A 72089-nucleotide genomic window follows, 5' to 3' on the forward strand; every position below is an offset into this window, starting at 1 on the left:
AGTAAAGACCGGCATTTGTTGACACTGTCAGATTAATTTGTCTGAAATACTATTGTGCAACTAAAATGTGTTCGCTAAATATCTTATGAAATCCTTTTTAGCCAGACTTTCTTCTGTAGGAGGTTTTTTTTTCAGGTACTCAAAGACTATTTGTGATATGAGCGTGCTTTAACAGAATGAGAAAACACTAAAAGTTTTACTCTTGTATAAAGAGTACACCAAAGTGGAAAACCATAACACACCGACTACATTTAGTTTCTCTACAATGAATTTTTTCTCATAATTTAAGACTACAATGATGTCCAGAGATTTTACCACATTACTTTCATAGTTTCTCTCCAATATGTGTTCTCTTATGCATTAAAATATTACTGTGATGTGAAAGGCTTTACCACATTAACTTCATTCACAGCATTTCTTTCTCTTATGCATGTATTGTTTTGGAGGCTGTCCTGTGAAATGGCTTTACCACATTGATTATGTTCATAGGGCTTCTTTCGAGTATGGGTTCTTTTAAGATTTTGGAGGACTCTTGTGAAAAGGTTTTCCCACATAGATTTCATTCATAGAGTTTCTCTCCAGTATGGGTTATTTTATGCACTAGAAGACTTACATTATATGCATAGGCTTTATCACATTGATTACATTCATAAGGTTTCTGTATAGTGTGGGTTGTTTTATGCATTAGAAGACTTATATACATAGGTTTTACTACGTTGATTATATTCATAGGGCTTCTCTCTAGTATAGGTTCAATTATGAAATTGGAGGATTCTTGTGAAAAGGCTTTACCGCATTGATTACATTCATAAGGTTTCTCTCTAGTATGGGTTATTTTATGCATTAGAAGATTTACATTATATACACAACATTTACTAACCCTGAAATGCCTATTAACAAACATAGAGAAGCAAACAGATCAATAGTACTCAGTGCACATCAGAGACATTGCATGAACAATTACTAACTGTAATAAAGATGGGTAAACTGGATATACTAGCTCATGCCTTTAACTGGTTCAAAAAAACAGCGAAAACTCTAGTACCTGATGAATCAAGAATTTGCAGTTGGCATCATATTTTTGGAAGCCTCATTCAAGTTGTTCTGAGCATATGGTAATCAACTCATTAAACTGTACATATTGAGAACAACAAAATACCAAGGGCATAGAGAAAGCATTTCAGTCCACTGAGGCTGGAGACACCTGCAGCTGTGAAAGGCTAAATTCATTATTAAAAGTGTATCTGAGTCTTTTTACACAGACCCATGTGAACTCACACCCTAGCATAAACATCCACAAAAGACTACAATGACACCATGTGGAATAAACCAACTATGCATGATCTTAAAGACACATCTGTGCAAACTCTGAAAGAAGAAACTTCAGGAATTGTTTCATCTCCATGACGACACCTCAGGTCAGGAATATTGTATTCCTGATCCTTGGTTTGGCCCCATTTGATTACCATTTTAGCCATAACAGAGGGTGTTATGTATGCTCCTCATAAACCAGACATGGATGTCTCTAGAGATTCAACAGAGTCCCTGTTGCTTTATATTTCTCATTTGTCTGTTAATAATGTTAACATTAAAAAAAAAAAACCTAAGAAAAATATCTGATGCTAATTATTAAGATTACTGGACTCTCAGTTCTTTTCACTAAATAAAAAAATCAACACAAAACAAAAAAACAACCTCTAACATGGCCCAGAACCACAGAACCACATTCTCCTACTTGATGCTGACCAGGTTAGGATGATGCTTTACAATGATTGTCCTAGCTTATAGTACTACAGATACAAACCTAATATGACCCTCTTTAAATATTTTTATTTGAAAGTGATAACATTTCCTTTTATTTGTAAATGTATTTTCAACTCAGTGCATACAAAACCTGGAGAAAATATAAATATCCTGTGATCTACATTGTTAGAACCATTTTGATTAATAATTATATGTTTTAATTCCTGCGATTTATTTTCCTGCTTTCTCCTTTTCTTGTTGTTGAAATTGCTGTTAAATTGTTAATAATTCTTATATGTGGTCCTCATTGGCACTATGTATGACTCAAGGACTAGGGAACCTTCCCACAATAATACTTCCCCTAAGCACTGTATGCATGGAGTGTTTGTCCCTCACCTGCCATGGTTTGGGCCCACTTGCCGAGGTACCTCTCTCACAGTATTATAACTTAGGTGCATTTGTAGTTTGTTCTTTAATTTTCATTAAATCGATTCATTTATTTTACATGCTGACCAGTTTCCCCTACCTCCTCTCCTCCTGTTCCCCCCCCCCTTCACCTCCCATGTAGCTACCATCCACTCTTTCTCCATCTCCTTAAAGAAAGGGGCAGGGCTCCCATGGGAGTCAGCAAATCATGGCATCAAGTTGAGGCAGGTTGAAACTCCTACCCCTGCATCAAAGCTGGAGGAGCCAAACCAGCATGGTTCCTGATCCCACTGCATGGAGCCCCCACAAACAGACCAAGCTACACAATTATCACACACATGGAGGCTCCCTAGCTCTCAGTCCCGAGTCCAGGAGCTTCCATGAGCTTAGGGCAGCTGTCTCTGTGGGTTCCCCAGTTGGGACCTTGATTCCTCTGACTCCTGCATGCCTTCAACTGGACTCACAGAGCTCAAACCAGAGCTTGGCTGTGGATCTCAGCATCTGCTTTCATCAGTTATTGAATAAAAGCTCTCTGATGACAAGCAGGGTAGTCACCAATCTGATTATAGGAGATGGAAGTCTTAGCTGGAGTAATCCTTATGGATACCTGGGAATTTTCCTGGCACCAGGTTCCTCCCTAACCCCAAAATGGCCCCCACTAAGATATTTTTATTATTCTGCCCTTCCTTCCATCTCCAATCCAGCCAACCAGATCTCCGTTGTTCTAATCTTCCACAACCAGCCTAATTCCAATTTACCCAGAAAATCTCTTCTACTACACCCAGCCCTAAAGAAAGTACTAGAAGAACTTCCAAACCAAAGAAGTTAGCTGTACCAACAAAACCACAGGCAATATATAATCTCACACCAACAAAACACAAAGGAAACACAAAGAAACACACACACTACCACCACACACACTATGTCACCTTCACCACCAAAACCAAAAACAGCAAGAATTAAAACAGTAGCTTATGATCAATCTCTTAATATCAATTCACCAATAAAAACACACAGGTGAGAAGAATGGATATGAAAACAAGATCCATCCAGCATACAAGAAACTCACATGAACTTGAAAGACAGACATTAACTCAAAATAAAGTCAGAAAGAGATTTTCCAAACAAATAGACCTGAGAAGCAAGCCAGTGTAGCTATCTTAATATCTAACAAAATATGCTTCAAACACAAACTAAGCAAAAGAGATGGAAGAAATTTCATATTCAAATGAAAAATCCATCAATATGAAGTCTCAATTCTTAACATTTATGCCCCAAATACAAGGGCACCCACATTTTTAAAAGAAAAATTAATAAATATTAAATTACAAATCAAAACCCACACATTAATAGTGGGAAACTTCAACATCTAACTCTCACCAGTGGACAGGTCTGCTAGACAGAAAATTAACCGAGAAATAAGAGAAATAATAGATGCTATGACTCAGACTTAACAAATATCTACAGAACATTTCACCAAAAAAATGAAAAGAGCATATGTTCTTCTCAGTACATCATGGAACCTTCTTTAAACTGACCACATACTAGGTCACAAAACAATTCTCAACAGATACAAAAAAATTAGAATTGCACCATTAACCTTACAATATCAACATGGGTAAAAGTTAGGGTTCAAAATAGACACAAAGTACAGAAAGCCTACAATCTCATGGAAAATGGACAACTATCAATTAAATTACCACTGGATTGAAGAAGAAATAAAGATAGAAATTAAAGACTTACTAAAATTCAATGAAATGCATCCACAGCATATCCAAACATAAGGGACACTATGAAAGCAATGCTAAGTGGAAAGTTCATAGCACTAAGTGCTTAGTCTCACACTAACAACCTAACAGCATAACAGCATACCTAAGAGCTCTAGGGAAAAAAGAAGCAAACTCACCCAGGAGTAGACAACAGGAAATAATCAAACTCAAGGCTGAAATCAGTAAAATATAAACAAAGAACAATAATAAGAATCAGTGATATCAACAAGCTATCCAAATTATCAAAGTCAGAAATAAAAAGGGGGACCTAATTAGACACTGTGGAAATTCAGCCAATCTTTAGGTCATACTTAAAAAACCTGTAATCAACAAAATTGGAAAATCTAGAAGAAACGGACAATTATCTTGGTAGGTAACTCATATCAAAATTAAATCAAGACCAGATTTTAAAAAACAAAAGAAAGAAAGAAAATTGGCAAACCAAATCTAAAAACACATGCCAAAAAAAAATTAAATAAAATTAATTAAATTAAAAAAAAAAAAAGTATCCACAAAGTAGGCTTCATCCCAAAGACACAGGAATGGTTCAACATAGGAAAATCTGTTATTGTATGATTTTGTCCCATGTGCAATGTTAGCTTCTGAGTGCTGTAAGCTGTCACATGGAGTTACAGCCAATGGCCTGTGTCTCAAACCTCTGAGCTGACCTAACTGTGTCAACCAAAATTGGACATATCAGCATAGGAGAGTTGGCTAATTGGAAAATGAATTTTTACTAGTTCAAGCTATCCTCCCTAAATTGTCCACCCACCAATTCTGTCTGTCTTCATAAACATGGAAGGAATTAATACATGAAGGAAAATTACAGTCACTCAACCTGCTCTATCAGGCAATTCTTTATGGAAACCCCTCTGCAGCTCACTGCCTTAGACTTCAGTCTGAGATCTACCCATTTCCACCTGCAGTGTACACAGGACACTGTATTGTCTACTCTGTTTCCCCTGCAGTGTACCAAGCACACTGTTCCTCCTCTTATGGTCTGAAAGAAGAAGCCAGGCTCCACACACAAATTCTTTTGCTGTTATTGCAATGGACTATTTGACTCCAAAATGGAAGTTGTAGAACTCTGTGGTTCTCCAGACCTGTAATGCAAGAACTTAGGGTGTTTAGTAAGGAGGATAACAAGGACAATGCACTGTGGGACTAAAGACAGGGTTCAAGTCCACCTCAATTAATATAGGAGACATTTTCTCAAAACCATGTTTTAAAAAGATTGGAGAAGCCACTGTTCTAGAATTAATATAACTTTATGGCACACCAGGACTTAATGTTGGTTGTGAACCTGCAATGTCCCATTGAACAACATGTTAGAGGCCTTTGATGGGGAGGTGGACTTTATGGGTGTTTTTAAGTCAGTGTTGTCTCTTGTTATGGGAATATAAAGGCAGATTAATCCTGGTGAGAACAAACATTTACATCTTATCACACTAATCTCTAGCAGGTGTGGTAACCATGCTTATCACTGGGTTATTTGAGATACAACCCTCTCACCTAAATTCTACTTTGTGTGACTTAATGTCTCCTAAGAAGTGGTAAATCCTTACTTATACCATCAATTCTACTCCTCTACATCACAGGTTAGCTATGGCACAATACTCTACACAGGAGATTGTTGTGCTAATTCTAATTGGTCTTAATAATAAAAACCTGGAGTAAGATATAGGAGTTAATAGTGAAAGATCAGAGAAGCTGAGCATCCAGCCCCTAGTTCTAACCTCTACTGAACCCTCAAATCAAAGAGGTGATCCTTTCCCTGTGAATATTCAGAATGAACACAATGAGCTTCTGTCTCCTCACATCTTTAATTTTCTCTCCGCCCAGCAATATTACTACTGTCTCCACTACCAAGGTACTGGGATAAAGGTTTGAGCCACCACCATCTGTCTTAGTCTCTCTTTTAGACTGGATCAATCTAGTGTAGCTCAGAGTGGCCTTGAACTCACAAATATCCACCTGCTTCTGCCTCCCAAGAGTTGGGATTAAAGGTGTGCACCACCACAGCTTTATCTTCAGATAACTACTCCCTAGCTCCACACTCTGACCTTCAGGCAACTTTTCGTTTGTTTTTGTTTTGTTTTGTTCTTGGTATTTTGATTTTTTGAGGGTTTCTCTGTGTAGCTTTGGAGCCTGACCTAGAACTGGATCAAAGTCACAGATATCCACCTGCCTCTGCCTCTCAAGTGAAGACATATGCCACCTTTAAAGCACAAACAAAATGCCACACTTGGATACTTCTAAAAAACAGTTACGCTGCCAAACCTCTGTATACACACAGCCCCGGGGGTGAAGTTACTCAGACGCTTCCATCCAGGCAACACTGAGCTACACAGAACCATGATGGACAAGGCAGGGCCAGAAAGGAATGTGGTGAGCGGCTCCCACCCAGCCAAGGGAGAACCAAACACACTGGCTTATGAGCCTCAGCCGGACACTCCAACAATTCTGGGGACAGCGCCCACACTCACCATGAGCAGTCACTCAATCCCCACATGGGGACAGCAGCCCCGCAGTCACTGTGACTGGACACGCCGCCAAGCATGGAGACAGCAGTCCTCACTATAGCCAGCCACCCTCCCCACATGGGGGCAGCGGCCACTCTGTCACCTCAGTCCACCGCTCCTCCTCTGTGAAGGGCAGAATCTCACTGACCTAAGACCACCGCTCCTCCTCTGTGAAGAGAATCCCCTCGCTCAGCTTGGTGAGGCTGCTGAGCTGACCAGGGATCTCCACAGAAGCAAAGGCACAAGTTCACCTGACTTCCTCAGGTGAAGCACTGAGGTGAAATCCTGGCTACCGGAAGAACCCTCCCATCTGACTGGCGGGTCAGATAGGGGATCTGATTGGCTAGTGAAGCCTGAGAGACAGGACCAGGTGAGAAGGAGCTACAGGCCCTACCCTGGATTCACCTCAATCCAGACTCCACCCTTAAAAAGCCCGCCATTTGAGGCTCCACCTCCAGAGGCGCTTAAAGCACCCACTTCTGAATACACCTGATTCCTAGTTTCCTGTTCTCATTGGGTCACACAGGAATACTTTGCTCAGATTAAACATGGATTCATTAATTCAGTCTAATTAAATTGCTGCATCACAAACCATGGGTTTCCTACACTATTCCACTAACCGGGATTTTTAAACATAATAGGGAGACTGTAGTCACTTTAAGTACCTGCTCATCATCTCTGCAGCTGTGGTATGGGGAGGACAGGAAGGCAGGGCCAGGGAAAGCAAGGAGCTGGGCAGGCGGGAAAGGGCTTGTGGTGCCTCACTGCACTCAGGACCCACCTCCCCCCATCCCCACTGGTCTCTGTTGCACAGGCACAAAAGGCGCTGCAAGCCACACAGGCAGGGAGGCTCTGAACTACAGGTCCCAGCATTCACCCCTGTAAAGCCTGGTTGCACTGCAAGGTGGTGCTGGGAATTCAGCTGTGAGAACATGAGTTCACCTAAGGTTCCCATGCACAGCGGAAGATCAGTAGACATAGGCAATAAATCCCAAATGCCTCCAGTTGCACCTGCCCCCAAACAATTCTTTATTTCCCCTCACCCCTACCCAGAGCCATCTCTCCTGCTGGATTGAAATGAGATGATGAAATGAGTGGGGATACACACACACACACAAACACACACACACACACACACACACACACACACACACACACACACACATAATTCCTGTTGCTCCCTGGACTCCTTGACCTCTCCATTTCATTCCATTCAAAAGAGACCAGCCCTTCAGCTCTGGGAAAGGTATTCCCCTTGTGTTGTGGTTTCTGATGATTTTCCCACTTCCCTCTACAGCCACCCAACCTCTCCTGCCCTAAAAAGCAAACCACTCCGATGGTGCCTCCTCTCTCCAATTCTTTTCCACCAGTTCTTTCTGGAGCGCACTCCCAGCCACTGCTGATGCACTTTATCAAAGTCCTCCTTGATCTTGGAGTGAGCAGCTGGATCCAATGATGGTTTCAGTGCTCATATCTCTCAGTTAGCAATAGGAGACCCAGCTGATTGCCTCTTGAGTAACACAGTGTATGCAGCCTCTTCTGCCACAGCAGTGACTGCTGTCACCTATTTTGCATGCACTTTAGCCTTTGACTTGGGATTATTTACACCTTGGAAAGATTAATCCCTAATTTTCTTTATTATAGATGCAATAGCTTAGTAGCCAATAACCGAATAGACATCACTGAATTTAAGCATTGGAAGAAAGCTGTAAAATGGATTTATGAAGTTCACATGTCTGTAGTGGAACATATTTCTCTTATTTATCAGCCTCTGTCAAAATGTAATTGCCAGTAAAAGAAGGGTGTGGGGGTTGGGCTCTTTGCCTGACTGACATCTAAACTGCTTACCAAAAGTATTAATTTTTTTTTAGTTCTTGTGATGATACTATGGCTGGTCTGGGAACTCCTGTTTATAAGGTAGCATGCTTTACTGTCTCAACCTTTGTGGTAGCTGAAGTTGCTGGATCATGGTTACAGGTACCCCACTACCCAATTTTAAAGTGAACTTGTAAAGAAAGGATGATACTTGTTATATAATTATTAGGGTTAGCGATTGATTTTTTTCCAAACATTTTAGAGATTTATCTTACATCTGCTTTCGATGCTGTTTAAAGTTGCCTTTGCAACTTTTTTGACAGTCCGAAAATATTTCCAAAATTGAAATATTTAAAATCTTTTAGGTTATTGCTTGCTAAGCTTTGTTGACTAAGTGTAGATATCAAAGATGATAAGGTTTTGATTTGTTATATTTTGGTGTGTAGTTTTTGTGTATGTCTGTCGGCTCCTTCCTTCCTTCCACAAGATTTCATGTAGTGCATGCTCATCTTGAGATCCCTATGTAGCACAAGAGGACCTTGCCTGTGTTTGGTTTTTTTTCTTATTGTTTATATTTTTTAAGGAAGAGTCATAGTATTTTGCCTAGACTGCCCTCAAACTCTGGCGATCTCCTTACATTAGCCTCCTGAGTCCTGGAGTTACAAGCTGTTAAATCTTGAGCTCCCAGCCCCACAGATGGCCAAGTTTTTAAACTAGGTGTCACAGAGGAAGTGTGGCAGTGACCTGCAGTCTAGCCAAAGACACTTAACCATTGCACTCTGGAGCTTTACTGAAGTTACTCAATTTGGGGATTTCTTTTTTATCAACAGGAAAGCAGATGCACTTAAAAAAAAAGAATTTAGCCTGGCTGTGGTGGTTTAAGCCTTTAATCCCAGCACTCAGGAGACAGAGGCATGTGGATCTCTGAGTTGGAAGACAGCCACAGTTACAAAGACCCTGTTTCAAAAATTAGATATAGATGTAGATATACATAGATATATGTGTGTGTTTATTTATTTTAAATTATGTGTGTATATGTACATGAATATGCAAGTGACCTTGGACATCATGAGAAATTGTCATCTTTAGAAGCTGTAGAAAGCCAGCAGGTTTGGGAGCTAGAAATAGAACTATAGTCCTCTAGAAGAATAGGAAGTGCTTTTAACATGAGATGCAGTATTATCAGTTATTCTGCAGATTATTTTTATAATTATTATTAGGCACTACTACCTTTCCTGTATGCTATTATTTCCTTTGTTACTTACAAAATATTTGAGCTATTAAAAGTTATAAAGAACACTAACTGTGGAGGGGATGGCACAAGCCTTTAGTTCCAGCACTTGGGAGGCAGAGGCAGTTATTTGATTTTTGAGACCAGCTTGGTCTACAAAATGATCTCCAGGACAGTTTGGGAATCACAGAGAAACCCTGTCTTGAAAAGCAAACAAAAGACCTCTGTAACAAACATGTTTTTATTTATCCCCCTAAATGATAAATAAAACACTAAAGTGTCCTTATTGTCCTCCTACACTTCAAGCCTTGCATTAAGAGATTTCTTTCACAGACAGGGGTTGGTGGCACACACCTTTACTCCCAGCATTTGGGAGGCAGAGGCAGGTGGATCTCTGTGAGTTCGAGGCCAGCCTGGTCTACAGAGCTACTAGCTGTTCCAGGACATATCCAAAAACAATACAGAGAAACCCTGTCTGGAAAAACCAAAAGAAAAAATAAATTCCTTTTAGATTTTTTACCAGTGAAAATTGTTTACATTGTGTCTGTCATGTCATAGCTACTTCACTCATACAGGGGCTAAATACAGCACTCAGTTACGCATGCGCAAGTTTCCCTTTTAAAGCAAGCGCTGCACACCCCCACTCACTCTCTCTCCTGCTTCCAGGTGGCCACCACCACCCCTTTCTCTTTTCTCCAACAATAAACTCCACCACGTGGGTGAACTGAGTCTCATGTTTGTGTTTCATTGGTGATAGCTGCAGCAAGAGAACAACATATTCGTGCCACAGAACTTGGTCAGGCACTCCTCGATGACTCAGTGGCCATCTGCTAGCAGATAGCCAGCCAGAGGCACTCGGGGACCCTGATTCTGAACTAGCAGTCCACTTGCATTCACCCATTTGCTGGAAAGACCATCTCACACCGGCTACAATTCACTAAGGTACCCTTTATCATTGTAACTTGTTTCCTTAGGGTTTGGTGTACTTCCCACTAGTGAGTTAAAGTACTGGTACTGCCCTCCCTGGGCAGTATATCAGATTCTGGCTTCAAGCCTTTCTGCCTTCAGACTGCTGAGTCCTCAACTGCCTCAGATGCACCAGCAAAGTTTTTGAGCTGACAAGGATTGAATAATGCTCTGCAATACTAGCTCATCAGGCACCTTGCCCTTGGCAGAATTCTTGACCTGAGGATTTCCAAGACTTACCGGCCAGTTTTGCTTAACCCATGGGAAGTAAACCAACCAAGGAAATACTCCCATCCACTCCACTGGGATGCCTAGTAGAAAATTTAAAACCTTTTCGTTTAATACCAATTGTTAAGGCACCCAGACTCATTTACCTTTGTACTGAGAAATGGCCTAGATATCACCTAGAAAATAAGTCAAATTGGCTGCCTAATGGCCAATCGCAAAAAAAATCCAAATATCTTATGAGATCTTTCAAATTACTGCCAGCAAACTGGTAGATGGAAGCAGTTACCATATATCCAAGGTTTCCTCTATCTCTATGCTAAACACTCTCTTTCCTCTTCCTCCTCTCAACTTCATGCCCTTCTAGCCATGAGCGCTGAACCTGAAGAAACTGCCACTAACTTAGACCCTGCTGACAAACCTCCACAGCTCCATTCTCAACATCCAACTACCTCTTCTGCTTCTTCTCCCTCTTCAACAACTTCCTCTCCAATGCCAGGCCGCTCTAAAGGGCCAATTCTCACACCTACTTTCACACCCCCTGTTACCCGCTCTCACACCCTCATGTTCTCAACCCACCAAAACCAACCCAGCTTCAGTTCTCCCCTTCTGAGAAGTAGCCGGAGTGGATGGTCTGTTTAAAGTACATGTCCCCTTCTCCCTATCAGAACTTTCTCAAGTATAACATAGACTGGGTTCCTATACCTCTGACCCTACTGCCTTTATAAAAATCACACAATCCTACAATATATATATATATATATATATATATATATATATATATATGATCTTAACCAACAACCTACTACGTGAGGAAGACAGAGGAGTTTGGGAGCAGGCCAAAGCCTACGCAGATGAAGTTCACCAGACTCTTTCAGCTCACCATGCTGGTTCAGAGGCTGTTCTAGATCAGGAGCATAATTGGGACTATAATACCCCAGGGGTAAATCTGGCTAGAGACCAGTTTATGACCTGCCTCATGGTTGGTCACAATAAGGCTGCTCTAAAGCCAATACACTATCAAAAGATTCTAGAGGAAGTTCAGGACAAAACAGAAAATCCCTCAGTTCCAAGAACACCTTACACAGGCATTCTTACAGTATTGTAACCTAGACCTTGAGATGTCAGAGGGAAGGCAACTCCATATGACTTTTTTTTCCATACCTACCCTGACATTAGGACTAAACTTAAAAGTTTGGAGCTGGGACCCCTAACCTCATAGGCAGAAGCTTTAAAAGTGGCCTTTAAAGTATACCATGGGAGAGATGACAAAGCCCTTAATACAAGTACTATATGATGGCCAAGGCCTTCACACTGGCCTCAGAGTCTGCCCGGGACCCTTGCCCTCAGGGGCTCGAGGACCACGGTGTCCATGTTTTAAGTGTGGACAAGAAGAACATTGGGCACGAACTTGCCCTATTCCCCGTGTGCCACTCAAACCATGTCCAAAATGCCAGGAAGAGGGTCATTGAGCAACAGACTGCCCACATGCCCCTTTTGGGAAGAGGACATCAGATATGGACCGGTCTCTAACTGACTTCCTAACCCTGGCCATGGATGATTATGAGTGAAGGGGCTGGGCACTGTTGACCCAACCACTGTCAAATCTGACAGGGAGCCACATATAAAAATTTAAGTATCAGGGTGATCATTCTCCTTCCTTTTGGACACTGGTGCCACGTACTGAGTCCTGAGGAAATTTTGGGAACCCACTTCTCATTCTCGTCTAACTATAATCGGGGTAGGGGGAGTCTTACCTACCTAATCATACCCCACCACTCAATTGTATTTTCAGGGGAATTCATATCACTCATTCATTTCTGGTTATACCTACCTGTCCTGTACCCTTACTGGGAAGGGATCTTTTAGCCAAGGTAGGAGCTTCTATTTCTTTTACTCCCACCATTCACCTAAACCTACACTCATCAGTGGCTCCTCTCCTCCTCCTAACCACTCACCCTACTGGTTTAATATGTCATTTCCTCTGCCAGCCTCTGAGGGAGACACCCAAGTATGAGACACCAAAAACCATTCTGTGGATAGACATCATTCTCCCATTGTCATTCAGTTACAGAACTCCTCCCAGTACATCACTCAAACCCAGGACCCACTCCCACTCAAGAGCCTTAGGGGACTTAAACCTATCATCTCTGACCCCCTAAGCAAAAAGTTACTTTGTCCTACATTCTCTCCCTTTTACACACCTATACTGGCAGTTCAAAAACCTAATGGGACCTATCGCCTGGTTGAAGACCTCCGACTCATTAATTCTGCAGTGGTTACTTTCCATTCTGTGGTCCCTAATCCTTACACACTTCTTTCTACTATCCCCTTGGGGACTTGTCATTTCTCAGTTTTGGATCTTACACATGCCTTTTTCTCTATCACTCTTGATATTAAGTCTCAAAATATCTTTGCTTTCACTTGGACTGACACAGATACCCATGCCTCCTCACAGCTCACCTGGACTGTTATACCTCAGGCATTCCTGAACAACCCACACCTCTTTGGCCAAGCTCTGACTTCTGACCTGCTCTTTCTGTCTCTACCCAAATCCAAACTCATACAGTATATAGGTGATATCCTACTTTGCAGCCCATCCTTATAAGTTAGCCAGAATAACACTTCTGCTCTTCTAAATTTCCTGTCCAACAGGGGTTATAGAGTCTCACCTTCCAAGGGCCAACTGTCTACTCCTCAGGTCACCTACTGGGTACTATCCATAACTACAACTCACAAAACTATTAACTTAGACAGAAAAAACCTAATCCAGTCTCTTGCAGTTCCTTCTACTAAAGAAGAAACTTTATCTTTTCTAGGAATAGCTGGCTTCTTATGCTCCTGGATCTCCTCTCACTTGCTTGCCATCTATATGAGGCAACTCTTGGCTCTCTTTACAAAATTCTCCTTAACCCTGTTACTAAGCCCTTCCAGAAACTCAAACAGACTCTTCTCCAGGACCCAGCTTCCAGACATAAATTGTCCTTTATCCCTCTATGTAGCAGAAAAGGAGGGATATGCCCTTGAAGTTCTAGGGCCACCAACTGGGACCATCCTTTGTATCGTAGCATATTTGTCAAAGAAACTAGACTTAACTACCCAAGGATGGGCAACCTGTATACGTGATTTAGCGGCTGCTGAGCTCCTCATTCATTAGTCAAAGAAACTAACCTTTGGGTCACCCATCATTGTCTTCTACCACCATAACCTGTGCCATCTCTTAACTTATAGAGGCTTACAAACTCTACCTCCTTCCAAAGGTCTTTCCCTCCAGGTGGAACTAATAGAAGATGCCATACTTACTTTTCAATCCTGCACACCACTCAATATCTCAAATCTAACTCAAAATAATACTAACTATTCCTCAACTCATTCCTGCATTGAAACAATAGAGGAACTATTGCCCCAACCTTCACACATATGGGAGGGCACCTATACCTGGTACACAGATGGCAGTTCCGTTTAACATGAGGAGAACCATAGAGCAGGATATGGCATAGTGTCAGATACCAGGGTGGTGGAGCACTGGCACGCCCTGTCCATACTACTAACCAGAAGGCTGAATTAATAGCCCTCATCCATCCGTGCCTTCCAATTATCACAGGGACAAACCCTCAATGTTTACACAGGCTCCAAATATGTCTTTCACATCCTTCTATCCCATGCTGCTATCTGGATAGAGTGGGGGCTACTTACTACAAAAGGAGGATCCATAACTAACTGAGGTCACATTATCACCATGTTAAAGGCCTCCCAACTTCCCAAGGCTGTAGGGATTTTTCACTGCCAGTCTCATCAGACTGTCAATGCCATTATCTCTAAGTGAAACAACCAGGCTGATAAAGCAGCTAAAGGTGCAGCCCTCAGAAACCCACCTCCTGACACTTGACACATTCTGTCTTATTTAACCAAGTTCTTTCATCTTAAGAGCAAGGATCTTTCTCATTTTATCGAGGCTCACCTCTAGCCCACTCCTGAGAACTTACATTTCTTAAAAAATATCACTGCCTCTTGGATAAGCTGTCAGATGTCAGACCCTAACTCCAGGTATAGTAGCTTCCCTTTTCCTACCCACCTGGCCAGGGGCTCTCCCCCCAGGGTCTGATTGACAACTTGACTTTACCCATATGCCTACAGTAAGATGTGTCAAATATCTGCTGGTATTGGTTGATACCTTCTCAGGGTGGGTAGAAGCTGTTCCAACTACTAACAAGAAAGCCCAAACAGTCTCTGACACCCTTCTCAGTCATTCTGAGGTTTGGAATTCCAGCTTCTCTTCAGTCAGACAATGGTCCTGAGTTCACCTCTCACATCTAACAGGTCTTATCTAAAGCTCTCACCATCCTTTGGTGTTTCTATATCCCCTATAACCCCCAGTCCTCAGGGAAATTAGTGCAAACCATTCTTTAAAAAATGTTCTTGTTAAAATGTCAAAGGAACTTCACCTTCACTGGGTAAAGCTCTTGCCTCTGGCTCTATTCAGGCTTAGGGCTCTTACCAAATGACCCCTTCTCATCTCACCCTTTGAACTTATGAACAGGAGGCCAGTTCTAACACCTGGTCTCTCAACCAAATTGGCACCTCTCCCTGACCTGTTTACACCCTTACTTCATCATCTCTGTTCCTTCCTATGGAACTTTACTGACTACACCCTGCCTCAACCATGCACCAACCCCTGTATATCCACAATTAACATCAGGAACCAGGTCCTTCTCTCCCCCCAGACCAATGCCCCTCACCCCTTTCACCTAAATGGCAGGGCCCCTTCAAGGTAATTATGGTCACTCCAACAACTGCTAAGCTTGAGGGCCTTTCACACTGGATTCATTTATCCCACCTCAAACCCTTTACTTCTCCACCCAAAACTCATCCCTCATATACAACAACTACAATAGAACACAGTTCCCTTAAGCTTCAAATGACATCAAGATCAACTGCACTGCCTCCTATTCTCGAAGATTAAAGATTCACTCCTGTAAACTTACCCTGCCTGTCCTCAGGCTGACATAAACTCTGCTACTTCTCAATATACCCCACTCATAAATCCCCTCTCTCTATATCCCTCAAAAACACATTCAAACTTCTAATCAAACCATTTAGCTGTTGTTACAGGAACGCCAGCAAAAAACCACAGATTTAGAGACACAGATAATCAAACCTCCTAAGTAAAGGTAACATTTCTAACATGAGTATGCAGCTAATGTGCCTAATATTTGCTAATGTTTTCAGAAACCCAAAGGATTATTGTAACTTCCAGGGAGTCGAATTGAACCCACTTAAACAGGTCAGATTCACTCCAAATAAATATTACTCAACTTCTTCCTAGCCTTGGGACTTCCTTCCCTTGTCCTGGGACCCCCTTGGGAGCCCCTACCCCACCTTACAATTCTTTCATTAAATACCAAGACCTAAGGAAGAAAAATTACCCCTGTCCCCTGCTCTGCTAACATCTTGCCAGGTCTCAAAGAGATGCCAGAGCTCCATACTGTCAGTACTAATATGAAACAACCAGCTACCAGGACAAAGCATCACCCCAGCTTTCTTGGATCACCCAAAGAAGATCAAAGCCAAGTCAGCAGGAAGCAGTCTTGAGAACTTGATGTCGTTTTTTCCCTAACCTGCCACACCCAACCCCCATTTTTTTAAATAACAATAAGAAGTGGGAATGTTGGAAACCAGAAGTCTGCTGACCCTGACCCCATAGATGGGCCAATGCTCCTGGCCACGTAATCCCTATGTCTGGTGTGGGTTCTTGCATGAATTTGGTGATGACTGTTTTGAAAACACTTTACCATACTGATTACATTCATAGGGTTCCTTTCTAGTATGTGTTTGGAGAGCACTGCTCTGTATAAAGACTACATTCATAGGGCTTCTCTCAGCTAGGGGTTCTTTTATGGAACTGGAGGACTCTAGTAAAAAGGTTTTCCAACGTAGATTTTATTCATAGGATTTCTCTCCAGTATGGTTAATTTTTAGCAATGGAAGATTCATATGCATAGGTTTTACATCATGGATTCTATTCATACAGTTTTTTTTTCAATATGGGTTATTTTATGCACTGGGAAAGTAAGTTCCATGCATAGGCTATACCATATTGATTATATGCATAGAGTTTCTCTACAGTGTGGGTTTTTATATGTATTAGAAGACATGCAATATATGCATAGGCTTTATTACAATAATAAAATTCACAAGACTTCTCTCTATTATGGGTTCTTTTACAAAATAGGTTGATTCTTGTGAAAAGGCTTTCCCCCACAGATTATATTCATAGGTTTTCTCTCCAGTGTGGGCTATTTTATGAATTGGAGGCCAGTGTGTGGAAATGGCATTCTGACACTGATTACATTCATAGGGTTTCTCTAAAGGGTGGGTTATTTTATAACTTAAAAAGATTACTATGATATGCAAAGGCTTTGCAACATTCATAAGGCTTCTCTCAGTGCTCTATCATGATTTGGAGACTACAGTCCTGGGAAAAGGTTTGCCACATTGATTACATTTTTAGGGTTTGTCTTTGGGGTGGGTTGTTGTATGAATTTGGAGATGACTGTTGAGAAAACACTTTACCACACTGATTACATTCATAGGATTTCTTACTAGTATGTATTTGGAGAGCACTGCTATGTATAAAGTCTTTACTACAATGAGTTTACAGTCATAGGGGTTGGAGCAGTCTTGTAAAAACATTTACCCATGTAGATTTAATTCATAGGGTTTTTCTCCAACATATATTATTTTTTGTACTAAAGACTTATATTTACAGGCATTACCACATGGATTACATTCATAGGGGTTGTCTTCAGTATGCATATTTATGAACTGAAACACTTGTATGCATAGGCTACACCACAATGATTATACTCACATGGCTTCTCTCCAGTGTGTGTTATTTTTTGTACTGGAAGAAATACCTTATATGCATAGGCTTTTTTAAAATGATAAATTTCAAACGAATTCGCTCTAGTATGGATTCCTCTGCGAAATATGTTGATTCCTATGAAAAGGCTTTCAACACTGATTATATTAATAGGGTTTCCCTCCAGTGTGGGATAGTAATGAATTTGGAGATCAGTGTGTTGGATAATGGCTTTTTCACACTGATTACATTCATACAGTTTCCCTCCAGTGTGGGTTATTTTATACCTTAAAAAATTACTACGATATGCAAAGGCTTTCCCACATTGACTACATTCATAGGGTTTCTCTACAGAATGGGTTATTTTATAACTTAAAAAGATTACCATGATATGCAAAGGTTTTCTCACATTGAATACATTCATAAGGTTTTTAACAGTGTGGGTTATTTTATAACTTAAAAAGATGATTATGAAACACAAAAGATTTACCACATTGATTACATTCATACGTCTACTACTTAGATTTTTTTCCTATTATGGGTTTGGAGACTACTGTCCGATGAAAAGGTTATACCACATTGATTGTATCTGTAGGGTTCCTCCCTGGGTGGGTTCTTTTATGAATTTGGGGATGAGTGTTGTAAAAACGCTTTACCACACTGAATACATTCTTAGTGTTTCTTGCTAGTATGCGTTTGGAGAGCACTGCTATGTATAAAGTCATTACACCAATGACTGCTTTCATAGGGTTTCTGCCTAGTATGGGTTCTTTTTGAATTTGGAGGAATCTTGTGAAATGGTTTTACCATGTAGATTTCATGCATAAGGTTGTAGTGAGATAGTCCTTCTGTGGCACTGACCACGCCCATTGGGGGTGGAGCCATGGGCGGAAGTGACCTGTGGAAGGAGGTTGGAGGGGGCCAGGAAGGTGCTCTCTTTCTAGCGTGACTCGGACAGGAGAGGATCGGGTTGAATTTCCTGGTGTTCATCTGTCTAGGTTGTAAGTTATTTCTCCCTGAATAAACATCTATTTGGCCTATTTGTTTATCCTGATCCTTATTTACCGCAATATCTGGTGTCAGAAGTGGGATTAGCTGGGTTTTGCACTTTCCCGAAAATATGTTGGACACTGTTGTTGCTCCTGCTGGAGTTCAATCTCGCCTCAGCTAATGGCCTGTTGGGCATAGAATTGCCCCCACCTTGACCACTGATTTGGACATGCAGTCCTATGTGCTTGCAGGAGACAAATATAGAAGACTGCTTGACCTTGCCAAGTCAGGGTAAGACAGCCATTCTATTTCCCTGCTGTTGTTGTGGTCTGTCAAGTTCTCTTGGCCTTAGCCAAATCTGGGTGTACCAACGTCACTGTGAGACCTAGGGTGACTGTTCAGGTGGCTTGCTGTTTCTGTCCTTGCTGCACCTTTTGGAAGTTGTCCATCCGCATTTCCTGTCTACTCTAGTATTGTTAATTTCCTTCTCAGGTCTTGATGAGGTTGAAGATTAAACTATCACAACTATTATTCTTTCTTCCTAGTTAGATATATTAGGTACTAGACTTACGTTTTCCAGCTTAGGACAACTCTATTGTAAACTCCATTATGCCCTCACCCTAGGACTAGATATGTAGGTCATTTTGTTCTCGATTTTCCTTTTCTTGGAGCACACTTGTTATTCACTGTTTTGTTTATAGTTTTGTATTAAGCCTAAATCTTTTCTTTAGACTAAAAGGGGAATTGTAGTGAGATAGTCCTTCTGTGGCACTGACCACGCCCATTGGGGGTGGAGCCATGAGTGGAAGTGACCTGTGGAAGGAGGTCGGAGGGGGCCAGGAAGGCGCTCTCTTTCTGGCGTGACTCGGACAGGAGAGGATCGGGTTGAATTTCCTGGTGTTCATCTGTCTAGGTTGTAAGTTATTTCTCCCTGAATAAACATCTATTCGGCCTATTTGTTTATCCTGATCCTTATTTACGGCAATATAAGGTTTCTCTCCTGCATGGGATATTTTGCACTGGAAGATGTATATGCATAGGCTTTACCACAAAGATTTCATGCCTAGGGTTTGTCTTCAGTATGGGCTATTTTATGCACTGGGATACTTCTATGCATAGGCTACACTACAATGATTATACTCATAGGGTTTCTCTCCACTGTGCATTATGTTTTACATTACAAGAATAGGCTTTATTACAAGGATGCAGTTCACAAGACTTCTGTCTATTATGTGTTCTTTTACGAAATAAGTTGATTCTTATCAAAAGGCTTTCAGACACTAATTACATTAATGGGATTTCTCTCCAGTGTGGGCTATTTTACGAATATGGAGATCAGTGTGTTGGGTAATGGGTTTCTAAAACTGATTGCATTCATAGGGTTTCTCTCCAGTGTGGGAAATTTTATACATTAGAAGATTACTATGATATGCAAAGGCATTCCCATATTGACTATATTCATAGGATTTCTCTACAGTGTGGGATATTATATAACTTAAAAATGATTAAAAGATTATAATGATATGCAAAGGTTTTACCACATTATTTACATTTATATGCCTTCTCTCTGATGTAAGTTCTAAAATAGGTTTGGAAATGAGTGTTGTGAAAACACGTTACCACGCTGATTACATTCATAGGGTTTTTTTTTTTTTTTTTTAGTATGTGTTTGGACAGCACTGCTATGTATAAAGTCTTTACCACAATGACTACATTAATAGGAGTTCTGCATAGAATGGGTTCTTTAATGATTTTGGAGGACTCTAGTAAAAAAGGTTTTGCCACGTAGATTTCATTCATAGGGTTTCTATCCATTATGGGTTATTTTATGTATTAGAAGATTAAATTATGTGCATAGGCTTTACTACATTGATTAAATTCTTTGGAATTCTCTCTAGTATGTGTTCTTTCATGAAATTGCTTGATTCTTATGAAAAGGCTTTACCATATTGATTATATTCATAGTGATTCTCTGCAGTGTGTGTTATTTTATACATTAGATTACTATGCTATAGAAAGGTTTTCTCACATTGAGTACTTTCATAGGGTTTCTCAACACAGTGGGTTATTTTATAACTGAAAAAGATTACTATGATATACAAAGTCTTTACCACATTGATTACATTCATAAAGCTTCTCCTTAGAACGTGTTCTATTATGGGTTATGAGACCACTGTCCTGTGAAACAGGTATACAACACTGATTATATTGACAGGGTATCTCTCTTGTGGGAGTTCTTGTATGAATTTGGAGATGACTGTTCTGAAAACACTTAACAACACTGATTACATTCATAGGATTTCTCTACAGCATGGGTTATTTTATGCACGGGGAGACTTAAATGCATAGGCTTTATCACATTGAATAAACTCATAGGGTTTTTTCTCTATTGTGGGTCATTTTATGCATTAGAAAACTTACAGTGTATGCATAGGCTTTGTTACAATACATAAGACTATTCTACAGTATGGGTTCTTTTATGTATTTAGTTGACTCTTCTGAAAAGGCTTTCCCACACTGATTATATTCTTAGGAATTATCTTCAGTATGGGCTATTCTATAAATTTTGGGATCAGTGTGTTGGGAAATGGCTGTCTCACACTAAAAGCATTCATAGTGTTTCTCCACAGTGTGGGTCATATCATACTACTATATGCAAAGGCTTCCTCACATTGATTACATTATTAGGGTTTCTCTCCAGTATGATAAATTTTTTGCAATGGAAGACTTATATGCATAGGCTTTACCACATTGATTACATTCATAGAGTTTGTCTTAAGTATGGATTATTTTATTCACTGGGAGACTTGTATGCATAGGCTACACTTCAATGATTATACTCATAGGGTTTGTCTCCACTGTGGGTTATGTTTGACATTAGAAGAAATATATTTTATGCATAAGCTTAATTAGAATGATAAAATTCACAAGACTTCTCTCTGCTATGTGTTCTTTTACAACATACATTGATTCATATGAAAAGGCTTTCAGACACTGATTATATTAATGGGTTTTCTCTCCAGTGTGGGCTATTTCATGAATTTGGAGCTCAAAGTGTTGGGTAATGGCTTTCTCACATTGATGACATTCATAAGGCTTCTCTCTGCTATGTGTTCTATTATGGGTTATAAGACTTCTGTCCAGTGATAAGGTTTTACCATATTGATTACATTGAGTGGGTTTCTTTTCAGCATGGGGTATTCTTTGCACTGGAAGACATATGCACAGGCTTTACTACATTGATTACATTCATAAGTTTTGTATCCAGTATGGGTTATTTTATGCATGGGGAGACTTAAAGGCATAGGTGTTACCACAATGATTATACTCATAGAGTTTATCTGCACTGTAGGTTATATTATGCATAATAAGTAATACATTAAATACATAGGCTCTACTACAATGACAAAATACACAAGACTTCTGTCTACTGTGGGTTCTTTTGCAAAATGAGTTTTTTCTTGTGAAAAGGATTTCTCACATGATTATATTCAGAGGATTTCTCTCCAGTGTGGGCTACTTTATGTATGAATTTGGAGATCAGTGACTTGGTTGATGGCTTTCTCACACTGAGTATATTCATACGGTTTCTCTCCAGTGTGAGTTCTTTTATATCATACAAGAATACTACTTTAGGCAAAGAATTTCTCGCATTGGTAATATTCATGGGGATTCTCTAAAGGATGGATTATTACATAACTTAAAAGGATTATTATTATATGCAAAGGTTTTACCACATTATTTACATTTATAGGGTTTCTCTCTGATGTAAGTTTTAAAATCGAGTTGGAAATAAGTGTTGTGAAAACGTGTTACCAGGCTGATTACATTCATAGGTTTTCTTTCTAGTATGTGCTTGGAGAACACTGCTATGTATAAAGTCTACATTAATAGGAGTTCTGCCTAGAATGGGTTCTTTAATGATTTTGGAGGACTCTATTAAAAAAGGTTTTCCCATATAGTTTTCATTCATAGGGTTTCTGTCCATTATGGGTATTTTATGAATTAGATGACATAATTATGTGCATAGGCTTTACTACATTGATTAAATTCTTAGGATTTGATCAAGTATGGGTTCTTTTATGAAATTGGTAGATTCTTGTGAAAAGACATTCCCACGTTGATTGAATTCATAGTGAATCTTTGCAGTGTGTTATTTTATACTTTAGATGATTACTATGATATGCAAAATCTTTCTCACATTCATTACATTCATAGGGTTTCTATACAAGTTGGGTAATTTTATCACTTAAAAATATTAATATGATATGCAAAGGCTTTACCTCATTTATTGCACTCATAAGGCTTCTCCTTAGAATGTGGTCTATTATGGGTTAGGAGACTACTGTCCTGTGAAAAGAATATACACCATTGATTATGTTGACAGGGTATCTCTCTTGTGTGGGTTCTTGTATGAATTTGGAGATGACTGTTCTGAAAAGACTTAACCACATTGATTACATTCATATGGTTTCTTCCAACATGGGGTATTTAATGCAAGGGGAGTCTTATATGCATAGTATTTACCATGTTAATTACACTCAAAGGATTTTCTTCTACTGTAGGTTATTTTATGCTTTAGAAGACAGATATTATAGGCATAGGCTTTTACAATGTTTAAATTCATAAGACTTCTCTCTAGAATTGGTTTGTCTATGAAATTGGATGATTCTTGTTAAAAGTATTACCCACATTGGTTATATTCAAGGGATTTCTATCCAATTTGGGCAACTTTATGTATTTGGAAAGCAGTGTGTTGGGAAATGGCTTTCCCACACTGACTACATTCATAGTGTTTTTCTGCAGTGCAGGTTATTTTATACCTTAGAAGATTACTATGGTATGCAAAGGCTTTCTCCCATTGATTACATTCATAGGGTTTCTCTACAGGGTGGGTTATTTTATAACTTATAAAGATTACTATGATATGCTAAGGCTTTACCACATTGATTACATTCATGAGACTTCCCTCTACTAAATATTCTATTATGATTTAGGAGACTACTGTCCTGTGGAAAGGTTTTACCACATTGATTACATTTTTAGGGTTTGTTCCTAGAGTGCCTTCCTGTATGATTTGCAGATGCCTCTTGTGAAAACTCTTTACCACACTGATTACATATATAGGGTTTCTTGCTAGTATGGGCTTGGAGAGCACTGCTATGTATACAGTCTTTACTGCAATGAATACATTCATAAGGATTCTGCCTAGTATGGTATATTTTATGAATTTAGAAGACTTTTATAAAACAGTTTTACTACACAGATTTCTTTCATAGGCTTTCTCTCTGGCATGAAATATCATTCTCACTGAAGACATATATATGCATAGGCGTTAACACATTGATTACATTGATAGAGTTTGTCTTCAGTAGGGTTATTTTTGCACTGGGAGACTTGCATGCATAGGCATTACCACAATGAATACACTCATAGGATTTCACTCCACTGTGGATTATTTTATGTATAAGAAATAATACATTATATACATAGTCTCTATAACAATGATAAAATCCACAAGACTTCTCTCTACTATGGGTTCTTTTGCAAAATAGGTTGTTTCTTGTGAAAAGGCTTTCTCATACTGATTATATTCAGAGGATTTCTCTCCAGTGCGGTCTACTTTATGAATTCGGAGATCAGTGTCTTGGGTAATGGCTTTCTCACACTGATTATATTCATATAATTTTCTCCAGTGTGGGTTATTTTATACCTTAGAAGATTACTACTTTATGCAAAGGATGTCTCACATTGATAACATTCATAGGGCTTCTCTAAAGGATGGGTTATTACACACTCAAAAGGATTATTATGATAATAATAAAAGCAAAGGCTTTACCAAATTATTTACATTTATAGGGTTTCTCTCTGATGTGAGTTCTAAAATAAATTTGGAAATGAGTATTGTGAAAACACGTTACCACGCTGACTACATTCAAAGGGTGTCTTTTTAGTATTTGCTTGGAGAGCACTGTTACGTATAAATTCTTTAACACAATAACTACATTAGTAGGAATACTGCCTAGAATGGGTTCTTGAACGATTTTTCAGGACTCTATCCCACGTAGATATCATTCATAGGGTTTCTGTCCATTATGTGTTATTTTATTAATTAGAACACAAAATTAGGTGCATAGGTTTACTACATTGATTACATTCTTATGACTTCTATCTAGTATGTGTTCTTTTATGAAATTGGTTGATTCTTGTGAACAGGCTTTACTATAATGATTACATTCATAGTGATTCTCTGCAGTGCAGGTTATTTTATACCTTAGAAGTTTACTATGATATGCAAAGCTTTCTCACATTGATTACATTCATAGGATTTTCTACAGGGTGGATTACTATGATATACAAAGGCTTTACCACTTTGATGATATTCATAAGGCCTCTCTCTACTATGTTGTCTATTATGGATTAGGAGTCTACTGTCCTGTTATAAGATTTCACTATATTGATTACATTGAATGGGTTTCTCATCAGCATGGGATACTTTTTGCACTGAAAGTTGTATATGAACAGGCTTTACTACATTGATTACACTAATATGCTTTCACTCCAGTATGGGTTAGTTTATGCACGGGAGACTTAAATGCATAGGCATTACCACAATGATTATACTCATAGGGTTTCTCTTTAGTGGGTGTTACTTTATGCATAAGAAGTAATCATTATATATATAGGCTCTATTACGATGATAAAATTCACAAGAATTCTATTTACTGTGGGTTATTTTACAAAATATTTTTTTCTTGTGAAAAGGCTTTGTCACACTGATTATATTCATAGGATTTCTCTCCAGTGTGGGCTATTTTATGAATTTGCAGGTCAGTGTCTTGGGTAATGGCTTTTTCACACTGATTATATTCATACAGCTTCTCTCCGGGGTGGGTTATTTATACCTTACAAAATTACTACATTATGGCATAGGATTTTTCCCATTGATAACATTCAAAGGGTTTCTCTAAAGGGTGGGTTATTACATAACTTAAAAGGATTATTATGATATGCAAAGGTTTTACCACATTATTTTCTTTAATAGGGTTTCTCTCTGATGCGAATTCTAAAATAGATTTGGAAATGAGTGTTGTGAAAACACGTTACCACGCTGATTACATTCATAGTGTTTATTCCAGTATGTGTTTAGACAGCACTGCTATGTATAAAGTCTTTACCACAATGACTACATTAATAGAAGTTCTGCCTAGAATGGGTTCTTTAATGATTCCGGAGGACTCTATTAAAAAAGGTTTTTCCCACATAGATTTCATTCATAGGGTTTCTGTCCATTATGGGTTATTTAATGAATTACAAGACTAAATTATGTCCATAGGCTTTACTACATAGATTAAATTCTTAGGAATTCTCTCTAGTGTGTGTTCTGTTATGAAATTGGTTGACTCTTGTGAAAAGCCTTTCCCACATTGATTACATTCATTGTGATTCTCTGCCGTGTGTGTTATTTTATACCTTAGAAGATTACTATGATATGCAAAGGTTTCTCACATTCATTACATTCATAGGGTTTCTCTACAGGATGGGTTATTTTGTAACTTAACAAGATTACTATGATATGCAAAAGCATTACTACATTGATTACATTCATAAAGCTTCTCCTTAGAATGTGGTCTATTATGGGTTAGGAGACTACTGTCCTGTGAAAAGAATATAAAATATTGATTATATTAACAGTGTGTCTCTCTTGTGTGGGTTCTTGTATGAATTTGGAGATGACTGTTCTGAAAACACTTAACAACACAGATTGCATTCATAGGGTTTCTCTCCAGCATGGGTTATTTTATGCATGGGGAGTCTTATATACATAGGCTTTACCACATTGATTATACTCAAAGGAGTTTTCTCTAGTATGGATTATTTTATGCTTTAGAAGACAGACATTGTAGGCATAGGCTTTTACAATGTTAAAATTCATAAGACTTCTCTCTAGAATGGGTTCTTTTACAAAATTGGTTGATTCTTAGGAAAAGTCTTTCCCACATTGGTTATGTTCAAGGATTTCTATCTAGTGTGGGCTATTTTATGAATTTGGAGAGCAGTGTGTTGGGAAATAGCTTTCCCACACTGAGTACATTCATAGTGTTCGTCTGCATTGCAGGTTATTTTATAAATTTGAAGATTACTATGATATGCAAAGGCTTTCTCCCATTGATTACATTCATAGGGTTTCTCTACAGGATGGGATATTTTATTACATATAAAGATTACTATAATATACTAAGTCTTTACCACATTAATTACATTCATAAGACTTCCCTCTACTATGTATTCTATTATGATTTAGTAGGCTACTATCATGTGGAAAGGTTTTACCACATTGATCACACTTTTAGGGTTTGTACCTAGGGTGCCTTCCTGTATGATTTGCAGATGACGGTTGTGAAAACTCTTCACCACACTGATTACATGTATAGGGTTTCTTGTTAGTATGTGCTTACAGAGCACTGCTATATACATTCTTTACTGCAATGACTACATTCATAAGGATTCTGCCTAGTATGGTATATTTTATGAATTTGGAAGACTCATAAAACAGTTTTCCCACATATATTTCTTTCATAGGGTTTCTCTCCGGCATGAATTATGATTTTCACTACAGACTTATATGCATAGGCTATACTATATTGGTTACATTCATAGGCTTTTTCTCCAGTATGGGTTATTTTATGCACGGGGAGACTTGACGGCATAGGTGTTACCACAATGATTACATTCATAGGCTTTCCCTCCAGTGTTGGTTATTTTATGCATAAGAAGTAATATATTATATACAAAGGCTCTGTTACAACGATAAAATTCACGAGACTCTCCACTATGGGATCTTATGCGAAATAGGTTGTTTCTTGTGAAAAGGCTTTCTCACATTGATTATATTCATAGGATTTCTCTCCAGTGTGGGCTTCTTTACAGAGATCAGTGTCTTGGATAATGGCTTTCTCACACTCTTTATATTGATGCGGTTTCTATCCAGTGTGGGTTATTGTATACCTTAGAAGATTACTACTTTATGCAAAGGCTTTCTATCATTGATAATAGTCATTGGGGTTCTCTAAAGGGTGGGTAGTTATATAACTTAAAAAGATTATTATAATACGCTAAAAGTTTCAAGTTGATGTGACTTCTAAAATAGATTTGGAAATGAGTATTATGAAAACACGTTACCAAGCTTATTACATTCATAGGGTTTCTTGATAGTATATGTTTGGACAGTCCTTACCACAATGACAACATTAATAGATGTTTTGCATGGATGGGTTCTTTAATGATTTTGGAGGACTCTATTAAAAAAGGTTTTCCCACATAAATGTCATTCATAGGGTTTCTGTCCATTATGGGTTATTTTATGAATTATAAGACTATATTATGTGCACAGGCTTTACTACATTGACTAAATTAGGACTTCCCTCTAGTATGTGTTCTTTTATAGAATTGGTTGATTCTTGTGAAAAGGCTTTCCCACATTGATTACATTCATATTGATTCTCTGCAATGCAGGTTATTTTATCCCTTAGAGGATTACTATCATATGCAAAGGCTTTCTCACACTGATTACATTCATAGAGTTACTCTACATGGTGGGGTATTTTATAACTGAAAAAGATTATTATGATATGCAAAGGTTTTACACATCATTTACATTTGTACAGGTTCTATCTGATGTGAGTTCTAAAATGAATTTGGAAATGAGAGTTGTGAAACACTTTACAATGCCGATTACATTAATCGTGCTTCTTTGTAGTATGTGTTTGGAGAACAGTAATATATATAAATTGATTAATACAATGACTACATGAATAGGAGTTCTGCCTAGAATGGCTTCTTTAATGATTTTGGAGGACTCTGTTAAATAGATTTCATTCATAGGGTTTCTGTCCCTTATGGGTTATTTTATGTATTGAGAGACTAAATTATCCGCATAGGTTTACTACATTGATTAAGTTCTTAGGATTTCGCTCTAGTATGTGTCCTTTTATGAAATTGGTTGTTTCTTGTGAAAAGGCTTTCCCACAATGATTACATTCATAGTGATACTCTGCAATGCGGGTCATTTTCTAACGTAGAAGATTACTATCATATGCAAAGGCTTTCTCACATTGATTACATTCATACATTTTCTGTACAGGGTGGGTTCTTTTATAACTTAAAAAGATTACAATGATATGCAAAGGCTTTACCACATTGATTACATTTATACGGCTTCACTCTATTATGTGTTCTATTATAGGTTAGGAGACTACGTTGCTTTAATAAGGTTTTACCATGTTGATTACATTGATACAGTACCTTTTCAGCATGGGATATTTTTTGCACTGGAAGAAATACCTTATATGCATAGAATTTTTTACAAAGATAAATTTCAAGCAAATTTGCTCTAGAAAGGGTTCCTCTATGAAATATGTTGATTCTTGTGAAAAGGCTTTTCACACTGATTATATGAATAGGGTTTCTCTCCAGTGTAGGCTATGTTATGAATTTGGAGCTCAGTGGGTAGGGTAATGGCTTTTTTACCCTGAGTACATTATAAAGTTTCCCACCAGTGTAGGCTATATTATACCTTAGAAAATTACTACGATATGCAAAGGCTTTCCTACATTGACTACATTCATAGGTTTTCTCTACAGGATGGATTATTTTATAACTTAAATGTTTACTATGATATGGAAAGGCTTTCTCACATTGAATACATTCATAGGGTTTTAAACAGGGTGAGTTATTTTACAACATGCAAAGATTATTATTATATGCCAAGGCTTTACCACATAGATTACTTTCATAAGGCTTCACTCTAGTATTTGTTCTATAATGTTTTAGGAGACTATTGTCCTGTGAAAAGGTTTTACCACATTGATTAAATATTTAGGGTTTGTCCCTGGAGTGGGTTCTTGTATGAATTTGGAGATGATTGTACTAGAAACATTTTACCACTCTGATTACATTCATAAAGTTTCTCTCTAATATGAGTTTGGATAACACTGGTCTGTATACAGTTTTACCACATTGATTTCATTCATGGGCTTCAATCTACTATCGTTCTAGTATGAATGTGGAGAACACTTTATAAATTGTTTTACGAGGTAGATTTCGTTCGTAGGGTTTCTCTCCAGCACAGGTTAGTTTTGCACTGAAGAGTTGTATACATAGGCTTTACCACACTGATTCCATTCATAGGATTTGCATTCAGTATGGGTTATTTTATGAACTGGTAGACTTGAATGCATAGGCAATACCACAATGATTATAATCATATGGTTTCGTTCCACTAAGGGGTTTTTTTTTTTGGCATTATAAGAATTACATTATATGCATAAGTTTTTTACAATAACAAAGTTCACAAGACGTCACTCTAGTATGGGTTCTTTTAGGAAATAGGTGATTGTTGTGAAAGGCTTTCCCACACTGATTATACTCGTGGGATTTCTCTCCTGTGTGGGCTATTTTATGAATTTGGAGATCAGTGTGTTTGGTAATGGCTTTCTCACAATGATTACATACATAGGGTTTCTATCCAGTGTGAGTTATTTTACAACATAAAAAGATTACTATGAGATGCAAAGGCTCTACCACATTGATTCCATGCATAAGGCTGCTCTCTACTGTGTGTTATATTATGTTTATGTCTTGTGAAAAGGTTTTACCACATTGATTAGATTCGTATGGTTTTTCTCTGGGGTGGGTTCTTGTTTGAATTTGGAGATGAGTGTTTCTTGCTAGTATGTGTTCGCAGAACACTGCTATGTATGAAGTCGTTACTGCAATCACGACATTCATAGGGGTTCTGTCTAATATGGGTTCTTTTATGAATTTATAGGAATCTTGTAAAACGGTTTCCTCATGAATATTTCATTCATAGGTTTTTCTCACCACTGTGAGATATTTAAGAAATTGGAAGATCAGTGTGTTCTAAATAGCTGTCTCGCATTGACAACATTAACTGTGTTTCTCTGCAGTGTGGGTTATTTTATACATTACATGATTACTAGGATATGCAAAGGCTTTCTCATATTAACAACATCCATAGGGTTTCTCTAAAGGGAGGGTTATTTTATAACTTATAAAGATTACTATGATATGCAATGGCTTAACAGCATTGATTACATTCATAAGACTTCTCTCTAGTATTTGTTCTTAGGAGACTACTATCCTGTGAAAAGGTTTTCACCACATTGAGTCATTTTATAACTTTTCTCTGGTGTGGGTTCTAAAATGAATTTTCAAAAGTCTATTCTGAAAATGATTACATTCATTGGATTTCTCTCTATTGTGTGTTTGTTCACCACTGCTCTGTATAAAGTCTTTACCATATTGACTACATTCCTATGGCTTCTCTCTATGATGAGTTCTTTTTAGGAATTAGGAGAACCCTTGTAAAAAGATTTTCCCACTTAGATTTCATCCCTAGGTTTTCTCTCCACCATGGGTTATTTTTGCACTGAAAGACTTATATGCCTAGGCATTACCACATTGATTACATTCATAGGGTTCTCTTCTGTATGGCTTTTTTTATGCACTGGTAGACTTGTATGCATAGGCTATACCTAATTGATTATATTCATAGGGTTTATCTACAGTGTGAGTTATTTTAGGGATTAGAAGGCTTGCATTGAATGCATAAGCTTCATTCCAATGACAAAATTCATTAAACTTATCCGTATTTTGGGTTCTTTTATGAAACTGGTTGAGTCTTTTGAAAAAGCTTTGGAACAATGATTGTATTCATAGGGTTTCTCTCCAGTGTTGGCTATTTAAATGAGCTTGGAGAACAGCGTGTTGGTACATGGCTTTAAAACTGATTACATTTATTGGGCTTCTCTCATATATGGGTTATTTTATACCTTAGGAGATTACTACGATGTGCAAAGGTTTTCTCAAGTTAGTTACATTGATAGGGTTTCTCAAAAGGAGGGGTTATTTTACAACTTATAAAGATTACTATGATATGCTAAGGCTTTCCCTCTTTAATTACATTCATAATGCTTCCCTCTCCTATTATGTTTTGCAAGACTACTGTCCTATGGAAAGGTTTTACCACATTGATTACATTTTTAGGAGTTTGTCCTGTATGATTTTGGAGGTGACTGTTGTGAAAACACTTTATCACACTGATTACATTCATAGCATTTCTTGCTAGAATGTGCTTGGAGAGCACTGCTATGTATACAGTCTTTTTTTGCAATGACTCCATTCATAAGGATTCTGCCTACAGTGGGTTCTATTGTAAATTTAGAAGACTCATGTAAAACAATATTCCCACATAGACTTCTTTCATAGGGTTTTTCTCCGCCATGGGTTATGGTTTTCACTGAGGACTTATATGCATAGGCTTTACCACATTGATTACATTCATAGGATTAGTCTTCAGTATGTTTATTTTATGCAATGGGAGACTTTTATGCATAGGCGTTACCACTATGATTATAGTCATATGTTTTCCCTCCCGTGTGGGTTATTTTATGCATGAGGTAATATATTACATGCATAGGCTTTATTATTATAAAATTCATGAGATTTCTCACCACTATGGGTTCTTTTGTGAAATAGGTCGATTCTTGTGAAAAGGCTTTCTCACACTGATTACATTCATAGGTTTTCTCTGCAGTGTGGGTTATTTTATTCCAAGGAGAGTACTATGATGTGCAAAGGCTTTCTCACATTATAACACTCATAGGTGTTCTCTAAAGGGTAAGTTATTATATAACGTTAAAAGATTATTATTATATGCAAGGTTTTACCACATTATTTACTTATACAGGTTCTCTGTGATTTGAGTTCTAAAATGAATTTGGAAATGAGAGTTGTGAAAACACTCTATCACGCTGATTACATTCATAGGGCTTCTTTGTAGTGTGTGTTTGGAGGGCAGTGCTATGTATAAATTGTTTAACACAATGACTACATGAATAGGAGTTCTACATAGAATGGGTTCTTTAATGATTTTGGAGGTCTCTGTTAAAAAAGGTTTCCCCACATATATTTCATTCATAGGGTTTCTGTCCATTATGGGTTATTTTATGTATTAAGAGACTAAATTATGTGCATAGGTTTACTACATTGATTAAATTCGTAGGACTTCTTTATAGTATGTCTTCTTTTAGGAAATTGGTTGTTTGTTCTGAAAAGGCATTCCCACGTTATTACATCCATAGTGTTTCTCTGCAGTGTGGGTTATTTTATACCTTATAAGAAGGTATCTATGATGTGCAAAGGATTTCTCAATTGAGCACAACATAGGTTTTCTCTACAGGGTGAGTTATTTTACAACTTAAAAAGATTACTAGGCTATGCAATGGATTTACCACATTGATTACATTCATAACTCTTCTCCTTAGAATGTATTCTATTATGGGTTAGGAGACTACTGTCCTGTGAAAATGATATACAACATTGATTATATTGATAGGATGCCTCTGTTGTGTGCGTTCTTATGAATTTGGAGATGCCTACTCTGAAAACACTTAACCACACTGATTACATTCATAGCATTTGTCTCAAGCATGGGTTATTTTAAACTCGACCAGGGAACATAAAAGATGGAGACATAACATAAAAGATGGACTTGTCTAGTATGGGTTCTTTTATGAAATTGGTTGATTCTTGTGAAAAAGCATGGCCACGTTGATTACATTTATGGTGATACTCTGCAGTGCGGGTTATTTTAAAACTTAGGAGATTAATATCATATGCAAAGCCTTGCTCCCATTGATTACATCCATAGCTTTTCTCTACAGGGTGGGTCAGTTTATAACTTAAAAAGATTACAATGATATGCAAAGGCTTTACCACGTTGATTACATTTATACGGCTTCCCTCTATTACGTGTTCTATTATAGGTTAGGAGACTACTTTGCTTTGATAAGGTTTTACCATGTTGATTAATTGATACGGTACCTCTTCAACATGGGATATTTTTTGCACTGGAAAAAATACCTTATATGCGTAGAAGTTTTTACAATGATAAATTTGAAACGATATCGCTCTAGTATGGGTTCCTCTATGAAATACGTTCATTCTTGTGAAAAGGCTTAACGCATCCATAACGCCATTGAATATATCTGTATGAATTATTAACTTTACAATTTGGTCTAATTGTAAAGAAGAATAAGATCTTAAGATTCTTATCACTGTTTACTCTCATATTGTTTCCCTTCACTAAGGATGGTTTTGGATCTTTGAATACAACTGTGATGATTAACATTTATAGCATCTTTTTCTCTATATGAGATTTTTCTCACATTTGAAGAGAACTAGAAAAACTCATGAATTTTTCTACAGTCTGAGTCATAATATGTTTATAAAATGAACCAGGACAAACAGAAGTACATATACATTTCAAGTTTTTCATAAGAATTTTCTGAAGTGTGAATTGCTTGCTGGAAAAGCAATTACTGGTAAACTTACATCACATTCAACAAATCTATTCAAAGTGGGTGCTGTTTCACATATTCTAATTGTTCTGAGAGATGGAGGGGTATGTTGCTTCTTTTGATACCCTTATGTTCATATGGCTTATATCAAGAGTGACATATGATATACCTAATAAAGGAATAATACCAGAAGAAAGGTGTCTACATTGCATAACCATGATTTAACTTTCTGTTCCTCGTAGACATATGACATAGAGAATAAAGTTTCTTGACAACAGTTGCCCTTTGCTCTTGACTCTAACTACCCCTCCTCTTACTAAACTTAGCAAAGACACAAGTATATGAATAACACAAGCTTTACTATAAATTATATGCTTATTAGAAAGTTTTGAACAGGTATTTAGCACTTATTCAAGGCGCATACCTTATGTAATATAAGTGCTAGAAACTAAATGGATTACCAGATCTCCAGCAGAGCTATCATGGTGCTGTGATTGAAATGGTGATATCTGTTAAGGCACTGTTTCCTTGTCTACTCTCTTAAAATAAAGCCTTGCAAACAAAATTCACCTAATTGACACTGAGGTATATGATTTTGTGAGAATTTATTAATCATCAAAACACTTTAAGCACTTTAATTACACTGTGGCTGCCTTTAAAACTTACAGACACCTTAAAATTTATTGAGGCATATTTGGATTAGCATGCACATCAAAATTACCTTCTGTGTGGCTTAAAACATAGTACCAGAAAATGTCTGATACACGATTGGAAATTGTGCACAATTTAAGTTATTATCTTCAGTGGACCTTAGAACCATGCCTGATTTATTCGCATCATCCTTCCTCAGTTTCAGATGTAATTACAGAGGAGCATTAATAACCAAGAAACAGTTGCCCCCTTATTTTAAATTGTGAAGAAAAATTCAGTCTTACCTTTAGCAGTGAGACTCGTAGTCTCCAGCATCACACCTTTATAGAGATTCTCCTGGGAAGGATCCAGCAGAGCCTACTCTTACACAGTTAAGTCAACATGCACATCTTCATAGACCACTACATTCTAAAATGTAACATAAATAGATGAAAATAGAAGTGATACGAACAACACTGTAAATGTATACTTCCTTAAAAATGTAATTATCATGCTTCCCACATTAAATGACACAAAAGTTCTAATGTAAGCACCAAGTCACTTAAGAAGAAAACTGAATAGGAGGGTCACCTCTGTCATTTCTGAAATGCCTACTAACAAACATACAAAGAGAAGCAAACAGATCAATGGTACTCAGTGCATATCAGAGACATCACATGAACAATTATTAACTACAAGAAAGATGGGCAAACTGGGTATAGTAGCTCATGTCTTTAACTGGTTCAGAAAACAGGGAAAAATCTGGTACCTGATGATTCAAGAATTTACAGTTGGCAACAGGAAATAATCAAACTCCAGGCTGAAATCAGTAAAATGCCAACGAAGAACAGTAACAAGAATCAGTGATATCAACAAGCTATCCAAGCCAAATAAAAGGCAGAGAGAATTTCTAAGTTATCAAAATCAGAAATAAGAAGGGGAACCTAACAATAGACACTGAGGAAATTCAGGCAATCTTTAGGTCATACTTCAAAAACCTATACTCTACAAAATTAGAGAATATAGAAGAAATGGACAATTATCTTGGTCGGTAACATACACCAAAATTAAATCAAGACCAGATAAACAATTTAAATAGGCCTATCATCCCTAAGGAAATAGAAGTCATTAAAAGTCTCCCAAACAAGAAAAGCCTAGGACCAAATGGTTTCAGTGTGGATTCTACCAGAATTTCAAAGGAGAGCTAGTACCAATGATCCTCAGATTGTCACACAGAATAGGAAGAGGAGGAACATTGCCAAATTCTTCTTTTGGGGCTGAAATTACCTCGATGCCCAAACCACACAATTGAGAAAGAGAATTACAAACCAATCTCCCTATGAACATTGATGAAAAAATACTCAATAAAAAAATCAAGCAAGCCAGCTAGGCAGTGGTGCCGCATGCCTTTGATCCCAGCACTCGAGAGGCACAGGCAGGAGGATCTCTGAGTTTGAGACCACCCTTGTCTACAAGAGCTAGTTCCAGGACAGCCTCCAAAACCACAGAGAAAACCTGTCTCAAAAAAGAAAGAAAGAAAGAAAATTGGCAATCCAAATCCAAAAACACATGAAAAATAAAAATTATCCAACAAGCAGGCTTCACCCCAGAGACACAGGAATGGTACAACAAAGGCAAATCCGTCAATGCAATCCACCATATAAACAAACTGAAAGAGAAAACACATGGTCATCTCATTAGATGCTAAAAAACAGCTTTTAGACATGTAAAAACAGCTCCGTCATGAACCCTACTAAACCCAAAGCTGTTTCTGATGACCAGAACTCAGTGATACCACTCAAGACATATAACCAGACACGGTCCTAGAACAGTATCACATCCACTGGACCAAAAACAATGTTCTACTCTTGACATATGAAGAGACATGACCTTGATCAGCCCTGGGTATAGATTATCTCCCCCAGGATCATGATCCCAGAATCAGAAACTTCTGTTAGAGAATGGACCTGATCATCAGCTAAGATACATTGCACAGTTGAGCAGCCCTGATAGGACTACAATTGGGAATTCAGAGTTTGAATGTTCTGTGATGACCCTTGGCATACTAAAATGCTTTACAATGAATATCTACCTTCTTGCTCACAAAGGTTAGGATCACTTTCCTATACCTGATTATTGCCTTAAATCTACATCAGGATAAGGAAAGGAAAACTTTTCCAAACCAGGTGCAAAGAACAGATTTTTTAAAGAAATAATGTTTGATTTCTATTATACACCTAACACAACTTGTTTTGCTATGATTGACTTATGAATCAAAAAATATTGAAAATAAATTTATACATGTTTTTTTGTTGTTGTTGTTGTTTTTGGTTTTGTGTGTGTGTGTGTGTGTGTGTGTGTGTGTGTGTGTGTATTTATGTGTACATTTAAGAGAATGTCTTCCATTTGTGTATAAGTGACACACCAGAAAAGAGCCGATCAGATCCACTGAAACTGGAGAAGCAGGTAGTTTTGAGCCTCCGAATTTGGATGCTGGGATCTCTAATCAAGTCATCACAAAGAAGAACATGTGCTGAGCGACCTGCCAAGCCCAATAATACTTTTTATTAAATAATCTAAATGTCTAGCACAGATTAAAAACAATCCACACGTGAACAAATAATAAATATAAATGATCCCAGGGAACATGATACATCAATAGGCAAAGACAATGCCCAACAATTTAATTTATAAGAAGAAACTTGATTGCAAAATTTCATGCAAAGTGGGAGCACTCAGAATGAACAATGCAATTATGAAAGAAAAAAGTATACTCATTGATACAATATGATTTCTATATTTACCATGAAAGCTACAATAATGAAGAATGTGCACAATATTTGTAAAATAGAGGATGGAAAGAAAAAGCCAAGAACAAAAGCAGGAAAATAAACTTTTAACCAAAAGCCCAAAGGAAACTCAGCCAAACACAGCTACCTATGATTCTATGTGTACTGAAAGGAAAGAAACACAGATTTCAAAACTCAAAATAATAAAAATAATAATAATAATAATAATAATAATAATAATAATAACTAAAAGTGACTTTAAACTGTTAATTTTCTGACCCTCCAGCAACAGATGTTTCTTGCAGAGAGGTGCCATACTCTAGAACCTGCCCAGCAAATGTAAGTCATCTCCTGCAGAGCTTACTATGGCTCTAAAGTCCCTCATGCCCGCTGGTAGTTTCAGGCAAGCCCAAACAATGTCCAACCTAAAAACAATGTGAAGAATAATATAATGTCTGCTCCCTGCCACAATGATTATGTCACAAGATGTGGCATCTTCCATATTCACCTGCAAAATACTTTGCTAACCTGAAATACCTCTACAGCTCAGGAACTCCTTTTGTGGCCTGGAACTGAACTCCACTGAATCACCTGATGGTGGCTGTCAGAAGCAGAAAGTTGAAAGCTTTCTAATAATGTATTGCTGAAGCATGATGCCCATCACCTCCTTTCTATGTAAAGTATCTGTAACATTTGAAAGAAAAAGCTCAAAGTGGAATGTAATGTTCTGAACTTGTGGAACAAGACTTTCAGTTTTCCAATCTTTCTTCTCATTGCACAACAAAAGCAATGCAAGCAATGCCTGTGTGTGCACACTGGACAGTGATAGTACAAGCCCACAGACTCGCATGCCAGGATGGCAGAGCCTCCCCCTACCCCCAGGGAATCCACACTCAACAAAGCTCGGGGGCCAAGGGCCACTGCACAGGTCAACACGGGAGCCAACAGAACCTCAATCTGGCTCACGGTCCATCCCAGCCCAAGCAGTTCAGATTCTGAGAGCTCAGCCAACATGTTCTTTCTGGTCTGGGGACATTGGCCCCAAACTCAACATGGCACGGCTTATGGTCTTTCTTATAGCTTCCCACAGCAGAACAGGAGGAGACTCCGGAACGAATCGGTAAGCTACCTCCCACTGGTGCTCCTAATGACTTATCTCTCCCAAAGCCATCATTGCTGGTCTTCGGGACATCAGCAATTACCCTACTGGGTGAGCAGAGATCAAATGACTCAGGCCACACAGGCTCTCCCAGCTCTGTCCATCTACACTAAAGCCAGACAGGGTCCTAATCTGGGAAATTCACAGTTTAGTAAAATCCTCCAATCTCCCAGAGCATTTCCTGTTTCTCTTCCAAGGCACAGGGTCCTCCTATGTGTGCACATTCAATTACACACTCAATGTACAGCACAGCCTTCCCTTTGCTTCACACCTGGAAGGTCCTGTAACCAAACGGAAGGTCAAATCCAAACAGTCTCTGTTGTTAAATGAAGAGAACACAAGGAAGGGCCTATGGGAGGCCTTAGGGCCTGAAAGAGACAGTGGAAATAATGTAATTATAATTATAAACGTTATGTTAAAAAGTTGAAACAGGCTTTATGGCCATGTGCTCCAGAGACTAGGAATTTGTATTAGAGCATAAGAAATACTACTCACACTATTTCTCTCAGGGCTACCATCTTAAGCCTGGAAAAAACAGTCATGTTAGGCATAGCAACACCATTTCATCCAGTCCTCCTGTATATGTAGAAATGGTGTAACTACAGTAATTTTGTTTCATGGTAAGGTCTCTTCTTTATCTAGATTCTTGATTGCCTGATCCGCTCATCTAAGAAATAGCCAGTCAGGACATTTATGGAACATCTAAAATTGATTACCTGACTCCACGTGGCTAATGTGAGGCAGTGTCACGGCAGCAAAGCTTTCTTACTTCTTCTTGCCCCTCATTTTCTGTGCTGTGTCTACACCTGCTTTACAGTTGGTGGATGAAATTCTTACAGGTTCCCACTTCATTTGAAAATTCACAATAAAAATCTAGAAAACTTGGAGGATATTTGTTTACTGGTTAGTTTTTCCTTCCCAGAGACTAGTCAAGGCCCAGCCTGGACAGCAGAAGCAGAATCAGGTATTAAAAGCAATTCTCAATTACATAGTTCTTAAACCAGGAAACAATGGAAAACAGAGACAAAGGGATGATGGCAGTGATGCATTGAAAGAAAATGAAATTTTAAAAATGTTATCAATAACTGATTTTTTAAAGGAGACAAAAATAACTGAAAGAACACTTAGCTACACTGACATTGAAACAGAGTAGACACTTCCTGGTAGGAAGAATACCAATAATAAAACACTGTGAGAAATGTTAGCTTCTGAGTGCTGAAAGCTGACACATGGTGTTGCGTTACAGCCAATGGCCTGTGTCTCAAACCTCTGCGCTGACTTAACTGTGTAAACCAAGGTTGCACATATCAGCATAGGACAGTTGGCGAATTGGAAAATGAATATTTAGTAGTTTAAGCTATCCTCCCTAAACTCTCCACCCACCAATTCTGTCTGTCTTCCTAGCCATGGAAGGAATTAAGTCATGCAGGAAAATTACAGTCACCAACCCTACCCCATCAGGCCCTTCTTTATGATGGAGACCCCTCTGCAGCTCACTGCCTTAGACTTCTTCACTCTGTGATCTACCCATTGTCTACCGTTTCCTCCTGCAGTGTACACAGGACACTGTATTTATTGTCTACTCTGTTTCCCCTGCAGTGTACCCAGCACACTGTTCCTCCTCTTATGGTCTGAAGAGAGAAGCCATGCTCCACACACAAATCCTCTTCCTGTTACTGCAATGGACAGCCCACTATGTGACTCCAAACTGGAAGTTGTGAACTCTGTGGTGCTGCAGACCTGTAATGCAAGAATTTAGGGTGTTTAGTCAGGAGGAGAACAAGGGCAATGCACTGTGGGACTACAGACAGGGTTCAAGTCCACTTCAATTAATATAGGAGACTTTTCTCAAAACCACATTTCAAAAAGACGGGAGAAGCCACTGTTCTAGATTTCATATAACTTTAGGGCACACCGGGACTTAATGTTGGTTGTCACCCTGCAATGTTCCCTTGAGCAGCACATTAGAGGCCTTTGAAGGGGAGGTAGACCTTATGGGTGTTGGTAAGTCAGGGTTGTCTCTTTTGTTATGGGAATGTAAAGGCAGATTAATCCTGGTGAACAAACATTTACATCTTATCACAGTTATCATTGCTTATCATTGGGGAATTGGCCTCGAACTCACAGAGATCCACGTGCTTCTGCCTCCCAAGGATTGGGATTAAAGGTGTGCAACATCACACCTTCAGATAAACTACTTCCTAGCTCCACACTCTGATCTTCAGACAACTTTTATTTTTGTTTTTGCTTTGTTCTTGGTAGTTTGAATTTTTTGTGACAGGGCTTTCTCTGTGTAGCTTGGGAGCCTGACCTAGATCTGGATCCAAGTCACAGAGATCCACCTGCCTCTGCCTCTCAAGTGCTGTGATTAAAGGCATGTGCCACCTTTAAAGCACAAAATACCACCACACTTGGATATTTCTAAACACAGCCCTGGGGAGTGAAGTTGTTCAGAGGCTACGAACCTGGCCTATAGAATTGCTCTCGTCACACATAACCAAGCTGGACAAGGCAGGACGAGGCAGGTGAACTCTATCTGGCCATTGGCTCCCACTCAGCCAAGGGAGAACTATACACACTGGCTGGCTTCTGAGCCTCAGCAGGACACTCCACCTAGTCGGGGGACAGCGCCCTCCCTCACCATGACCAGCCACTCGCCCCCAAATGGGGAGTGCAGGCCCATGGTCAGTGTGACGGGACACACCGCCAAGCATGGCGACAGCAGTCCCCACCCATCGCCAGCCACACTCCCCGCATGGGGGCAGCGCCACTCAGGCACCCAGGCCCACCGCTCCTTTGCTGTGAAGAGAGGCCTCGGCCCACAGCTACTCCTCCTCTGTGAAGAGCAGAGGCCTCCTACTCTCCTTTCCCACAGCTCCTCCTTCTCTGTGAAGAGCAGAGGCCTCCTACTCTCCTTTCCCACAGCTCCTCCTCCTCTGTGAAGAGCAGCCTCAGCCCACGGCACCTCTGCCTCTGTGTGGAGAGGCCTCGGGCCACCGCTCCTTCTCCCCTGTGAAGAGAGGCCACAGCCCACCGCTGCTCTTTCTCCTCCTCTGTGAAGAGCCCTCCGCTGCTCTCCAGTAAAGAGTGGCCCTTCGCTCACCTTGTCCCACCGCTCCTCCTGGTCTGTGAAGGGCAGGCCCTCGCTCAGCATGGTGAGAGCTCTGTAAGCAAAGGCACAACTGACTTCCTCAGGTGAAGAGTTGAGGTGAAAGCCTGGCTCCAGGAAGAACCCTCCCATCTGACTGGCAGGTCAGAGAGGGGCTCTGATTGGCTAGTGAAGCCTGAGAGACAGGACCAGGTGAAAAGAAGGGGCGGGCCCTCCCCGGATTCACCTCAATCCAGACTCCACCCTTAAAAAGCCCGCCACTTAAGGCTCCGCCCCCAGGCGCGCTAAATCCCCGCTTCTGGACACACCTTCTGGTTCCTAATTTCCTGTTCTCATTGGGACACCCCGGAATGCTTTACTCAGATTAAATATGGATTTGTTAATTCAGTCTAATTAAATTGCTGCATCGCCAACCATGGGTTTCCATTATCCTTTCCACTAACTGGTATTTTTAAACATACTAGGGAGACTTTGCTGTTGGTTTTCTACAGCCACTTTCGGCACCTGCTCATCATCTCCGTGGCTATGGTACCGAGAGGACATGAAGACAGGGCCAGGACAAGCAAGGGCCTGGAGAAAAGAAAAAGGGCATGTGGCACCTCGCGGCTCTCAGGAACCCACACACACACCCCCGCACTGGCTGCGGCTGCACAGGCGCACAAGGTGCTGCAACCCCCAGCCCTGGGCCTGCACACGGGGAGGGAGTACCATCTGGCAAATATAAAACCAGATTTACCTTTATATTTGAAAAACCCAAAATAAATAAATTCATAAAATAAATGGAAGACAGCCCATGGTTTTGCAAAGTACTGAATACTAGGTAGTCCAATACAATAAGTGCTGAAACAAGGAAACCAGTACAGGGAACCCTCCATTGTTCAACACCTGAAATTAAGCATGTTTTGAGCTGCTTGGAGGGGAGTGTCTATACGCAGACTTAATGATACAAGATTTGTGTTGAGAGTTCTCACTTATTTATCACTTGTTACAACACCTTGCGATGGGGGACTTGATCTCACTATTTAGCTGAATTCCTCATCCTTCTGCCTCCACCTCCAAAGTTTTGGAACTGCAATTGTGTACCACCTTTCCCAGCATATAATCAAATTCAAATTTCATTTCTTAGTACAAATAAACTTTGAAAGTTTTTATAGCACAAAAACTGAGTCTTTCACCATAATAAAAACATGACAATCATGTTACCTATTGACACAAACGCACTTTAAAGGACCCTGACTCAAAACAACAACAAACACAAATAAAACACATACTTTTAAAAAAAAAAAAACCACACCAGTTTTGAAGAAGATTTTAATGGACATGTTAATAATGCCTAATCCATTTTTCTCTTCTTAGATACTCTGAATTTACCTGAAGGAACCAGTTGGGTGAATTTCAATATGGAATCACATGGCTACTACCTTGTTAATTACTCAGGATAAGGATGGGGCCAGTCCATAGGACAGCTAAACCAGAACCACTTATAATACCTAAGACAGAATAGCTCTGATTCATGAAACCTTCCAGCTGACATTGCAAAGTGTCATCTGTTGTCATAAGAAACTCCTATCTCATAATATGCTAGACTCCAAAATCAAATTTTCTACTTGGATCTTTCTTGTAAAGGCAAATCCTACTTATTTAACCATGAGATATTTTTAGCAAACATACTGTTTATATAGACTTAACATTTTCAAATTTGTAACACAATATGTAAACCATAAGTTCTGGAGTATATCGAAAACAACTACATTGGACAACTCTTGGTGTTTATTCTCACTGCCCAACACAGACAAACATGTACTCGGCTAGCAGCCCTTCAGGCCAGGCCTGCAGCCTCCTAGTCACAGAAGTCACAATGCACAATGACCTGTCTGGCTCACCTTGTAGTCATCTGACTTTGACTGAAACTTGAAGGAAAAAAAAAGAAAACAAATGAATAAAATCATGCTAGCAACCTTTGTATCAAATAACCATCCAATCTGAGAGGAAAAGATACAGTACTGTCATTTCTGAGTTTAAATAAGGTGTGTTTGCCTAGAGCATAAACCATTTGTTGCTTTAGTTAGAGTGGTAGAAAGTGGAGCAAGAACTGGTTGCTCGTATTTATTACTCTTCAGAATTTCTGGGAAAGAAAATGTTTTCTTCCATTTTTGCTTATCATGAATAGAATAATATATAGAATAAATCAGGTTTCAAGATTTCTTAATGGGGGGAAAATTGAAGCTGTAGTTGCACATCGAACACTATAAATGTTTCCATCTGAGAAGTACTGTAATGTACTCATTTTATTCAGAGTGTTGCTTTGTTTCCTTTTAATGCTTATTTAGATCAAACGGAAAGAAGCTGGTAGGACATCTTTCAACTGACGTTACTCAGTGCAATAGGATTTCTTAGACAGAAATGAGAGAGGAGTGAATCTTCAGTTCCACAGGTCTCAAAACATTATGGTGTCACATGGAGCCTGAGATAAGGAACAAACACCATCTTACTTAACAGCAAATGGCTTGGTGGGCTGAGTGGGAAATCGGCTTGGTAGATTTAAATATTAAAACTTGGAAAAAAGGGAAGAATATTGATAACTCTATCAATGGAACCCAATTCTTCAAACAGTAGGAACGTTCCTTCTGTATTTTTATTTTAAAAGTATGTACAGTCTAAAATTATCAGAAAGAAGATTATAGTTTTGAATGTTTTGTGAACAAATAGTCTGTCCTTTATGAGGCAAATAGATTAAAATAATAAAAGTTTGGGATTAAAACAGAGTTGAATGCACTACCTTTTCTCTTATTGACTGAGCTTGGGAAAGTTATTGAACCATTTCATCTAAAAATCCAGTAATAATAATGCCTATCTGATAAAGTTGCTTGAAAGACAGCAAAGTGTTAGATAAAAGGGAACTTTTCTCTAACCTGTCCCATAAACATCAGATGATATTCTTGTATGCATTAACTAATACAGAGTGTTGGAAGCATTATGTGCTGAAGAGAGTGGTAACAACATAGGAACGTTCATTGTAGGTATTCAACTCCAATTAAATTCTGTTTGATATAGAAATAGATCCCAAACCACATAATGTCATGTCATTTCTGCATTGAGCTGGTAAAATCTTAAGGTGTTGTCAAGAGGAGAGAATGGAAGCCAGAAAGAAGTAAAAGAAAAACATACTAAGCTGTATTGTGGCCTTGCTGTTAAGATAAAGCATGAGGGGAACCTTGGCAGATTCCATGGCAAGCAAGGATGACTGAGGAGGGAGGGACAAACATCCCAGCCAGACAGAGCTTAAGTGAGTTTCTGGAGGGAAGGGAAAGGAAGGAGAAAGAAGTAAAGAACACAGAAACACAGAGAGAGGACAGAAGAGAACTGGGAGACAGAAAAAGCCCTGTCTGCCCCAGGGGAACAGCATGGTGTGTTGGGGACCATCATCATCCTCACTACCTCAGGCCTCTGAGATAGAAAATTATTGCCTCTTAAGAAGTAAGCAAGCAGAATGTTTAACAGAGCATTCCTAGATACAGCTTGCAGTTTTACAACCAGTTAAAGAATAGCTTAGGATAGTCTTCTTGTTGCAGCTTTACAGCCAGTTAAAGAATAGCTCAGGATATTCCTCTTGCTGCAGTTTTATAGCCAGTTAAAGATGAGCATTTCTTCTACTGACCCTTTCACCCTGCCCACTTGCAAACCCCCATTCACATCCTGCCTATGGTCCTATATAAACCTCCCCTGAGAAAAAGTTTGACAGCTTGATCAGAAGATGGACTTTCTGTTGTTCTTCTCATCCCTTAAGGCTCCATTCCCCTAGGTGTCTCCCAGTTACTCTTTACTGCCCCTCAGGTCGGGGCAGAAATGGCGCCCAATGTCAGATGGCAGAGGACATCTAGGAGAATATGCCCCTCACAGAAAAGAGAAGAATCCTTCCAGAGTGTCCCACAGGGGGATGGCCTCACTTTCTTTTTAGGTGACCCGCCCACAAAGAAACATCAATCACTATATTGGTGAGCAATGGCACAGATCTCAAGGCAAAGTAACTGATGGGGGAAGCAATATCTCAGAAACCTTTGTTTCCTTCCTGGCTTAAGGAAGCCCTGCAATTGAGAGGAATTCGGGGGGGGGGGGGGAAGACCTTCCAAACTTCTTTGATTTTATGGTTATTGTGTGCCCCTGGTTTCCAGAAGAAGGAACTATTGATGAAAGGACCTGACACAGGGTCAGAGTATGATTTCAGGACTATTATAGGGCTTTTGCAACAGAAAAGATCCCTGTTACTGCCTTCAGCTATTAGAGCCTAATTCATGATGTCCTTAAGACAACCTCACAAAGGCCAGACCTCTAGAAATTGGTCTCTGAAGGAGGATGATCCCCTTCTGTGGCTGAAAGGAAGCCTTCCCTCAAAGAGGGGCCTCTTCAGTACAGCCTTGATCAAAGAAAAAAACAAAACCAAAAAATAAATAAATAAATAAATAAATAAATAGAAGGAAAGGAAAAGAGAGACCCAAGCACCAGGCAACCTCTCTGCAGGGAAAGAGGCTGACCATGAGGAAGAGGTGGCCAAATATGAGCAGGACACTTATTATGACTCCCCCTAACATTGCTCATTCCTCTTCTGGGCAAATGTAGCAGGTCATCCTGCCTGAGCAGCAGCTCCTCAAGGAGAATTCCCAACCTCACAAATCTCCTGCCCTACTGCCCTCCCCCCATGCTGCTCCAGGGTATAGGGAAGCAAAGATTAGGCCCTGCATATGCACTAGGTCAGCAGGACCTGTGGGTGCCAATGGTGGTTATTTTCTTTTCAAGCAGCTACAGTCACAGGTAAACTGCAGGGGCAAGCCCAGGCCCAGAGAGCAAAGGCAGGACAGGACCTAGAGGCCCTAAGTCTTAGGAGCTCCTGCTGTGGCTAATGCCCAGCCAAGTGTATGGGAAAAAGTATGCAGCCTGTCAGAATGTCAAAAACTGTTTTAAGACATTATTAAAAAAAAAAAAAAAAGTGATGTAGATGAATTTATGGAGATTTGTTCAGATTTTAGATGCTCATAATTTAAGGGTTAACAGCAGCTGCAAGAGATTTCAATTAAGGATGTTTTATTTCAACAAACTAATCTTGGCCTAGAAAAAGGAGGGCCAAAAGATGTATGTATATGTATGTATGCTCTGTATTATGGTGTGGCCACACAAATGCATATATAAAGTGTGATTATGAATGTGTGAATCCTAACAAAAAATACTATTTGAATTGCTCGAGATATGGTAAAAAGAGACATCAAATTCACAGTGGTCCACAGGAAATGGCCACAGTCAACATGGCCTGAGAGCCATAGGAGCTTCAATGGATGGATCAATAGAGTTGAGCAAAGGAGAAAAAACAGAAATTCTCTTATTTTTGTGGTTAAAAAATAAATTTAAGAAATGGAGGTTAATGTAAGATTTGAGAAAAACTACTGAGAAAAAGCCTCAGAAAACAGCAGCCCTGTTTGCCCCTGCCTAGATAGGTATTAGTAAAAATTAAAATGAGACCATGTCACCTAAGGAAGACTTTACAGGTCAAATTAGAAAAAGAATTTTCAGATAGCACTTAGTCATATTTAGAGTTTTCTGTGGATTACATTTCATTAACTATTTACATTGATGTTATGAATTGTAATTTGGGCGGTATTTTGTCTTTCTAGGTTTATATGAAAATGCATTGACATCCTAAAAAATTTAGGCCTCAAATATTAAAACTTAAAATGGCTTGTGATCATTAAATGATTTTTAGAAATCATTGAAAAATATTCAGTGGCTATGTCCTTTAAAAAAAAAATCTACTGGCAATATAAAACCTTTAAGCAATCTCCTTAAAGGAGATAGTGATCCCAGTTCACCTAAACAGCGACCTAAAGAGGATAGACAAGTTCTTCTACAATTGGAGGATATAATCCAACATCAACAGATCAAGCGTAATACACGTTCCCTATACAAATACTAAGTTAATGGTTATTTCAAAACCTCTACAACCAGCAACTAACAGGCAAAGGAATGTTTACTTAGATGGTGAGGGGTTACCTCCCCTTTTCTGAGAGTGGGCTCAGGCACCAGCCATGGCACTCCTGACTTAAGGAGTTAATTTTCTTTTATCATTAGAAGTTTCCTTTCTCTGTATAGATTTAGGGCCCAAGTTTTCAAGCTTTTATTAATTAGAATTTTTGGTCCATCAGCTTTTGCTCAGTTTTTCGAAAAAATTGATAATCAGTTTATACACATTACAATTTGTACTAATACATCCTTTTGTATTCCCTAAAATTGTAAGGGGTAATCCTATAAAAGATGCTGTTACTTTCTCCTGATGGTTCTTCTAATGGAAAAGCAGCTTATGTTATTGATGGAAAAGCATTTGCAATACAGACAGATTCATCTTCAGCTCAGATAGTTAAGTTACAAGCTGTTGCAACAGTTTTTCAGCTTCTAATAAATGATTCATTTAACTTATATACTGATAGTCATTATGTTTTCAGAGCTCTTCAAGTTTTAGAGATAGTTCCATACATTGGAGCTAGTAATAATCAGGTTAAAATGCTGTTTGAGCAAATTCAGAGAGACATTCATTATAAAGAGAGTCACTGTGCTTTGTGGGTCATATAAGAGCACATTCATACTTTCCCGGCCCTGCAGTGTGGGTTATTTTAAACCTTAGAGGACTACTATGATATGCAAAGGCTTTCTCTCATTGATAACATTAATAGGGTTTCTCCAAAGGGTGGGTTATTTTATAACTTAAAAAAGATTACTATACTATGCAAAGGCTTTGCAAAATTCATTATATTCATAAGGCTTCCCTCTATTATGTTTTGGAACTACAGTTCTGTGAAAAGGTTTTGCCACATTGATTACATGTTTAGGATTTGTCTTTGGGGGTGGGTTCTTGTATGAATGTGGAGATGACTGTTGTGAAAACACTTTACCACACTGAACCTTCATATGGTTTCTTGCCAGTATTTGTTTGGTGAGCACTGCTATTCATAAAGTCTTTACTGCAATGAGCACATTCATAGGAGTTCTGCCTAGTGCAGGTTCCTTTATGAATTTGGAGGAGTCTTGTAAAACCGTTTACCCATGAAGATTTAATTCACAGGGCTTTTCTCCAGCGTGGATTATTTTTTTGCACTGAAGACTTATATACATAGGCTTTACCATGTTGATTACATTCATAGGATTTGTCTTCGGTATGCATATATTATTAACTGGAAGGCTTGTATGCATAGGCTTTTTTACAATGAGAAATTTCAAACGAATTCGCTCTAGTAGGGTTCCTCTATGATATATGTTGATTCTTGTGAAGTCTTTCCACACTGATTCTATTAAGAGGGTTTCTCTCCAGTGTGGGCTATGTTATGAATTTAGAGATCAGTGTGTTGGTTAATGGCTTTTCCACCCTGATTACATTCATAAAGTTTCCCTCCAGTGTGGGTTATTTTATGCCTTATAAAATTACTACAATATGCAAAGGCTTTCCCACATTGACAACATTCATAGGGTTTCTCTACAGGATGGGTTACTTTATACCTTAAATGTTTACTATGATATGCAAAGGCTTTCTCACATTGAATACATTAATAGGGTTTCTATACAGGATGGGTTATTTTATAACATAAAAAGATTATTATTATATGCCAAGGCTTTGCCACATAGATTACATTCATAAGGCTTCACTCTAGTATTTGTTCTATTATGTTTTAGGAGACTACTGTCCTGTGGAAAGGTTTTTCCACATTGTTTACATTTTGAGGGGTTTGTCCTGTATGATTTTGGAGGTGACTGTTGTGAAAACACTTTACCACACTGCTTACATTCATAGCGTTTCTTGCTAGTTTGTGCTTGCAGAGCACGTCTATGTATACAGTATTTTCTGCAATGTATCCGTTCATAAGGATTCCGCCTAGAATAGGTTCTATTATGAATTTGGAAGACTCATGTAAAACAGTATTGCCACGTAGCCTTCTTTCATAGGGTTTCTCTCGGGCATGGGTTATGGTTTTCACCGAAGACTTACATGCATAGGCTTTACCACATTGAATACATTCAAAGGATTTGTCTTCAGTATGGTTATTTGATGCACTGGCAAACTTGTATGCATAGGCATTACCACTATGATTATACTCATGTTTTCTCTCCAGTGTGGGTTATTTTATGCATAAAGCATGGTATAATACAAGCATAAATCTTATTACTATGATAAAATTCACAGGATTTCTCTCTACCATGGGTTCTTTTGCGAAATAGGTTGTTTCTTGGGAAAAGGCTTTCTCAGACTGATTATATTCACAGTTTTCCCTCCAGCGTGGGCTACTTTATGAATTTGGAGATCAAGTCATGGGAAATGGCTTTCTCACGCTGAATACATTCATAGGTTTTCTCTCCAGTGTAGGTTATTTTAGTCCTTAGGAGAGTACTGCCATGGGCAAAGGCTTTCTCACATTGAAAACATTCATAGGGGTTCTCTAAAGGCTGGGTTATTATATGACTTGAAAAGATTATTATGATATGCAAAGGTTTTACCACATTATTTACATTTTTAGAGGTTCTCTCTAATGCGACTTCTAAAATGAATTTGGAATTGAGTGTTGTGAAAACACTTTACCACGCCGATTACATTCATAGGGTTTCTTTGAGGTATGTGTTTGGAGAGCAGTGCTATGTATACATTGTTTAACACAGTGACTACATGAATAGAAGTTCTGCCTAGAATGGCTTCTTTAATGATTTTGGAGGACTCTATTAAAACAGGTTGTACCACATAGATTTCATTCGTAGGGTTTATGTCCATTATGGGTTATTTTATGTATTAAGAGACTAAATACTGTGCATAGGTTTACAATATTGATTAAGTTCTATGGACTTCGCTCTAGTGTGTGTTCTTTTATGAAATTGGTTGAGTCTTATGAAAAAGCTTGCCCACATTGATTACATTCATAGTGATACTCTGCAGTGCGGGTCATTTTATAACTTAGGAGATTACTATAATATGGTAAGCCTTTCTCCCATTGATTACATCCATAGCTTTTCTCTACAGGGTGGGTCAGTTTATAACTTAAAAAGATTACAATGATATGCAAAGGCTTTACCACGTTGATTACATTTATACGGCTTCCCTCTATTATGTGTTCTATTATAGGTTAGGAGACTACTTTGCTTTGATAAGGTTTTACCATGTTGATTAATTGATACGGTACCTCTTCAGCATAGGATATTTTTTGCACTGGAGAAAAAACCTTATATGCACAGAAGTTTTTACAATGATAAATTTGAAACGATATCACTCTAGTATGGGTTCCTCTATAAAATACGTTCATTCTTGTGAAAAGGCTTTCCACACTGATTATACTAAGAGGATTTCTCTCCAGTGTAGTCTATGTTATGAATTTGGAGATGAGTAAGTTGGGTAATGCCTTTTTCACCCTGAGTACGATAATAACCTTTCCCTCCAGTGTAGGTTATTTTATACCTTAGAAAATTACTACAATATGCAAAGGCTTTCCCGCATTGACTACATTCATAAGGATTCACTACAGGATGGGTTGTTTTATAACTTAAATGTTTACTATGATATCCAAAGGCTTTCTCACATTGAATAGAATCATAGGGTTTCTCTAAAGGGAGGGTTATTTTATAACTTAAAATGATTACTATAATAGGCATAGGCTTTCTCCCATTGAATACATTCATAAGGTTTCTATACAGGGTGGGTTACTTTATAACAAAGATAATTATTACATGCCAAGGCTTTACCACATAGATTACTTTCATCAGGCTTCACTCTAGTATTTTTTCTATTATGATTTAGGAGACTACTGTCCTGTGAAAAGGTTTTACCACATTGATAAAATATTTAGAGTTTGTCACTGGAGTGGGTTCTTGTATGAATTTGGAGATGATTGTTCTAGAAACACTTTACCACACTATTTACATTCATAGGGTTTCTCTCTAATAAGAGTTTGGATATCAAGGCTCTGTATAAAGTTTTACCACATTGATTACATTCATGGGGCTTCAATCTAGTATCGTTCTTATATGAATGTGGAGAACACTTGCAAATGGTTTTACAACGTAGATTTCATTCATAGGGTTTCTCTCCAGCATGGGTTAGTTCTTGTACTGAAGAGTTGTATGCATAAGCTTTACCACACTGATTCCATTCATAGGATTTGCTCTCAGTTTGGGATATTTTATGAACTGGGAGACTTGTCTGCATAGGCTATACAAAAATGATTATACTCACAAGGTTTCTCTCCACCAAGGGCTTTTTTTTTTTTTTTTTTTTTTTTTTTTTTTTGCATTAGAAGAATTACATGATATGCATAAGTTTTTAACAATAACAAAATTCACAAGACTTGCTCTAGTATGGGTTCTTTTATGAAATAGGTTGATTCTTGTGAAGAGGCTTTCCCACACTGATTATAGTCATGGGATTTCTCTCCAATATGGGCTATTTTATTAATCTGGAGATCAGTGTGTTTGGTAATGGCTTTCTCACAATGATTACATACATAGCGTTTCTTTGCAGTGTGGATTATTTTATAACATAAAAAGATTACTATGATATTAAAAGGCTCTACCACATTGATTACATACATAAGGCTGCTCTCTACTGTGTGTTCTATTATGTTTTAGGAGAGTACTGTCCTGTGAAAAGGTTTTTTCCACATTGATTAGATTCTTAGGGTTGTTCCCTGGGGTGGGTTCTAGTTTGAATTTGGAGATGAGTGTTCTGAAAACACTTTACCACATGATTACATTCACAGGGTTTCTGGCTAGTATATATTTGCAGAGCACTGCTATGTATGAAGTCGTTACTGCCATCACGACATTCATAGGGGTTCTGCCTAGAATGGGTTCTTTTATGAATTTAGAGGAGTCTTGTAAAAAGGTTTTCTCATGAAAATTTCATTCACAGGTTTTCTCACCACTTTGACCTATTTTAGAAATTGGGAGATCATTGTTGGTGAAATAGCTGTCTCGCACTGAATACATTGATTGTGTTTCTCTCCAGTGTGGGTCACTTTATTCCTTAGGAGAGTACTACGATGTGCAAAAGCTTTCTAACACTGAAAACATTCATAGGGTTCTTCTAAAGGGAGGGTTATTTTATGACTTAAAAAGATTATTATGGTATGCAAAGGTTTTACCACATTATTTACATTTTTACAGGTTCTCTCTGAAAGTGAGTTCTAAAATGAATTTTGAAATGAGTGTTGTGAAAACACTTTACAACGCCGATTACATTCATCCGGCTTCTTTGTAGTATGTGTTTGGAGAACAGTGCTATGTATACATTGTTTAACACAGTGACTACATGAATAGGAGTTCTGCCTAGAATGGCTTCTTTAATGATTTTGGAGGACTCTGTTAAAAATGGTTTTTCCACATAGATTTCATTCATGAGGTATATGTCCATTATGGGTTATTTTATGTATTATGTACATAGGTTTACTACAATAATTAAGTTCTTAGGACTTCTCTAGTATGTGTTCTTTATGAAATTGGTTGATTCTTGTGAAAAAGCATGCCCACATTGATTACCTTTATGGTGATACTCTGCAGTGCGGGTCATTTTATAACTTAGGAGATTACTATCATATGGAAAGGCTTTCTCACATTGATTACATTCTTAACTTTTCTCTACAGGGTGGGTCAGTTTATAACTTAAAAAGATTACAATGATATGCAAAGGCTTTACCACGTTGATTACATTTATACGGCTTCCCTCTAATATGTGTTCTATTATTGGTTAGGAGACTACTTTGCTTTGATAAGGTTTTACCATGTTGATTAATTGATATGGTACCTCTTCAGCATAGGATATTTTTTGCACTGGAGAAAAAACCTTATATGCACAGAAGTTTTTACAATGATAAATTTGAAACGATATCGCTCTAGTATGGGTTCCTCTATGAAATACGTTCATTCTTGTGAAAAGGCTTTCCACACTGATTATACTAAGAGGGTTTCTCTCCAGTGTAGGCTATGTTATGAATTTGGAGATCAGTGTGTTGGGTAATGGCTTTTTCACCCTGAGTACGTTAATAACCTTTCCCTCCAGTGTGGATTATTTTATACCTTAGAAAATTACTACGATATGCAAAAGCTTTCCCACATTGACTACATTCATAGGGTTTCTCTACAGGATGGATTATTTTATACTTAAATGTTTACTATGATAAGGAAAGGCTTTCTCACGTTGAATACATTCATAGGGTTTTAACCAGGGTGGGTTATTTTATAACATACAAAGATTATTATTATATGCCAAGGCTATACCACATAGATTACATTCATAAGGCTTCACTCTAGTATTTGTTCTATTATGATTTAGGAGGCTACTGTCCTGTGAATAATTTAGGGGTTGTCCCCGGAGTGGGTCCTTGTATGAATTTGGAGATGATTGTTCTAGAAACACTTTACCACACTGATTACATCCATGGGGTTTCTCTCTAATATACGTTTGGATATCACTGCTTTTTATAAAGTTTTACCATGGTGATTACATTCATGGGGCTTCAATCTAGTTTCGTTCTTACATGACTTTAGAGAACTCTTGCAAAATGGTTTTACAACGTAGATTTCTTACATAGGGTTTCTCTCCAGCATGGGTTAGTTTTGCACTGAAGGGTTGTATGCATAGGCTTTTTACCACACTGATTCCATTCATAGGTTTTGCATTCAGTATGGGTTATTTTAAGAACTGGTAGACTTGTATGCATAGGCTATTCCACAATGATTATACTCATATGGTTTCTCTCCACCGAGCGTTTTTTTTTTCTTTTTTTGCATAAGAAGGATTACATGATATGCATAAGTTTTCTTACAATAACAAAATTCACAAGATTTCACTCTAGTATGGGTTCTTTTATGAAATAGGTTGATTCTTGTGAAAAGGCTTTCCCACACTGATTATACCCATGGGATTTCTCTCCAGTGTGGGCTATTTTATGAATTTGGAGATCAGTGTGTTGGGTAATGGCTTTCTCACAATGATTTCATACACAGCGTTTCTTTCCAGTGTGCTTTACTTTATAACATAAAAAGATTACTATGATATGCAAAGGCTCTACCACATTGATTCCACACATAATGCTTCTTTCTACTGTGTGTTCTATTATGTTTTAGGAGCGGACTGTCCTGTGAGAAGATTTTACCACATTGATTAGATTCTTAGGGTTGTTCCCTGGGGTGGGTTCTTGTGTAAATGTGGATATGAGTGTTGTGAAAACCCTTTACCACATCATTACATTCATGGGGTTTCTTGCTAGTATGTGTTTGCAGAGCAGTGCTATGTACCAAGTCGTTACTGCAATCACGACATTCATAGAGGTTCTGCCTAGTATGGGTTCTTTTAGGAATTTGGAGGATTCTTCTAAAACGGTTATCTCATGAAGATTTCATTCATAGATTTTTCTCTCCACTGTGGGCTATTTTAGAAATTGGGACATCAGTGTGTTCGAAATAGCTGTCTCGCATTGAATACATTGACTGTGTTTCTCTGCAGTGTGGGTTATTTTGTACCTTACAAGAATACTACCACATGCAAAGGCTTTCTCATATTGACACATCCATTGGCTTGCTCTAAAGGGAGAATTATTTTATAACTTAAAAAGATTACTGTGATAGGCAAAGGCTTAACAGCAGTGATTACATTCATAAGACTTCTCTCTAGTATTTGTTCTGTTATGTTTTAGGACACTGCTATCCTGTAAAACGTTTTTTACCACATTGAGTCATTTTATAGCTTTTCTCTGGTGTGGTTTCTAAAATGAATTTTGAAAAGCCTATTCTGAAAGCACTTACTACACTGATTACATTCATTGGATATCTCTCTATTATGTGTTTGTTCACCACTGCTCTGTACACAGACTTTACCATATTGACTACATTCCTATGGCTTCTCTCTATGATGAGTTCTTTTAGGAGTTAGGAAAACCCTTGTAAAAAGATTTTCCCATTTAGATTCCATCCCTAGGATTTCTCTCCACCATGGGTTATTTTTGCACTGGAAGACTTATATGCCTAGGCATTACCACAGTGATTACATTCATAGGGTTCTCTTCAGTATGGCTTATTGTATGCACTGGTAGACTTGTATGCCTAGGCTATACCTCATGATTATACTCATAGGGTTTATCTACAGTGTGAGTTATTTTAGGGATTAGAAGACTTGCATTAAATGCATAGGCACCATTCCAATGACAAAATTCATTAAACTTTTCCTTAGTTTTCTTTTCTTTTCTTTTTTTTTTTTTTTATGAAACTGGTTGAGTCTTTTGACAAGGCTTTCGCTCACTGATTATATTAATAGGGTTTCTCTCCAGTGTTGGCTCTTTAAATGAACTTGGAGAACAGTGTGTTGGTACATGGCTTTCAAACTGATTACACTCATAGGGTTTCTCTCCAACGTGGGTTATTTTATACCTTAGGAGATTACTACGATGTGCAAAGGCTTTCTCAAATTAATTACATTAATAGGGTTTCTATAAAGGGTGGGTTATTTTATAACTTATTAAATTACTATGATATGCTAAGGCTGTACCTCATTAATTGCATTCATAATGCTTCCCTCTACTATGTGTTCTATTATGTTTTAGGAGACTACTGTCCTGTGGAAAGGTTTTTCCACATTGTTTACATTTTGAGGGGTTTGTCCTGTATGATTTTGGAGGTGACTGTTGTGAACACACTTTACCACACTGCTTACATTCATAGCATTTCTTGGTAGTACGTGCTTGCAGAGCATGGCTATGTATACAGTATTTTCTGCAATGTATCCGTTCATAAGGATTCTGCCCAGAGTAGGTTCTATTATGAATTTGGAAGACTCATGTAAAACAGTATTCCCACGTAGACGTCTTTCATAGGGTTTCTCTCGGGCATGGGTTATGGTTTTCACTGAAGACTTATATGCATAGGCTTTACCACATTGATTATATTCAAAGGATTTGTCTTCAGTATGGTTCTTTTATGCACTGGGAGTCTTGTATGCCTACGCATTACCACTATGATTATACTCACATGTTTTCTCTCCCGTGTGGGTTATTTTATGCCTAAGAACTTATATATTACTTGCATAGGCTTTATTACTATGATAAAATTCACAAGATTTCACTCCACCATGGGTTCTTTTGCAAAATAGGTTGTTTCTTGTGAAAAAGCATTCTCACACTGATTATACTCATAGGATTTCTCTCCAGTGCGGGCTACTTTATGAATTTGGAGATCAGTGTCTTGGGGAATGGCTATCTCACACTGATTACATTCATAGCTTTTCTCTCCAGTGTGGCTTATTTTATTCCATAGGAGAGTACTACGCTGTGCAAAGGCTTTCTCACATTGATAACATCCATAGGGTTTGTCTAAAGGGTGGGTTATTATATGAATTAAAAAGATTATTATGATATGCAAAGGCTTTCCCACATTCAATAGATTCATAGGGATTCTCTAAAGAGAGGGTTATTTTATAACTTAAATGTTTACTATGATATGCAAAGGCTTTCCCACATTCAATAGATTCATAGGGATTCTCTAAAGAGAGGGTTATTTTATAACTTAAAAAGATTACTATGATAGCCATAGGCTTTCTCCCATTGAATACATTCATAAGGTTTCTATACAGGGTGGGTTATTTTATAACATAAAAAGATTATTATTAGATGCCAAGGCTTTACCTCATAGATTACATTCATAAGGCTTCACTCTAGTATTTTTTCTATGATGATTTAGGAGACTCCTGTGCTGTGAAATGGTTTTACCACATTGATTAAATATTTAGGGTTTGTCCCTGGAGTGGGTTCTTGTACGAATTTGGAGATGATTGTTCTCGAAACAATCTTGTAAACGGTTTTCTCGTGAAAATTTCATTCATAGGATTTCTCACCACTTTGACCTATTTTAGAAATTGGGAGATTATTGTGTGTGAAATAGCTGCCTCGCATTGAATACATTCATTGTGTTTGTCTCCAGTGTGGGTTATTTTATGCATAAGAAGTAATATATTACTTGCATAGGCATTATTACAATGATAAAATTCACAAGATTTCTCTCTACCATGGGTTCTTTTGCAAAATAGGTTGTTTCTTGTGAAAAAAATCTTTCTCACACTGATTATATTCATAGGATTTCTCTCCAGTGCAGACTACTTTATGAATTTGGAGATCAGTGTCTTGGGGAATGGCTTTCTCACACTGATTACATTCCTAGGTTTTCTCTCCAGTGTGGCTTATTTTATTCCTTAGGAGAGTAGTACGGTGTGCAAAGGCTTTCATACATTGATAACATCCATAGGGTTTCTCTAAAGGGTGGGTTATTATGTGAATTAAAAAGGTTATTATGATATGCAAAGGCGTTGCCACATTGACTATATTCATAGGGTTTCTCTACAGGATGGGTTATTTTATAACTTAAATGTTTACTATGATATGCAAAGGCTTTCCAACATTTCATAGATTCATAGGGATTCTCTAAAGAAAGGGTTATTTTATAACTTAAAAAGATTACTATAATAGGCATAGGCTTTCTCACATTGACTATATTCATAAGGTTTCTATACAGGGTGGGTTATTTTATAACATAAAAAGATTATTATTATATGCCAAGGCTTTACCACATAGATTACATTCATAAGGCTTCACTCTTGTATATTTTATATTATGATTTAGGAGACTACTGTCCTGTGAAAAGGTTTTACCATATTGATTAAATATTTAGGGTTTGTCCATGGAGTGGGTTCTAGTGTGAATTTGGAGATAATTGTTCTAGAACCACTTTACCACACTGATTACATCCAAAGGGTTTCTCTCTATTATGAGTATGGATAACACTGCTCTGTATAAAGTTTTACTACATTGATTACATTCTTGAGGCTTCAATCTAGTATCATTCTTATATTTGGAGGACCCTTGCTAAATGGTTTTACAACATAGATTTCGTTCATAGGGTTTCTCTCCAGCATGGATTAATTTTGCACTGAAGAGTTGTATGCATAGGCTTTACCACACTGATTCCATTCATAGGATTTGCATTCAGTATGGGATATTTTAAGAACTGGTAGACTTGTATGCATAGGCTATTCCACAATATTTATACCAATACGGTTTCTCTCCACTGATTGTTTCTTTTTCTTTTTTTGCACAAGAAGAATTACATGATATGCATAAATTTTTTTTTTACAATAACAAAATTCACAAGATTTCACTCTAGTATGGGTTCTTTTATGAAATAGGTTGATTCTTCTGAAAAGGCTTTCACATACTGATTATACCCATGGGATTTCTCTCCAGTGTGGGCTATTTTATGAATTTGGAGATCAGTGTGTTGGGTAATGGCTTTCTCCCAATGATTACATACATAGCGTTTCTTTCCAGGGTGGGTTATTTTATAACATAAAAAGATTACTATGATATGCAAAGGCTCTACCACTTTGATTCCATACATTAGGCTTCTTTCTACTCTGTGTTCTATTATGTTTTAGGAGCGGACTGTCCTGTGAGAAGATTTTCCCACATTGATTAGATTCTTAGGGTCGTTCCCTGGGGTGGGTTCTTGTGTAAATGTGGATATGAGTGTTGTGAAAACACTTTACCACATCATTACATTCATGGGGTTTCTTGCTAGTATGTGTTTGCAGAGCACTGCTATGTATGAAGTCGTTACTGCAATCACGACATTCATAGAGGTTCTGCCTAGTATGGGTTCTTTTAGGAGTTTAGAGGGGTCTTGTAAAACGGTTGTCTCAGGAAGGTTTCATTCATAGGTTTTCTCACCACGTTGACCTATTTTAGAAATTGGGAGATCAGTGTGTTCGAAATAGCTGTCTCGCATTGAATACATTGACTGTTTTTCTCTGCAGTGTGGGTTATTTTATACCTTACAAGAATACTACCACATGCAAAGGCTTTCTCATATTGACACATCCATTGGCTTGCTCTAAAGGGAGAATTATTTTATAACTTAAAAAGATTACTGTGATAGGCAAAGGCTTAACAGCAGTGATTACATTCATAAGACGTCTCTCTACTATTTGTTCTGTTATGTTTTAGGACACTGCTATCCTGTAAAACGTTTTTTACCACATTGAGTCATTTTATAGCTTTTCTCTGGTGTGGTTTCTAAAATGAATTTTGAAAAGCCTATTCTGAAAGCACTTACTACTCTGATTACATTCACTGGATATCTCTCTATTGTGTGTTTGTTCACCACTGCTCTGTACACAGACTTTACCATATTGACTACATTCCTATGGCTTCTCTCTATGATGAGTTCTTTTAGGAGTTAGGAAAACCCTTGTAAAAAGATTTTCCCATTTAGATTCCATCCCTAGGTTTTCTCTCCACCATGGGTTATTTTTGCACTGGAAGACTTATATGCCTAGGCATTACCACAGTGATTACATTCATAGGGTTCTCTTCAGTATGGCTTATTGTATGCACTGGTAGACTTGTATGCCTAGGCTATACCTCATGATTATACTCATAGGGTTTATCTACAGTGTGAGTTATTTTAGGGATTAGAAGACTTGCATTAAATGCATAGGCACCATTCCAATGACAAAATTCATTAAACTTTTCCTTAGTTTTCTTTTCTTTTCTTTTCATTTTTTTTTTTTTTTTTTTTTTTTTTATGAAACTGGTTGAGTCTTTTGACAAGGCTTTCGCTCACTGATTATATTAATAGGGTTTCTCTCCAGTGTTGGCTCTTTAAATGAACTTGGAGAACAGTGTGTTGGTGCATGGCTTTCAAACTGATTACACTCATAGGGTTTCTCTCCAACGTGGGTTATTTTATACCTTAGGAGATTACTACGATGTGCAAAGGCTTTCTCAAATTAATTACATTAATAGGGTTTCTATAAAGGGTGGGTTATTTTATAACTTATTAAATTACTATGATATGCTAAGGCTGTACCTCATTAATTGCATTCATAATGCTTCCCTCTACTATGTGTTCTATTATGTTTTAGGAGACTACTGTCCTGTGGAAAGGTTTTTCCACATTGTTTACATTTTGAGGGGTTTGTCCTGTATGATTTTGGAGGTGACTGTTGTGAACACACTTTACCACACTGCTTACATTCATAGCATTTCTTGGTAGTACGTGCTTGCAGAGCATGGCTATGTATACAGTATTTTCTGCAATGTATCCGTTCATGAGGATTCTGCCTAGAGTAGGTTCTATTATGAATTTGGAAGACTCATGTAAAACAGTATTCCCACGTAGACGTCTTTCATAGGGTTTCTCTCGGGCATGGGTTATGGTTTTCACTGAAGACTTATATGCATAGGCTTTACCACATTGATTATATTCAAAGGATTTGTCTTCAGTATGGTTCTTTTATGCACTGGGAGTCTTGTATGCCTACGCATTACCACTATGATTATACTCACATGTTTTCTCTCCCGTGTGGGTTATTTTATGCCTAAGAACTTATATATTACTTGCATAGGCTTTATTACTATGATAAAATTCACAAGATTTCACTCCACCATGGGTTCTTTTGCAAAATAGGTTGTTTCTTGTGAAAAAGCATTCTCACACTGATTATACTCATAGGATTTCTCTCCAGTGCGGGCTACTTTATGAATTTGGAGATCAGTGTCTTGGGGAATGGCTATCTCACACTGATTACATTCATAGCTTTTCTCTCCAGTGTGGCTTATTTTATTCCATAGGAGAGTACTACGCTGTGCAAAGGCTTTCTCACATTGATAGCATCCATAGGGTTTGTCTAAAGGGTGGGTTATTATATGAATTAAAAAGATTATTATGATATGCAAAGGCTTTCCCACATTCAATAGATTCATAGGGATTCTCTAAAGAGAGGGTTATTTTATAACTTAAATGTTTACTATGATATGCAAAGGCTTTCCCACATTCAATAGATTCATAGGGATTCTCTAAAGAGAGGGTTATTTTATAACTTAAAAAGATTACTATGATAGCCATAGGCTTTCTCCCATTGAATACATTCATAAGGTTTCTATACAGGGTGGGTTATTTTATAACATAAAAAGATTATTATTAGATGCCAAGGCTTTACCTCATAGATTACATTCATAAGGCTTCACTCTAGTATTTTTTTCTATGATGATTTAGGAGACTCCTGTGCTGTGAAATGGTTTTACCACATTGATTAAATATTTAGGGTTTGTCCCTGGAGTGGGTTCTTGTACGAATTTGGAGATGATTGTTCTCGAAACAATCTTGTAAACGGTTTTCTCGTGAAAATTTCATTCATAGGATTTCTCACCACTTTGACCTATTTTAGAAATTGGGAGATTATTGTGTGTGAAATAGCTGCCTCGCATTGAATACATTCATTGTGTTTGTCTCCAGTGTGGGTTATTTTATGCATAAGAAGTAATATATTACTTGCATAGGCATTATTACAATGATAAAATTCACAAGATTTCTCTCTACCATGGGTTCTTTTGCAAAATAGGTTGTTTCTTGTGAAAAAAATCTTTCTCACACTGATTATATTCATAGGATTTCTCTCCAGTGCAGACTACTTTATGAATTTGGAGATCAGTGTCTTGGGGAATGGCTTTCTCACACTGATTACATTCCTAGGTTTTCTCTCCAGTGTGGCTTATTTTATTCCTTAGGAGAGTAGTACGGTGTGCAAAGGCTTTCATACATTGATAACATCCATAGGGTTTCTCTAAAGGGTGGGTTATTATGTGAATTAAAAAGGTTATTATGATATGCAAAGGCGTTGCCACATTGACTATATTCATAGGGTTTCTCTACAGGATGGGTTATTTTATAACTTAAATGTTTACTATGATATGCAAAGGCTTTCCAACATTTCATAGATTCATAGGGATTCTCTAAAGAAAGGGTTATTTTATAACTTAAAAAGATTACTATAATAGGCATAGGCTTTCTCACATTGACTATATTCATAAGGTTTCTATACAGGGTGGGTTATTTTATAACATAAAAAGATTATTATTATATGCCAAGGCTTTACCACATAGATTACATTCATAAGGCTTCACTCTTGTATATTTTATATTATGATTTAGGAGACTACTGTCCTGTGAAAAGGTTTTACCATATTGATTAAATATTTAGGGTTTGTCCATGGAGTGGGTTCTAGTGTGAATTTGGAGATAATTGTTCTAGAACCACTTTACCACACTGATTACATCCAAAGGGTTTCTCTCTATTATGAGTATGGATAACACTGCTCTGTATAAAGTTTTACTACATTGATTACATTCTTGAGGCTTCAATCTAGTATCATTCTTATATTTGGAGGACCCTTGCTAAATGGTTTTACAACATAGATTTCGTTCATAGGGTTTCTCTCCAGCATGGATTAATTTTGCACTGAAGAGTTGTATGCATAGGCTTTACCACACTGATTCCATTCATAGGATTTGCATTCAGTATGGGATATTTTAAGAACTGGTAGACTTGTATGCATAGGCTATTCCACAATATTTATACCAATACGGTTTCTCTCCACTGATTGTTTCTTTTTCTTTTTTGCACAAGAAGAATTACATGATATGCATAAATTTTTTTTTTACAATAACAAAATTCACAAGATTTCACTCTAGTATGGGTTCTTTTATGAAATAGGTTGATTCTTCTGAAAAGGCTTTCACATACTGATTATACCCATGGGATTTCTCTCCAGTGTGGGCTATTTTATGAATTTGGAGATCAGTGTGTTGGGTAATGGCTTTCTCCCAATGATTACATACATAGCGTTTCTTTCCAGGGTGGGTTATTTTATAACATAAAAAGATTACTATGATATGCAAAGGCTCTACCACTTTGATTCCATACATTAGGCTTCTTTCTACTCTGTGTTCTATTATGTTTTAGGAGCGGACTGTCCTGTGAGAAGATTTTCCCACATTGATTAGATTCTTAGGGTCGTTCCCTGGGGTGGGTTCTTGTGTAAATGTGGATATGAGTGTTGTGAAAACACTTTACCACATCATTACATTCATGGGGTTTCTTGCTAGTATGTGTTTGCAGAGCACTGCTATGTATGAAGTCGTTACTGCAATCACGACATTCATAGAGGTTCTGCCTAGTATGGGTTCTTTTAGGAGTTTAGAGGGGTCTTGTAAAACGGTTGTCTCAGGAAGGTTTCATTCATAGGTTTTCTCACCACGTTGACCTATTTTAGAAATTGGGAGATCAGTGTGTTCGAAATAGCTGTCTCGCATTGAATACATTGACTGTTTTTCTCTGCAGTGTGGGTTATTTTATACCTTACAAGAATACTACCACATGCAAAGGCTTTCTCATATTGACACATCCATTGGCTTGCTCTAAAGGGAGAATTATTTTATAACTTAAAAAGATTACTGTGATAGGCAAAGGCTTAACAGCAGTGATTACATTCATAAGACGTCTCTCTACTATTTGTTCTGTTATGTTTTAGGACACTGCTATCCTGTAAAACGTTTTTTACCACATTGAGTCATTTTATAGCTTTTCTCTGGTGTGGTTTCTAAAATGAATTTTGAAAAGCCTATTCTGAAAGCACTTACTACACTGATTACATTCACTGGATATCTCTCTATTGTGTGTTTGTTCACCACTGCTCTGTACACAGACTTTACCATATTGACTACATTCCTATGGCTTCTCTCTATGATGAGTTCTTTTAGGAGTTAGGAAAACCCTTGTAAAAAGATTTTCCCATTTAGATTCCATCCCTAGGTTTTCTCTCCACCATGGGTTATTTTTGCACTGGAAGACTTATATGCCTAGGCATTACCACAGTGATTACATTCATAGGGTTCTCTTCAGTATGGCTTATTGTATGCACTGGTAGACTTGTATGCCTAGGCTATACCTCATGATTATACTCATAGGGTTTATCTACAGTGTGAGTTATTTTAGGGATTAGAAGACTTGCATTAAATGCATAGGCACCATTCCAATGACAAAATTCATTAAACTTTTCCTTAGTTTTCTTTTCTTTCTTTTTCTTTTTTTTTTTTTTTTTTTTTTTTTATGAAACTGGTTGAGTCTTTTGACAAGGCTTTCGCTCACTGATTATATTAATAGGGTTTCTCTCCAGTGTTGGCTCTTTAAATGAACTTGGAGAACAGTGTGTTGGTGCATGGCTTTCAAACTGATTACACTCATAGGGTTTCTCTCCAACGTGGGTTATTTTATACCTTAGGAGATTACTACGATGTGCAAAGGCTTTCTCAAATTAATTACATTAATAGGGTTTCTATAAAGGGTGGGTTATTTTATAACTTATTAAATTACTATGATATGCTAAGGCTGTACCTCATTAATTGCATTCATAATGCTTCCCTCTACTATGTGTTCTATTATGTTTTAGGAGACTACTGTCCTGTGGAAAGGTTTTTCCACATTGTTTACATTTTGAGGGGTTTGTCCTGTATGATTTTGGAGGTGACTGTTGTGAACACACTTTACCACACTGCTTACATTCATAGCATTTCTTGGTAGTACGTGCTTGCAGAGCATGGCTATGTATACAGTATTTTCTGCAATGTATCCGTTCATAAGGATTCTGCCTAGAGTAGGTTCTATTATGAATTTGGAAGACTCATGTAAAACAGTATTCCCACGTAGACGTCTTTCATAGGGTTTCTCTCGGGCATGGGTTATGGTTTTCACTGAAGACTTATATGCATAGGCTTTACCACATTGATTATATTCAAAGGATTTGTCTTCAGTATGGTTCTTTTATGCACTGGGAGTCTTGTATGCCTACGCATTACCACTATGATTATACTCACATGTTTTCTCTCCCGTGTGGGTTATTTTATGCCTAAGAACTTATATATTACTTGCATAGGCTTTATTACTATGATAAAATTCACAAGATTTCACTCCACCATGGGTTCTTTTGCAAAATAGGTTGTTTCTTGTGAAAAAGCATTCTCACACTGATTATACTCATAGGATTTCTCTCCAGTGCGGGCTACTTTATGAATTTGGAGATCAGTGTCTTGGGGAATGGCTATCTCACACTGATTACATTCATAGCTTTTCTCTCCAGTGTGGCTTATTTTATTCCATAGGAGAGTACTACGCTGTGCAAAGGCTTTCTCACATTGATAGCATCCATAGGGTTTGTCTAAAGGGTGGGTTATTATATGAATTAAAAAGATTATTATGATATGCAAAGGCTTTCCCACATTCAATAGATTCATAGGGATTCTCTAAAGAGAGGGTTATTTTATAACTTAAATGTTTACTATGATATGCAAAGGCTTTCCCACATTCAATAGATTCATAGGGATTCTCTAAAGAGAGGGTTATTTTATAACTTAAAAAGATTACTATGATAGCCATAGGCTTTCTCCCATTGAATACATTCATAAGGTTTCTATACAGGGTGGGTTATTTTATAACATAAAAAGATTATTATTAGATGCCAAGGCTTTACCTCATAGATTACATTCATAAGGCTTCACTCTAGTATTTTTTCTATGATGATTTAGGAGACTCCTGTGCTGTGAAATGGTTTTACCACATTGATTAAATATTTAGGGTTTGTCCCTGGAGTGGGTTCTTGTACGAATTTGGAGATGATTGTTCTCGAAACAATCTTGTAAACGGTTTTCTCGTGAAAATTTCATTCATAGGATTTCTCACCACTTTGACCTATTTTAGAAATTGGGAGATTATTGTGTGTGAAATAGCTGCCTCGCATTGAATACATTCATTGTGTTTGTCTCCAGTGTGGGTTATTTTATGCATAAGAAGTAATATATTACTTGCATAGGCATTATTACAATGATAAAATTCACAAGATTTCTCTCTACCATGGGTTCTTTTGCAAAATAGGTTGTTTCTTGTGAAAAAAATCTTTCTCACACTGATTATATTCATAGGATTTCTCTCCAGTGCAGACTACTTTATGAATTTGGAGATCAGTGTCTTGGGGAATGGCTTTCTCACACTGATTACATTCCTAGGTTTTCTCTCCAGTGTGGCTTATTTTATTCCTTAGGAGAGTAGTACGGTGTGCAAAGGCTTTCATACATTGATAACATCCATAGGGTTTCTCTAAAGGGTGGGTTATTATGTGAATTAAAAAGGTTATTATGATATGCAAAGGCGTTGCCACATTGACTATATTCATAGGGTTTCTCTACAGGATGGGTTATTTTATAACTTAAATGTTTACTATGATATGCAAAGGCTTTCCAACATTTCATAGATTCATAGGGATTCTCTAAAGAAAGGGTTATTTTATAACTTAAAAAGATTACTATAATAGGCATAGGCTTTCTCACATTGACTATATTCATAAGGTTTCTATACAGGGTGGGTTATTTTATAACATAAAAAGATTATTATTATATGCCAAGGCTTTACCACATAGATTACATTCATAAGGCTTCACTCTTGTATATTTTATATTATGATTTAGGAGACTACTGTCCTGTGAAAAGGTTTTACCATATTGATTAAATATTTAGGGTTTGTCCATGGAGTGGGTTCTAGTGTGAATTTGGAGATAATTGTTCTAGAACCACTTTACCACACTGATTACATCCAAAGGGTTTCTCTCTATTATGAGTATGGATAACACTGCTCTGTATAAAGTTTTACTACATTGATTACATTCTTGAGGCTTCAATCTAGTATCATTCTTATATTTGGAGGACCCTTGCTAAATGGTTTTACAACATAGATTTCGTTCATAGGGTTTCTCTCCAGCATGGATTAATTTTGCACTGAAGAGTTGTATGCATAGGCTTTACCACACTGATTCCATTCATAGGATTTGCATTCAGTATGGGATATTTTAAGAACTGGTAGACTTGTATGCATAGGCTATTCCACAATATTTATACCAATACGGTTTCTCTCCACTGATTGTTTCTTTTTCTTTTTTGCACAAGAAGAATTACATGATATGCATAAATTTTTTTTTTTACAATAACAAAATTCACAAGATTTCACTCTAGTATGGGTTCTTTTATGAAATAGGTTGATTCTTCTGAAAAGGCTTTCACATACTGATTATACCCATGGGATTTCTCTCCAGTGTGGGCTATTTTATGAATTTGGAGATCAGTATGTTGGGTAATGGCTTTCTCACAATGATTACATACATAGCGTTTCTTTCCAGGGTGGGTTATTTTATAACATAAAAAGATTACTATGATATGCAAAGGCTCTACCACTTTGATTCCATACATTAGGCTTCTTTCTACTCTGTGTTCTATTATGTTTTAGGAGCGGACTGTCCTGTGAGAAGATTTTCCCACATTGATTAGATTCTTAGGGTCGTTCCCTGGGGTGGGTTCTTGTGTAAATGTGGATATGAGTGTTGTGAAAACACTTTACCACATCATTACATTCATGGGGTTTCTTGCTAGTATGTGTTTGCAGAGCACTGCTATGTATGAAGTCGTTACTGCAATCACGACATTCATAGAGGTTCTGCCTAGTATGGGTTCTTTTAGGAGTTTAGAGGGGTCTTGTAAAACGGTTGTCTCAGGAAGGTTTCATTCATAGGTTTTCTCACCACGTTGACCTATTTTAGAAATTGGGAGATCAGTGTGTTCGAAATAGCTGTCTCGCATTGAATACATTGACTGTTTTTCTCTGCAGTGTGGGTTATTTTATACCTTACAAGAATACTACCACATGCAAAGGCTTTCTCATATTGACACATCCATTGGCTTGCTCTAAAGGGAGAATTATTTTATAACTTAAAAAGATTACTGTGATAGGCAAAGGCTTAACAGCAGTGATTACATTCATAAGACGTCTCTCTACTATTTGTTCTGTTATGTTTTAGGACACTGCTATCCTGTAAAACGTTTTTTACCACATTGAGTCATTTTATAGCTTTTCTCTGGTGTGGTTTCTAAAATGAATTTTGAAAAGCCTATTCTGAAAGCACTTACTACTCTGATTACATTCACTGGATATCTCTCTATTGTGTGTTTGTTCACCACTGCTCTGTACACAGACTTTACCATATTGACTACATTCCTATGGCTTCTCTCTATGATGAGTTCTTTTAGGAGTTAGGAAAACCCTTGTAAAAAGATTTTCCCATTTAGATTCCATCCCTAGGTTTTCTCTCCACCATGGGTTATTTTTGCACTGGAAGACTTATATGCCTAGGCATTACCACAGTGATTACATTCATAGGGTTCTCTTCAGTATGGCTTATTGTATGCACTGGTAGACTTGTATGCCTAGGCTATACCTCATGATTATACTCATAGGGTTTATCTACAGTGTGAGTTATTTTAGGGATTAGAAGACTTGCATTAAATGCATAGGCACCATTCCAATGACAAAATTCATTAAACTTTTCCTTAGTTTTCTTTTCTTTTCTTTTCATTTTTTTTTTTTTTTTTTTTTTTTTTATGAAACTGGTTGAGTCTTTTGACAAGGCTTTCGCTCACTGATTATATTAATAGGGTTTCTCTCCAGTGTTGGCTCTTTAAATGAACTTGGAGAACAGTGTGTTGGTGCATGGCTTTCAAACTGATTACACTCATAGGGTTTCTCTCCAACGTGGGTTATTTTATACCTTAGGAGATTACTACGATGTGCAAAGGCTTTCTCAAATTAATTACATTAATAGGGTTTCTATAAAGGGTGGGTTATTTTATAACTTATTAAATTACTATGATATGCTAAGGCTGTACCTCATTAATTGCATTCATAATGCTTCCCTCTACTATGTGTTCTATTATGTTTTAGGAGACTACTGTCCTGTGGAAAGGTTTTTCCACATTGTTTACATTTTGAGGGGTTTGTCCTGTATGATTTTGGAGGTGACTGTTGTGAACACACTTTACCACACTGCTTACATTCATAGCATTTCTTGGTAGTACGTGCTTGCAGAGCATGGCTATGTATACAGTATTTTCTGCAATGTATCCGTTCATGAGGATTCTGCCTAGAGTAGGTTCTATTATGAATTTGGAAGACTCATGTAAAACAGTATTCCCACGTAGACGTCTTTCATAGGGTTTCTCTCGGGCATGGGTTATGGTTTTCACTGAAGACTTATATGCATAGGCTTTACCACATTGATTATATTCAAAGGATTTGTCTTCAGTATGGTTCTTTTATGCACTGGGAGTCTTGTATGCCTACGCATTACCACTATGATTATACTCACATGTTTTCTCTCCCGTGTGGGTTATTTTATGCCTAAGAACTTATATATTACTTGCATAGGCTTTATTACTATGATAAAATTCACAAGATTTCACTCCACCATGGGTTCTTTTGCAAAATAGGTTGTTTCTTGTGAAAAAGCATTCTCACACTGATTATACTCATAGGATTTCTCTCCAGTGCGGGCTACTTTATGAATTTGGAGATCAGTGTCTTGGGGAATGGCTATCTCACACTGATTACATTCATAGCTTTTCTCTCCAGTGTGGCTTATTTTATTCCATAGGAGAGTACTACGCTGTGCAAAGGCTTTCTCACATTGATAGCATCCATAGGGTTTGTCTAAAGGGTGGGTTATTATATGAATTAAAAAGATTATTATGATATGCAAAGGCTTTCCCACATTCAATAGATTCATAGGGATTCTCTAAAGAGAGGGTTATTTTATAACTTAAATGTTTACTATGATATGCAAAGGCTTTCCCACATTCAATAGATTCATAGGGATTCTCTAAAGAGAGGGTTATTTTATAACTTAAAAAGATTACTATGATAGCCATAGGCTTTCTCCCATTGAATACATTCATAAGGTTTCTATACAGGGTGGGTTATTTTATAACATAAAAAGATTATTATTAGATGCCAAGGCTTTACCTCATAGATTACATTCATAAGGCTTCACTCTAGTATTTTTTCTATGATGATTTAGGAGACTCCTGTGCTGTGAAATGGTTTTACCACATTGATTAAATATTTAGGGTTTGTCCCTGGAGTGGGTTCTTGTACGAATTTGGAGATGATTGTTCTCGAAACAATCTTGTAAACGGTTTTCTCGTGAAAATTTCATTCATAGGATTTCTCACCACTTTGACCTATTTTAGAAATTGGGAGATTATTGTGTGTGAAATAGCTGCCTCGCATTGAATACATTCATTGTGTTTGTCTCCAGTGTGGGTTATTTTATGCATAAGAAGTAATATATTACTTGCATAGGCATTATTACAATGATAAAATTCACAAGATTTCTCTCTACCATGGGTTCTTTTGCAAAATAGGTTGTTTCTTGTGAAAAAAATCTTTCTCACACTGATTATATTCATAGGATTTCTCTCCAGTGCAGACTACTTTATGAATTTGGAGATCAGTGTCTTGGGGAATGGCTTTCTCACACTGATTACATTCCTAGGTTTTCTCTCCAGTGTGGCTTATTTTATTCCTTAGGAGAGTAGTACGGTGTGCAAAGGCTTTCATACATTGATAACATCCATAGGGTTTCTCTAAAGGGTGGGTTATTATGTGAATTAAAAAGGTTATTATGATATGCAAAGGCGTTGCCACATTGACTATATTCATAGGGTTTCTCTACAGGATGGGTTATTTTATAACTTAAATGTTTACTATGATATGCAAAGGCTTTCCAACATTTCATAGATTCATAGGGATTCTCTAAAGAAAGGGTTATTTTATAACTTAAAAAGATTACTATAATAGGCATAGGCTTTCTCACATTGACTATATTCATAAGGTTTCTATACAGGGTGGGTTATTTTATAACATAAAAAGATTATTATTATATGCCAAGGCTTTACCACATAGATTACATTCATAAGGCTTCACTCTTGTATATTTTATATTATGATTTAGGAGACTACTGTCCTGTGAAAAGGTTTTACCATATTGATTAAATATTTAGGGTTTGTCCATGGAGTGGGTTCTAGTGTGAATTTGGAGATAATTGTTCTAGAACCACTTTACCACACTGATTACATCCAAAGGGTTTCTCTCTATTATGAGTATGGATAACACTGCTCTGTATAAAGTTTTACTACATTGATTACATTCTTGAGGCTTCAATCTAGTATCATTCTTATATTTGGAGGACCCTTGCTAAATGGTTTTACAACATAGATTTCGTTCATAGGGTTTCTCTCCAGCATGGATTAATTTTGCACTGAAGAGTTGTATGCATAGGCTTTACCACACTGATTCCATTCATAGGATTTGCATTCAGTATGGGATATTTTAAGAACTGGTAGACTTGTATGCATAGGCTATTCCACAATATTTATACCAATACGGTTTCTCTCCACTGATTGTTTCTTTTTCTTTTTTGCACAAGAAGAATTACATGATATGCATAAATTTTTTTTTTACAATAACAAAATTCACAAGATTTCACTCTAGTATGGGTTCTTTTATGAAATAGGTTGATTCTTCTGAAAAGGCTTTCACATACTGATTATACCCATGGGATTTCTCTCCAGTGTGGGCTATTTTATGAATTTGGAGATCAGTGTGTTGGGTAATGGCTTTCTCCCAATGATTACATACATAGCGTT

This window comes from Phodopus roborovskii, unplaced genomic scaffold (assembly GCF_943737965.1).
Source record: "Phodopus roborovskii unplaced genomic scaffold, PHOROB, whole genome shotgun sequence".
NCBI classification, from domain to species: domain Eukaryota; kingdom Metazoa; phylum Chordata; class Mammalia; order Rodentia; family Cricetidae; genus Phodopus; species Phodopus roborovskii.